At 31.2% G+C, this 72089-nt stretch overlaps 4 protein-coding genes and 1 long non-coding RNA gene across 5 annotated transcripts in view; 2 read left to right on the forward strand and 3 right to left on the reverse strand.

The window, feature by feature from the left end:
- Window positions 1–5744: 5744 nt before the first annotated feature.
- Window positions 5745–42683, reverse strand: LOC131944704 (paramyosin). The gene is made up of 8 exons (XM_059305498.1): window positions 42585–42683; window positions 41694–41792; window positions 10542–10668; window positions 9833–9958; window positions 9154–9635; window positions 8828–8932; window positions 8540–8594; window positions 5745–6150 (listed from the first exon to the last, which is right to left on the reverse strand). The coding sequence occupies exons 2-8, from the start codon at window positions 41790–41792 to the stop codon at window positions 5915–5917; spliced, it is 1230 nt and encodes a 409-aa protein (XP_059161481.1). The 5' UTR covers window positions 42585–42683; the 3' UTR covers window positions 5745–5914.
- LOC131944705 (uncharacterized) lies at window positions 13688–17481 on the forward strand. The gene is made up of 4 exons (XM_059305499.1): window positions 13688–14101; window positions 15202–15306; window positions 15607–15661; window positions 17006–17481. Exons 1-4 carry the CDS (start codon window positions 14030–14032, stop codon window positions 17401–17403), a joined length of 630 nt encoding a protein of 209 aa, XP_059161482.1. The 5' UTR covers window positions 13688–14029; the 3' UTR covers window positions 17404–17481.
- Window positions 42684–45019: 2336 nt separating the features above from the next.
- LOC131944706 (uncharacterized) lies at window positions 45020–46702 on the forward strand. Its single transcript, XR_009387066.1, has 4 exons — window positions 45020–45175; window positions 45633–45737; window positions 46302–46405; window positions 46609–46702. It is a non-coding gene; the product is annotated as an uncharacterized LOC131944706 (long non-coding RNA).
- Window positions 46703–49259: 2557 nt separating this feature from the next.
- LOC131944697 (filamin A-interacting protein 1-like) lies at window positions 49260–54909 on the reverse strand. The gene is made up of 9 exons (XM_059305489.1): window positions 54821–54909; window positions 53923–54073; window positions 53668–53794; window positions 53277–53414; window positions 52672–53138; window positions 52354–52458; window positions 52068–52122; window positions 49743–50022; window positions 49260–49323 (listed from the first exon to the last, which is right to left on the reverse strand). The coding sequence occupies exons 2-9, from the start codon at window positions 54019–54021 to the stop codon at window positions 49260–49262; spliced, it is 1335 nt and encodes a 444-aa protein (XP_059161472.1). The 5' UTR covers window positions 54022–54073; window positions 54821–54909.
- Window positions 54910–71124: 16215 nt separating this feature from the next.
- LOC131944700 (restin homolog) overlaps window positions 71125–72089 on the reverse strand; it is an 8161-nt gene continuing 7196 nt past the window's right edge. Inside the window, exon 8 of the mRNA XM_059305492.1 lies at window positions 71125–71585. Coding sequence (XP_059161475.1) covers window positions 71194–71585 — 392 coding nt within the window. The 3' untranslated portion in view covers window positions 71125–71193. The remainder of the gene's footprint in view (window positions 71586–72089) is intronic.

Here is a 72089-nt window from a genome sequence, read left to right on the forward strand (position 1 = left end):
GATGCAACTCTCTATACTTGGTACATGCAAATGCTTCTTTTTAAGTTGAAAAAAAAAGAGAATACCTTCTACTTGCAATCGTATATGTTATGTCCTGTCGGATACCCAAACTATTCACAAAAATCCAGTTTCACTTTATTTCAGATGCCTTTTCCCCAAAGAGAGATACATCAGTAAATCTGAAACCAATTAAGTTGTCAGGCTTGTCCCCTTCTATTGAAATTATTCCTTCCCGAATTGTACTACATTATTTGATACAGCCCACTTATTTATCTCATATTTGTATTGTTTTGAAACATTGTAATCATATTTGAGTTCAATATTGAATATTAAATAAAAAGGTAGTAAGTATATACGAGCAAAGTGAATGATACATTAATAAATCAGTGTACATCATATTCCATGTTTCTGTTGCAGGTAAACGATTCTTGTTGACACAAAGATAAAAACGTACTTTTAGTTATACATATCAAACTAGAGTTATCATTGTGTCCTAAATGTTAAAGACGTCAGTTGACAGTAGTCCGAGAAGACACATACAAGTTGATTGTGTTGAATTGGTTAGGCATGTGTATGGTAAACATAGGACATGACTTGACATGGATTCTAAATACATAAAAGTTTAATAGAGTGGGTTTACAAATTTAGTTTTTTACATTCGTTTTTTTTTTAAATAATTTCCCAACCACCATTTTTAGTGTTGTGCATCTATAAATTAACGATAGATAATAATCATTAAAAAAGTTTAAAAAAACCCACGTTTTCTGATTGAACTAAAAAGTAGAAAATAAATGCTATAGGCCCTACATCACAATAATGCAAGCGATCACTCTACTATAAGCGATGAAAAACGTGGGGCGCCGAAGTAAAAGTTATATTACTATTGATTAGATAATACTATTGACTTTTATTAGGGAGCTTGTAGAGAGTCAACAGTATTAGAAACTGTAAGAAAATCACGGCGCCCCACGTTTTTGCTCGCTTATAGTAGAGTGATCGCTTGCATTATTGTGATGTAGGGCCTATAGCATTTATTTTCTACTTTTTAGTTCAATCAGAAAACGTGGGTTTTTTAAAACTTTTTTAATGATTATTATTTTCTACTTTTTAGTCTTTGTCTGTTTGTTTGCATTAAAATCTTGCTATCGATTTTATCTTTTCACTTTTTTTGGGTAAACGAAGACAACTCGTAAAAAGACAACTCGTAAAAAGACAACTCGTAAAAAGACAACTCGTAAAAAGACAACTCGTAAAAAGACAACTCGTAAAAAGACAACTCGTAAAAAACACGTTGTTTGAATACGTTACTGACTAGAACACATAGATTTGAACCCGTGTCGAGTGGGATAGCAATCGTGTGCCCAACCACTCGACCATATCGTCTCCCCCAAACTGGCCTACCTCCTGTAAGTTTAAACTCGGTTCAAGCTAAATTCTCTGCCCCTAAGCCTGTGGCGACATGTGATCGTTCGCTTCACTGCGCGCGAGGTACGCGTCGCTGGTTTTTTTTCTAATGGCTAGCAGAGGAGAATTATATATATAGATTATATAGCGGTCTAAAATGCTCAATAAAATGTTTCCATTGATCAATTTAGTAATAATAACAATTGAATATTCAATGGTCATCCAAAAGAAAGCTTCCCTGAAAATTTCAGCGCGCTAGCTAACTGGGAAGTGCCAGAAATTTCGATCGCAAGATTTGATTGGAAAGACAAACAAATAAACACACAGAGAAAGCAAGTTAAAGAAAACGTGGGAAAAAACTACTGAAGCAGGTTAACACTGCGCCTTGATCTGCTCTATACGAAATAAAGAAAAGTTCTTCCCCTTTCTTCATGTCCACAACCACTGACCCAGCAGCGCTAGATCTGTTAGATTTAACATCAATAGTAGCACACACCCTTACAGTTTCAAACTATCCCGTTATAGATGATTGCGTAAATATAAATAAAATAGAATCCATACTTCCATTTTTTGTTGTTCATTTTTGGTCAATTTTGTATACACATACAATAACTCATACAATGTATTTGTCTTTAGGTGTTATCAGTATTTCTTTTAATGCACCTCTTCGGAGTGTGGGGGGGGGGGGGGGGGTCATTGACTTAAGCACGTCCATTTCCCATCCACTTGCAAAAATTAGAAAGAAAATATATATTTTTATATAACAATAATTTTATAGAAAATATATATTTTAAGAGTGCCCACTCCCCACACAAACTTAACCCCCCCCCCCCCCCCCGCAGTAAAATGGCCTAAAACAAATACTGAATGGTACAACATAAACTAATGAAAAGACAAAGTTTCCGTATAAGGATCAAAAAGTCATAGTTTAGCATGTATTTGTGAACTTGAACATGTCAATCATACAGACGTTTTCTACTCAACAGAGTCACGTGTATGTAACAGATGTTCTCGTTGTGAAGAGCTTGATGATCCCACACTTGTCTGTGACAATTTGAACTTTTGATCAGTACGTGGATGCTACGGTCTAGATTCAATCGAACCCTAGGAATATTTGTACCATCACACGATGGTTTTATCTTGTCCGTGTGACACTTTATAAAAGCACAGATAAATTCATTGGAATTGGTCTGTGGTATGGAGATAGGTATTGTACGTCCATATAAGATAAGTATGTCTATACTAACGCTGCTGGGTCAGTGGTTGTTGACATGAAGAAAGGTCAAGAAATTTAAAGTATTTTACGCAGACCAAGACCCAAAGTTACCAGCTAAATTAGTTTTATTATCGTTAGGTTATAGAAGTACAACACAATACATGGTGGATGGTGAACTCACAAAACAACAAACTTGTAATCACAAAGTCAAATATAAGACATTTACTTTGACCGGTTATTATTTGCATTTATATCAATACAATAAACAATGAATGTCCATAAATATCTGTCTGCTTTTAAAAAGAGAAAATGTGTTAAGTGTAAGAGACTGCATCAAAAGGACTGAAGTTTCAAGTCTTTAAGAGAATGTTCTTAAGATGTACTTTTGTATATGTATGTATAAACTAAAACATACAATTTACATTTTATGTTGAGATCATAATTTTCCAATGATAAAAGCAACAAGGGACATAACAAATAAATTATATTTCAATGTATACGTATCTTGATAAGTTCCCTTGAAGGTTTCTTTATATTTTTTAAAATAAGTTCAAAGTTTGCCGCTTGAAAGAGAAATATTAGGAAAATAGTTATTAATCTTTAAAGTTGCATGTTTAAACACATTTTTTTAATTTTAATTTATAGATTACACTATATTCACAAAAGAATGTTAAAATGTTTGATTATTTCTAGATATCTGTGTGCGTAGGCGTATATATATATATATATAGCTTCCGAATGTTTATCCAGAGATAACGAATGTAGATGACACGTAGCATGGAAGCCGAGGTGTGTCTATCCTTGGTAATTCATATAGCTACAAGTGTTTCTGTGAACCGTAAAAAATATTTTTTAAATATGTAATACATAATGTAACATATTTGTTATATATTACTGTTGTGAATTTACTGATAAGCGTGGCGTTTAAACAAATGTGTCGCACAACCTAAAGACAAACAAACACACACGAGTAAAAAACACAAAACTAAATAAAACACTGGCTCGTTAACACTAGAGTTTTATTATATCTGCAATATCTACACAAAGACAGGCGATTCTAAATCTCAAACTCGTACACAAACTACGATTTAGCAACTATATAAAAGTACAAAGAAGTAACCTACACTAGCGCGGTAGAAGAACTGGACTGTTATACAAGGTTGTCGCAAACATGTACACAAACAGGTGCAAACTATGATTAATCCAGTTACTCCAACAGCCACTGATGCCAGTTTGATTTTACAGAATGTCATCTACTAAATTAAAAAATAAAGTGAATATTTTGTCAAAGTTGTATTAATTACATTTATATTAAATACTTTTAAATAGTTTTTTTTATTGGTTTACGAAAATAAAAGATGTTTTCATAAATCCTTATAAAAAACAATATTTTTTATATCTCCGTCTAGAATACTGCACCTAATCAAATCCTTACAGTATAACAACATATGTGCGTCACCGCAAGCATGCATACAAAATTTCGAGTGCACATATACACATGTGAGCACGTATGTGCAAGCATTTATGTGTACTCTAGTGTGCATGTGTTAGTAAGCATCAGACACAATATTTGGTTTAGCTCACACACACAAGATTTGGTTTAGCTCTCTCACACACACAAGATTCGGTTTAGTTCACACACACAAGATTTGGTTTAGCTCACACACACACACAAGACTTGGTTTAGCTCACACACACAAGATTTGGTTTAGCTCTCACGTGTTGGGCAGAAAACGCTGGTTCTAAACGTTGTTGAAGATATAAAACAAATAGAAATAATTGTGATATTTTATTGTAAAACCAAAAATACAACACCAGCCAACTACTGTAAAAAGTACGTTGTGTTAGTCAATGTGTAGTTAGATCCGTTTAATTTCCTTTTAATTTTAATGAGCAGTGTTAGTCTGGGCAGATTTAACCTAAATTTTTTAATATAACTAATACATCTTCATGTGTCAAAATAATATGCGCCATATTGCACGCTAAAACTGTGTACATCCTGCTTTTATTTCTGGCTTGGATTCCATAGCATTTGTTCATATAAAGAACAAAGTACTAGGCAGCACTTGTTTCATTTAGGTGGTTTTCACCTAGATGAGTATTAGTCCCTAGTTATCGAGGCTAATTTAGGAAAGGGACCGAAACCGCGACTTCAGTGAAAGCAATCATGAGATCCATTTCTTGAAAACGGGGATAATAACGTAGGGGTGTGACGTCATAGACCCATTAGACATAGCGTCGTTTAATTTGTTTGTGTTTGGTATAGTATTAAATTTAAAATTAAAATGAAAATATCAAATGAAACAGATAAACATGATTTATATTTGTTGAAAGTCTCAACTAAAATAGACAGATCGGAAAAAACTTCAAAGATTGTAAACATTGTGCTGCAGATTTGATTCTCACTACAGCTGAGCTTTTTGATTTTGCGATGTAAGGCTCTGTGCTAACATACATATATATATATACAAATACATATACAGGAATAACCACACACACACACTATATATATATATATATATATATATATATATATATATATACACTTGATAACTAAAAAGATGTTTTAATTATTATATGTGTTAATGTATGTGAATGTACAGTCACAATGTTATTGAATACATCAAAAAAATAATAACACGGAAATATTTTTTTTTCAAACTAAAGGCAGTAGTGATCAAAATGACAACAGTTCTTTGCAGTATAATAATAAAAAAATTCTTTAAAATTTATAACAAATTAGTGTTTGTTAAGTGAATTAATTCTAACAATCGTTTTTTTAAATAGTTCATAATCATGTAGTTCAAGGTATAAGTATTTTTTTTAACAATTAACATGAAAATTATGATTAGACCATATACCTAGTGCTCACATACTGATAAAAGATATTTAAACAGAGCAGTCTTATAGTCTATTAGAGATATGAGCTTAGTGTCGTCAAGTATGACACATTATTGGTGAGTACATTGAATAAGCTAGAACTCCCAAATGATGACTAAACGAATAACATATAAACCACTTAAGTTTGTGTAGACATGTAGTCTACAAAAACAGTAAGTTGTTAGCGTGTGTATTACATGATGGTTACATATTTTATTGTTTGAGAATTTAGCATCCACCATATTTCGTGTTGTACTTCTATAAACTAACGATAATAAAACTACTATAGCAGGATAAAGCTGCGTCTTGATCTGCGAGGAACACTCGAAAGTAAAGTTCTTGACCTTTCTTCATGTCAACAACCACTGACCCAGCAGCGCTAGTGTCGGCACATTTCACTTCTGTAGCCGTACATCACTCGTCTCCAGCCCAAACACCAACTCTAATCAGTTTATCTTCCCTTTCATGTAGAGTTACACAGACAAGATATAGCCCATCATGTGGTGATACAAATTTACCTGTTGTTTGATTAAAATGTTGACCGTTATATTCACGTACTTTACCAAATGTTGAAATAATTGATCCAGTACTGACAGGTGTGGGCTCATCAAGCCTTACATAACAAGCATATCTGTTACATACACGTGACTCTGTTGATTAGAAAACATATGTATGCTTTATATGTTTAATTTCATAAATGCTCTGACTATTTGAATCATACAATGTGCATTTACATTTTCAAAAATTAAAATGTGGATGATCAGTATCCATTAAATTTACATAATTGTAACTAAGACTACAAATTTCAAATATTAGTTTAGTATCACCCTAGGTTAGTTTAACGTATAGTACAAATTGAAGATATTAGTTTAGTACGAGTGTATCTCGTCACGTAATATGTAACTAGCACAGGGGTCGGCAACCTGCAGCTCGCGAGCCGCATGCGGCTCTTTGGGTGTCCAGTTGCGGCTCTTCAGCTCCATGCACAAATATTAATAATTATTTTATTTTCAAAACTCATACAAATATTAGTCTGCAACACTCGGTAATAAACGATATAACATAAGATATAAACAATACCCATTCAATATTATATTAGTATATTTAGTTACTCCCTATCTCAGTGTACTTCCTATTACATTGTCCATTCCGAATCGAAACATTCAACTTCGTAGTGGATATCACAAAGAAACTAAACCAGCTAAGTGTAAAACTGAACGGAAAAAAACCCAGTCTATTTCTTGCTTGAAGAAGTGGTTTGTTTCGGAAAAAAATACTTTTTTTGTTGAATACATGGTGAGCGGTAAATTACTTAATTAGAAAAACATCTGAAAAAAAAATCGTTATAAAACCAAAGCTACTATTCAATCACTTCAGCATTAATATAAACAAAATGAGGGATGTTTTCACTGAGAGATTTGAGCACTTTATAACAAATGCAAGTACTCTTGCTTACATAGTAGATCCTCTCAACACAAATTCAAATGAGATTATTTCATACATTCAAATATTCAAAGCTTTTTTTTTAAATCTAATATATAAAGCTCAATTCTGTATGTAAAAATACATGTTTGTCGTTGACATAATTTGATGGATTAAAGTGTTAGATAATTAAAGTCCTTATGGTCTAAATTTATGAGTTAAAAAATTAATATTGAAAGTTTTGGGAAATAATTTTCATTTATCAAACTGAAAGTAATAATTTTCGGCATCTTCATTAAACACAAGTTTTAAAAAAATATCATCTTTTACAAAAAATTCTAATTATGTCTTTATTTAGTCCTATAGCACTTACTTCCCTTTGATAAATTAGGAAAACACAATTACTTCCCTTTATAAAACCATTGCATTAGTGGAAAAGAATTTACTTTTTATTACTTTGTTTTGGTGTTGAGAAAAAAATAATTACATAATTAGCGGGGATTGATCAAGTGCAAATGTTGTAGGTATTTTACGGATAAGCTTGGAGTATTAAAATTATTCATTAAATTAAAACAGGCGCGTTCGTTTAAGTGAGTACAAAAGACTATGAATAAGTTGGGGTACTATAGTCGTTTATTAAGCTAAAACAGGCGATTCCGTTGGGTTTGCGTTAGTGGTTGCGGTTTGATTTGGTTCGTTTTTGTTCTTTCTTTTTTCGTTTTTGTTTGCGTTTTTTTCTTTGGGTTTGTATTTGTGTTTTTGGTTGGTTTTTGCGTTTGGATTTGGTTTGTTTTCGTTTGCTTTTTCATTTTTTGTGTGTGTGTTGTTATTGGTTGGTATTGGTGTTTGTGGTTGTGGTTGGGTTTGTTGTTAGGTTTTTGTTTTCGTTTGCTTTTTTGTTTGTTTTTTCTTTGTGTTTGTATTGGTGTTTGTGGTTGTGGTTGGGTTTATTGTTAGGTTTTTGTTTTCGTTTGTATTTGTAATTGTGTTAGCGTTATGTTTGCGTTTTGTTGTTTTGGTTTTGGTTGGTTGTGGTTTGAGTGGGCAATGCCGGGTTTATGATGATTAAACACACAGGTGATGGTCTTTAACAGAAAGGTTTTTCACAGAAGCCAGAGCAGGGCCTGGCCGGGACGGCTAGTTAGTATGATATTTGTAAAGGATTATATATGTACTATTGATATATTGACATAAAAATGTTAGTGGCTCTTTAAAAGCCGGGTAATGTTGTAAATTGTAACTTTTGGCTCTTTCGGCTCAAAAGGTTGCCGACCCCTGAACTAGCAGAAAACAAACCGCAGTTCTGTAAATGTCTTACTGTACTAGGGCAGACCGCTGTAGGTCGACCCCCGACATACCAGGTGGTGTAATGTACCAGGTGAGGAAACAAACACCTGACGGAAACCCACGGGTCTAGAGACTGGCACTATGGGTGAGTGAAATGTTCCATTCTTTATCACGTTATGGTCTGTCTGGCTAACGAACATCACGTTATGGTCTGTCTGGCTAACGAACATCACGTGATGGTCTGTCTAACGAACATCACGTTATGGTCTGTCTGCCCAACGAACATCACGTTATGGTCTGTCTGGCGGTTTCATTTGTTTAAAAACGTACCTATTAGATTCAAATCTTTGGACAATTTTGAAATGGCATCTTCAATATTTTGCACCTAAAATATATATTTTATAAAATTAATGAAGAAGTCACATAGTTACGTAGAACATATAATAGCTGGCAACTTGTAAGTGTAGAACATAATTCAATGTTTTTAAAAATTATAAATGTATTGCTTAATTTATGAAAACATATGTTAGCAACTGGTTTATTAACAGAGTGTTAATAGTTAAGGGCGGATTTATCAACATCGCAATTTAATGTTTAATAAAATCACTATACATATACCCTCGTTTTTCTTTCTTCTCTAGTTTCCAAGTTCTTGTTAAAGACTTGAATCAGTTTGTCAATAGGCATCAATCTCTGTTGTGGTAGTTTGTACATCACATTGTGCTAAAGACCAGAAGAGTCAATTAATGCATTAAAATTTTGATTACTTTTACTTGACATAAAAACTAACATAAACATGTGTTTTAAATCTAGTAATAATATTAAAGTATAACTGGCGACAAAGCTACTATGTTGAGTTTTGATTTAACATGGTTATTACATGTGAAATAAGTTATCTGGCCAGTATGTGTAAAATTGTGTACACACATAATTAGCAATTTTACCTTTTCTATTTGTGTTGATGTATTCAGTATGGTTTTAGAACTCTCTTCTTGTAAGGCAGCCATCAGATCAGAAAGTCTTTTAATTTCTTTTTTTATACTGGCTGTTTTATCTGTGTGATCATTCATCTCTATGTTTAATTTGTGTAATTTGTTTTCATGCTCTATCATATCTAGAGACAGTTTCTCTAGTGTTTTGTTTGACTTGGATTCTTTCCCTTTTAAACTTTCAATTTCTTTGTTCAGCTCCTTTACTTTGTTATCTTGTACACTCATTTGTTTTCTGAGGTTTTTAAAATTCTGCTTTTGTTTTTTAGTCAGTTGTTCAATGTTTACCCCCATGTCACTCTGTTCTGTTACAAAGTTGTCTCTCCATTGTTTTATTTCTGATATGTCATCTGTAGACTTGTGTTGTGTGTCCTGTAGTGAAGACAGTGTTGTTTCAATATAGGCGAGTCTTCGCTCTAGGTTAGGATGTTCTTCAACTGAGAATATTCACAAATATAAGTTTGAAATTTAAAATACCGAAATCTTGAAAAAAAAGTGTGATAAAAATTAAACAAAACCAAGGTATCAATCGTACATTTTTTTACAAAATACAATACTTGTACATATTTTAAAATTATATCGAGTATATGATGATGCTATTTAACGTGTTACACCAAAGCATACTATAATATACCCGCTGTATGTGTGACTTGTGTCTTGAGTTGTCTTGTTGATTCTACTGTTAAAAATGATGCTGTTGTCTGTGTGTCAGGCTGTGGTAAAGATGGCGTTGGTTTGTTGACATCCATGTTGTCCTCGCCTGGTGGAATCGCATTTATAATTTTATTTTAATTGCAGTTTAATTGAACAAGGATACTATAGTACACACAATAAGTTTTACTGGTTTAGCTAGTTCAAACTATAACGCCAACCATGTAATGTTCTGATGAAAAAAAAACTTTGATTATCATCTAAATTTAAGCAAACACAAATAGTTCCAACACTTCATTACTGAACACAGAGACTACATTACCATAGGCAGAGGCGTAGCGAGGGGGGAGGGATGCGGGCGGGGGGTGCGGACTGCACCGGGTGACACCATTTAGGGGGGTGACACCAAGGCAAAAAATAGCAAAATATATAGAGGAAAACTCGAGCGGGGGTACAAATCGAATGTTTGAGGGGGGGGGGGGGTTGCAAATCGAAAGTTTGAGGGGGGCGGTGCAAATTGAAAGTTTGAGGGGGGGGGGGGTGCAAATCGAAAGTTTGTCCCCGGGAAGGGTCGATACTACTCTGGGGGGTGACACCATTAAGTGCCGCACCGGGTTAAACCCGACCTCGCTACGCCACTGACCATAGGCGGCTTTGAGATTTTAAATTATAAAAACTATTGGAGTATTGACTTGAAATATGTGACGTCACATCCAACAAGACCGTGGCTGCTGTGTCCAGTTCTTGTGATAGCTCGATGTAGCTGACAGATGATTTGTCAGTTTTTTCTTCTAGCCACGCCTTACTTTTTGCAACAACCTGGTTAAAGCAAACAACAACAATATTTTCAAGTTGCCACGTGTGGCAGAGCTTTATTCCTAAACACGTGTGGTTGTTCTGTGTTTTTTAACACATGCACTTCGAAAAACTCTAAACCTACTTTATCGTGAATAAAATGATCTTTACATTTTAAGTATAACGAAGAATTTTTAGTTTGTAATGACTTACCTTTTTCATATTTCCCAAAACAGGTTCCAGAAATTTTATCTGTTATTCCAAATATTTCATGCGCTCTGTAACAAACTTGAAGTGAATTCTTGAAGGCATCTAAATGTTAATAACACTATATTAAAAAAAAAAAATATTAACTCTGTCATCATCACTAAGTAGGCTACCCCCCCCCCCCCCCTATGATAATCTACCGCCCCCAAACGAAACATCGAAAATATATACTTTTAACAGTAGGTGCCCCACCCCTCCCACCCCTTGGAATTTTAGTTCTCCCGCCTCACCTCCACCCAAAAAAAAAATTAAGTGCCACCCCCTCTCCCCCGGAGAAGAAAGCCGGAAGAAGCACTGATCTAAAGTCGATTCATTTAGATCATTTTATGATAATATGTAGCCTATTTGTTTTCATTAGAATAGTAAGTCCAGTGCACATGTTATTAATGTCCGTCAATATGTAGATGACTATATCGTAAAGTATCATGGAATAGGATCTGATAGTGGAGGTATTGTTAACATAACGTATTTTTTATAACAAAATCCACTGCGCTCATTCGTCATAGTTAAATCCTTTAACTACTAAACTTTGCTAAAATTATACACTTGGGTATTTCCGATTTTCACTTTCATTATCTATCCAGCGTTGTGATGAACTATTTAATATTTATCTATGAATTGCCTAATTATACAGTAATAAAATACGTTTTAAATAAAACGACCTACATTCTTTTCTATTAATAAGTATATTTTTATGGAAATTATTATCAAGCTTTATACTTTAAAAAATAATAAGAATAGCTTAGTAAGAATTAAAGTAGAAGAGCTTTTGATTTAGTTTAAAATTCATTATTTTAAGTTTTTTTGGTTAGATTAAAAGGAAATGCTATTTTAAAAATAGATGAAATAGATTAAAGATTAGCAGTACCTTAAGTAGGCGTATTTTTGTTGTGAGGAATCAAAGGACTAGAATTGTGTAGAGTTGCAGAACTTCCTCCTTTAAATAATAGTGGGCTTTCCCGAAACGCGTTGTCATTATTAGAGTTATCTTTCTTATAGTGATGATTTAATTACGTGTAGATCAGCCACAACAAGAAATATATTTCATCAAAACAACTTTCGATCTAAGGGTAAGTAAACAATTGTAGTTCTCATACACGTTGTTTTAATTATTTACACATTGACTAACGTGTGTGAAGTTTAAATGCGAAATTGCACCACGATATGTCATATATCGAGGCGCTAAAATGCGAAATTACGTAACATTTGTGTCTCGCAGTTTAAATATTTCACTGGAACTATTGCATCTGCATTTATAATTATGTTATCAGAGGCGCAGCATCCCAAGCCGGCCCGGTGCGAATTCTTAATTGTGTGCCCCTACTCACTTATCTTATTTTTTTGGGCGTTTGTTAAAAATCTCCCCCCCCCCCCCCACCGCAGCACCAGTTGAAAAGGTTGGTGGCGCTTTTTACCAGTCACTACTTTTTTTTTGAGCCACACTTAGACTATTCAATACCTCATCTATCAAAGATTTCTACGCGATTTGACGCTCCATTAAGGAGCCACTGTATGTTATTAAGAGTCATATGAATTTATGATCACTTTATCAGTAAGCAGTGTAGAGGTGCCACTTTATAAAACACATGCAGATGTTACTTTCAAATTAACATTTATGTAGCCTATCTATTACTTACATGCAGATGTCTGAGTACAACCCCACCCATGAATCTTTGAACATTTTGTTGGAACAGTTAGAGAAGATGCATGTTCATCTACAAAGTAATTTAAGTCATTTTATTATACAGGTGAGTCTAATGTATATGTTTTTAATGTACTTATATACTTTAAATCGAACTTATGTGAATTGTAAATTGTATTTAAAATATTTATATTTTCTTGTATGGTTGATGCCTACTAAAAACGAGCATTTATAAACTAAACATGTATCAAGATTAGAAAACTATTTATCTACTAATCTATTTGTTCTAGTTAATTAGATCAAACTAAAAGCCAGGAACTGGATGGATAAAACGTCTGACACTGAAATGACATTTAAAGATGTAGTTGCCATAGTAACATCCGCCAATGCTACATTGATAGAACATCTAGATATTATAGCTGGTAAACTTACATCTGTATCTTGCTTTTAGAATTGGCAGCCTAAGTGCTATGTTCAGCTTTTGGTTTTATTTCTTTACTCTCAGTTTTGAAATATAAATTCTGTAACATATAACAGAAAATTTAGGCATGGCATTTAGCTATTATTTTGGAGAATAGTGTTTATTTTATGTTAAGCATACACAAAGCAAGAGTTTTTTTTAAACACATATTGGTTAATATATTTATTTTAGATTGATTAAGCATGTAGCTAATCAAATCAAAGTTTAAACTGAGTGTTACTTTCGGTCTTGATATAAACATATTTGTTTTAGATTTTTTTTCTAAATTAAATTAAAGATTCTTACCAATGAAAGACCTTTTAAAAAGTTTCAAATAACCCATCGTTAGACCAAACATTTTTTTTTACAGAATACAACATGCAGTCTACTACGACACTTGTACAACACAAGAACCTGGTCTAACAGACACCAATGAATCTCAAACTGGCGAGAACGTTTTTTAAACTAAAGAACAAATATAAGTTTAATAGGTGTTGCAACTAATGTCGCCTAAACATTTATTGACTACGTTTAAAAAGCTGTTAGAATACACTAGTTTAATTTAAAAAATGTTGTTACTAGTCTTTGGAAGCTTCTCTCATTTTCTTTCTGAAATGGGTTTAAACCTTGTATTCAATATACATATAAAATATAATCAGTCTTATTCAAATCAGATTTGTTACATCGAGTGAAACTTGTTGAGAAGGCTATAGTTTCTCTTCAAGAAACGAAACAAAAGACTGAATATGACGTGTCAGAACTGAAACAATGGAGAGAAATCTTGATAACAGAACAGAGCGACTGGACAACAAGAATTGAACAACTCAGCAAAAAACAAAAGCAGAATTTTAAAAACTTCAGAAAACAAATGAGTGAACAAGATAACAAAGTAAAGGAGCTGAACAAAGAAATTGAATGTTTAAAAGAAAAAGATGCCAAGTCAAACAAAACACTAGAGAAAATGTGTCTAGATATGAAAAAAATATGAAAACAGCTTACAGAAAATAAATTCAGAGATGCAAGTTTACACAGATAATAGCAAAATAATGGCCGACACATCAAACAGGATTGATAAATTAGAATTAAAGGTACGTCAAATTAAAATTACATTTTCGAAATATTTGTGTAAACCATTCTTAAACTCATCTGTAATTTCAAGTTTAAATCTGGACACAACACTAAACAGCTGAGCCTATAAGTGTTTACATTATGAAACTGAAATTGTTTTGAACCGTTGTTTTATGGCCTATACTTTATAAATGTTATACATGTTTGAGATATGTATTTTATAAAATAGTTATTGTTCAAAACACAATGTGCTTTACTGCACATTGAAAGATATTAGTGACAGACCAAAGAAATAACTAAATAGTTAAGACTCTTACACATTAAAAATAGCATAGGCTACCAATACCAATTAGAAAAATTAAAACAAATTTGAATATTATTAGTCAACACCAAAGCATATTAAATGCCCACACGGGTTAAGTGACTTCTTTTAAAACCCGACTATTTAATAGTATTTTATTTTTCAAACTATTTTTTTTTACAATTTTTAGCCGAGAAAATGGAATGCATTTCATAGCATGCGTATTGATAAGTAGATCTATAAATCGAAATAAAATCATATTCTAGAATTGAAAGATGTGGGAAGCGAATCTTATTTAAAATGACGTCATTAGTATCCTGCATTTTGTTTGACATTAAATTTGTAATTATATTTTTATATTACAATCACTGAAGCCATTGGTGTTGTGTACTTATGTAGTTTCCATTGTTCAATAAGGGTTTTTTTTCTATTTGTATCTTGTGATGTCATTTTATTTGCCAGTGATAGTTTTGTGTTACTTACATGTTCTCTAGAACGTTCTTGTCACAAATCTCGCTGGTTGAATAATTAAAGTTGTGTTTTTACATTACAAAATATTTTTTTTCCTTCTTTAAAGAAAATTTAGTTGATACATTTCATATACCCACATAAATGTTTTTAATAAAAGTCCGTATCTTTAAGTTCTCCATGTATCGCTGAAGATACTGAATTTATAGCTTTGGAAAATATGTGACGGACAGAGAGAAAGAGAGAGAGAGAGAGAGAGACAGGGAAAGACAAATGCGCACAAGGTCTTTTATATATTATGATATCTGCATTTAAAATGACATACTTATTCTTTTTGTTTTAAAATCACAGCACAGCGTGGTGTACAAACTCCTAGAACAAAGATTGATGCCTTTTGACAAAATGATTCAAATGGTTAACCAAAGATTCGAAGATAGAGAACAACATTTAAAGAAGGTGAAGTTCTTTAATATAAACATATTTTGTGATTTTGATAAAAATAAATGAACATTCCAAAACTTATAACCTTTGCTTAAAACTCTTATGCACATTAACGTTTTTCTTTAAATCAAGTTTCTAATTATTCGTTTCAGATGCCATCAAATGTATTGTAATTAGCGACAAAACTCTTAGTTATAACATTATATTATGTATGTAATATGTTATAATTATCAATATCAATAGATCCACAAGTTGAGTTTGTTACCTATAATATTTAATTTGATAACTTTTAAAAAAATGTTTTTTAAATTTAAGCTGGAGGTCATTGAAAGTGAGATAAAAAGGCTATCAAGAGATATTCATACGATCGGTATGTTTTTATAAAGCAGTACAAATTCCATTTAGTTTTAAAACTGTAGTAATACAAAAATGTGGTGTTTATTGTATGGTGGACATATACTCCAATGTGAATAATCCTTTTTTTTTAAAGTTCGCGCTGTTAAAACATGGTTATGTGAAGTCCAGAATGTTAAAGAAATTGCGATTAGTATAAAATGTTGCTATGCTAAATACGAATTAAAATGTTTTAACACGCATTTATGCTAGTCTGCTTTTAAATGACGTCACCAAACCGTCACTTAGCAAATTCAAAAACAATTAATTTTTTACGTATTATTAAAATAAACCATAATTTAGATTGACACAGCCATAAAAAGAAATACATTTAAAATTATTAATATAAATGCAAAAAAGCGGGAATGATCTCCCCTAAACGTTCTCGTATATTCTTATATAACACTAAGAGAGATGGCAACTAGGGATATAGACATGATTTAATTACATCAGCTTATTAAAATAGAATATAATAATTTTTCCCATTATCTTTTATGAAACGCCATCATTGGTTCCAGCCCCCAAAATGGCACACAGTTTGTTTACGTTACGTTTATTATTTAGAAAAAGTGTTTACATAAACACATTTTATATAAAAACATTGTGTAGGAGAATGTAAAGAAATTAACTTGTTTTATAAAGTGTAATTTGTTTTTAAAAGCAGGTGGGAGCTTACTTTGGACGTCGGCAGGGGGCGGGGGTATGGGACATTGAATTACTATCTTGACTGTTACGCAAAGCATAATACAATTTATTTTAAATTCACTGAATATAGTTGCACTTATATCTACTTAATAGTGAACAATTTTATATCGTTTGATTATCGTGACTGCTTATCTCCCTAATGACCTTTATATTTCTCTCTGCGCTTTTTTTTTCATTTTCACATGTACTCGTTTAAAACTTGTGGCGTTCACAGTTTTGATGAGACGGTACTAAACTAATAGTTTAAATACATAGGAAACGGCAAACGTACACTACTAACAATGAGGATACTAAACTATTGTTTGAATAATATGTGCAAGAGTGGATACATTAAAATAAAATAAAAAAACAATATAGCATATATTTATAATATTTACCTCAGTGAGTTATAACAGAAATTAATTATTTATTTGTTTATGTTCATGACTTTGGAAATATATCAACCAAACAATAGCAACTGCTCTAATTTCAACTGTGAATCATTTTATATGACGGGTAACTAACGTTATTACAACCACATTGTAACTTTTCTACATAATCAAACACAACTATACTATAAATGAATCTTTAAAAGCGTGCAGATTCTGAGCTAATGCCTATTTTTCATACTCAACAGACACACGAGATTGTAACAGATATGCGTGTCATATACAATTGAAAGGTGACACAGCTGTCAGTCGAGGGTCAATTGTTTCAAGATTTGGTGATGTACGGGAATATAACAGTCAAAACTTCAACCAAACAACAGGAACATTTGTATCACCACACGATGGTTTATATCTTGTCTGTGTCACTCTACACGAATGGGAAGACAAACTCATTAGAGTTGGCATCTGGGCCCGTGACATGTGGTATAATGTTATCGAAGTTAAATCTGCCCACACAAGCGCTGCTGGGTCAGTGGTTGTTGACATGAAGAAAGGACAAGAACTTTACTTTTATGTGGATGGTGCGGATCAAGACGCTAAGTTATCCTGTTTTAGCAGTTTTGCTATAGTTAGTTTGTTCAAGTAGGGTTTAAAACAAGGCACACCCCTACCCCTTAAACTGGGTTTCATTTTGTTTAAAAAAAAAAGTAACAACTTAAAATATTGTTAAGATCAGATTATATTTGTGTGGCGTCGCCTGAGCCTGATAATTCAGAATGTTTTTTTTTTAGATTCGGCGTAAATAGAGGTAGCAACCCGTAAAAATATAAACTGATCTGAAAATTATTATAAATGAATTTTCCTTAGATGGAACCAAATTGAATCGGGGATGGGAGTGGGGGATGCTCCATAGAAAAAAATCGTGAAATTAAATAAGGATACAATTTTATATTTATTTAGGCATATTTGTATACATTATGTTCTTGGAAATCGAAACAATATTGTTTTCCAGTTTCAAACGATACAGAAGAGGGGGCACAGTATTTTAGTTAAAAAATTTCAACAAAAATATTTGGCAAAAATATTACAATTTAAGACTAGGTAACTGTTTCGCAAATTTCTATTTCTTAACTTTAATTCAGTTTACTAAATACATATTATAACGATTGCAGTTACAATTATGTTCAATACAGACATAGAAGATTTTAGTGTATGTAAAACATAAACATCACAATAAAACAGATTAGTAGTAGGCTACCAATTTGTTTGGGGCAAAGCTGGCATAATATGAATGATGTGTTAACTAAGTTAGGTAGTAATTTGTATACTTTTTATAACCTATTGTATTGAAACGTTAGAGCCAATCTGCAAATAGTATACTGGATGTAGTTAAAATAACAAATATTATTTTTCAAATGTTTTCCTTTCTTTTGTCCTCAGAAAATAAGATAAAAAATATTTGCTTTTCTTGAGTTTGAACATTCCACTTAAACATTATTTAATTTGATTTTTAAAAAATGTTAACAGCCAACAACGAAAGTACACGCTTCGTGATAATACAGTATTTATTTAAAATAGAATCGTCCCATAATTGTGGCTTTAGTGTGACAATTAGCTGCAGTACAAAAATGGGACACTTTTGTACATACAATATAATAATTACCATACACATTCATTAAATAAAGTAATGTGGTACTGCACAGCGTTTAAAAAATGGCTTTTCAGACAAAAAAAATAATTTTTATTAAAAAAGTGGGCCTGTTTATCGTTTTTTGTGTTGTTATTTTAAATTTTTACACACTATAAACATATACAAGAGTCTAATTATTTCAAAATACAATAATGAAATGTCTTTTTTTAATTATTTTAAATTATTTTTAGCAATGTTTCGAAGAAATGAGACTCAAGTAGAATACGAGTTTAATTGAACGTAAATACAATTTAGAAAAAATAGACAGTAAGTTATTTAAATATATCTGAATGTAAAGACATACTTTGAAAGTTCAAGCTAAGTAGTATCACTGGATGAATTGAGTTGTAGACGGACGGACTTACATTATTTTTTATTAATATTAACTCTTACGATTTAAGCTCGTGAATTTCAATTTCTAAATTTATTGAAATGATGTACACATTACTACCCTTGAAAATTAAAATAGCAAAAATTTAATATTTACGAATACGTACAGAAATTATATAAGTAATATACACGTAACCGATCAGTTTGGTACTAATAAGAACGAATCATAAAAATTGTCGGTGAACGTTTGTTGTAGGGGTGTATTTTACATGTGGTATTTAAATGTAGTGCGCTGGCTTATTTATGTAATCGATTGTATATTACTGTGTTTATGTTTAATTGTAACTTTGACTTAATTTGATTCTTATCTGTCACGAATAAAATGATAATCAAACTTAATTTTCTACTCAAGTCGAAAAATTAAACAAGTAACATCTAACAGAGAACTATTTAAATGTAAATTTGAAAAGTTAGATTAATATTGATAAAACCTACAAATTACTAATCACAGTATAATTAACTGTTATTAGATGGTAAAATATATGTTGAAACATGTAACTTTCTTAAAGTAGAAAGAGTCTTTAAAATATAATTTCAACAGCCTTGTTCTAAAAAAAAGTCAAACTTAAGTATAAAATCCATACGTTTCTAAATTAAAACTATATATATATATATATATATATATATATATATATATATATATATATATATATTTATATATATATATATATATATATATATGTATATATATATATATATATATATATATATATATATATATATATATATATATATATATATATATATATATATATGTTTGCGTGTGTGTCTGTGTGTGTGGGTGGGTATATAATGAGAACAACAATTGGAACATGTACGAAATATATTTCTGTACGAAATATATTTCTTGAATGTCTTGAAATAAATAATATGTAAAATTAAATGTATTCATTTAGTTTTTTTTTTAATCTGAAGTTACCTTTTCTTTCGACAAACAGTTGGTATTTCAATGTAATGAGTTGAATGATAATTGTTTTAGTAATTTTTATTATGCAATTTATTATTAATTCAATTATATAATAAAATAATATTCATATTTAAAGAATAAGGACGATGTTATTGAAGTAAATTTTTTACTTCTATTATGTTTAGCTTGCAATAGAAATGAAGCATGTGCGCAGTGAAAGCGTTATACAATAGTTTTTTTAAACAACAGTCACCAATTTCTTCTTCTATTCAAAATGGTTTTGCACATTCAAGATCTGTTAAAAATTTGAAAAAAAAAGAAAGTGTATCCAATGCCAATTTTATCAATACAGAACCATTTTTACTACTATTTCAAACTGAGGATTTAATAAATCATTTGAACTCGGTTATACTTTATACATCCAAGATCTGCATACGAAAAGAAGAAGAAGCATTTTTTTTTATCTTTAACAATAATTTTGAAAATATTTAACCCAATAACTTCCCAAAGGACACGATGTTGCTGCACAAAAAAAAAGAGATTATAAAGCTTTTCCTTGTAAGAAGTAGACATTTACTCTGTTTCCTCAAAGACTTCCGCGTCATCTGTTAGAAAACAACAAATATAAATACAAAGTAATAAGCAATCAAGTTACATTTTTCTTCTTAAAAATACCTAGGAAAAAATTATTTTAGTTTTTTTTAATTAGGGTGAGGTGGGTGGCGGGGATTGGGGTGTGGTATACAGTATTTAGTCTTTGTTAAATTAAACAACGTGTAACGGTGAAAGAAGAGGGGATGATTTATTTAAAATTATTCTTATTTATTTGAGCCCTTAGGGTTATGGTTTAGGGTTCGGGTTTGATATATTAGCTATTGATGATTTTTTTTTAAATTTAATAAATCATTTGAATACATCATACTAGAATTTAATTTAAAATTGTATTAATGATACATTTGAAAATTAAATATTATTATATCAAGCTAATTTTGTAAAAATGTTCTTAAAACATTTATCTTTTAAATTAATAAACATTCTCACTATTTGAAAAATACACTACACGTACTATATCTATATTCGAAAAAAAAACCATAATTTGCAAGTCCAAAATGATTTTTTTTGGCATTTACTAAAATTGAAGCAGATTAACTGCTGATTTTTTTTAGAAAAGTTGATTACACATATTCAAGGATATTTGTAGCATGGGAATTCAACACGACTAATTGATTACGTCTTAGGCCAAATTGAAAATATTGAATTTTTTTTATAATCGTCGTACAATAGCTAAAATAAAGCTTCTTTGAAAAAAAAATGGGCATTTCTATGGTGGCTTAATACTCACACACGGCCATACGCACACGTACACGCGCACGCACACATACACACACATACATATATACATATATGGAACATAAAGCTGCAAATAATTTATTTTATTTACCTGAAACACTTGTATTGTCACCTATTCCAGAGTCTCTATTTCCATTAACCGAGATTGGTGGGTTCATTTCATTAACCCATTGTGTTGCAGTGTAAGAAAGCTCATCAATGTTGTTTTTTGTAGCATTACTTAGTCTTTTTTTAATCCTAATAACAAATTATACATTTAAATGTAGATTTTTCAATGTATCGTTCTATAAAATGAATAGAATACAAATCATAAATTACACTTTTAGTTATACGTATTGAACATTTTCCTGTCGTTTTTTAATGATGTTGTTTATGTACTAAAATGGATCATTAATAATTTATTGAACTATTTTATTTGAAATTGAGGCTTTACACACAACATACATAAAACTACTATTTTCTTTTTAATTAGTATTAAGAAAACATTGGTTTGAATTAATTTTTTTGCCCTGTTACTAAAGAAAGGCTCCACAATGCCAATATTTAAATAAACATAATGAATGACGTTTACTGAAGTAAACCAAAGATAACATTAAATATTGGATGCATTTGTTTCTATTTTTTCTACACTTCATGCAATGTTAACACTCACTCGGATGTTGAAACTGAGCTGAAACTGTTGACTTCACTAATCGATCCAAAACTGTCATCATCTGACGTTGATTCCGAACTGAAAAATTTAGTCTGAAAAGCTGCTTATATGTAAATAAAATTAATTTATCTTAAATGTAAATCTAATTATATATACCTCACCCAATAATTAGATTAACATGTTTTTCCACATCTAACATGTATTCCAAAATTTCAAAATTGAAATAAATATTAAATTTTGTGAAAACGGAATTAGTAGGATACGGATAAATATTTTGCTAGACTTACTACAAATGGCACAAATGGTTAATATATAATCTTATCTTATTGCTTTGAAAAACATCTAAAGAGTTGACCATCAGACATAAAATTTATTATTGTGCAGTATGTTGAAAACATTATATTATAATATCTAGAATTAATTATTTCATAATCTGCTAATTATGCATCTAATTATGACGGATAAAACAAAATATTTCATGGTAGTGATAAAAACGCTGATTTAAGATTGTGTTTTAAATGTTTAAGGATAGATAAATAAATGTCACAGTTACATTATAATAAATCTAGCCTTCTGTTAAAAACTATACATACATTTTTTGCATTTGAACATTTTATTACACTATTTATTAAAACTAAACCCTTTTTATTTACTAATCTTGAATTCTCACAAAAACTCGATTTTACGTCACCCACTAAAAACCAATCGAGTCTCTCTCAACAAACCTTTTAACTGCTTTCGAGATATTCTGTTTAGTTGCTTTCGGTGTTAAAAAAGCTGTATCTGTGTTCAGAAAATGAATATTCAGTTAATATGTTGTAAGAACAGTGACGTGTTCAATATAATTTTAGAGCTAACAAAAAAAGCAAACACCAGTAAACTTATCATTTAAACATTTAAACAATTGAACAGACAGAATGAATTACATACATTTTACAAAATGGTTTTTTGATAATACTTTAAAATCCATAATTTAAATGAGTGCTTTCAGCTAATCTTTTTGTAAAAAGATGACCCAGGCCGAGAAAATGTCTTGTGAAAAACTGATTAAAATGTAAAATAATTTCTTACTTTATTATTTGCTTTGATTTTAGTTACTTTCAAAATATAAATAGAATCCGATATTCATTTTTTTTAAATTAATGAAGGCCAAAGCTCTCAACTTGTCTTACCTACTAGTCCGTTGAGGGGGAAATATAACGGCCCTACGCCAATTGTTTTTAAATTTGTGTTTCGTACATTCTTACATTCTTGTACAACTTACATTGGGCGGAATAATGAAAATCAAATTTGAAAAAACGAGAAATGGAGAAATAATCTACCCAGTTGATGGTATATAACTATGTCCACCTCAAACCACTACATTTTAATGAGAAATAATGTTATGACCTTGTAGAAATGTACTATAAATTTACATTACTTATAATTACATTAGATATTTAAGCTAAACTAGAGTTTTAGATTAAACACATATTCACTTTAAATAGATACATATTTTCTAATGACAGCACAAATGCGAAAGTCGTACATCTAAATCCTACACCTAGACGCTCAACCTAGACACTGCCATAATAATTTATATGGTAACCAAGACCTACACGAAATTAATACACATTTATATCAGTCTCGTCTAAGACGTTCAAATAAGTCATTTTTTATTTTTTTATTTTCCAAAGTTTAAAATTTGAGGTTCGTTTCCTTTTACCTATTTACCATAGTTTTATGTTCTATTTTATTTTATTTTCTCTAGAGAGGTTCTGGTCAGATAGATACACAGAGGCATTAGTAAATCTGTTTATAGCACATGTGAATGCGGTCTAAAAACGTGTCCCTGAATGAATTATCTGTTAAATAATGTGCATGGTGCACTACAATAAAAATTGAAAACTTGATAAAATAAAATAAAATCAGCATTTTGTAACGGTTAATGAATATCTGTACAAATACTTTAAATATGTGAACGCTAAGCCTACAAACAATCATTAGAATTTCATTAGATAACATATTAGTAAAGCTCATTTATTCAAAGTCATATTTGATTGTTGCTTTATAAAAAAAAAGCTAACATTTACTATCCAAGGCACTGTTATAATTATCTATCAACAGGCGAACGCTACAATACTATTTCATTCAATCTTTGTAAAATTATATATTTATATTTTTTATAATATGTATACATTATATATATATATATATATATATATATATATATATATATATATATATATATATATATATATATATATATAATCGATTCAAGTTATAGGCCTATTTAATAGTGTTTTTAATTTAGTTATCTCACCTGTTTCACTTGTAACTTCATGTACGCCAGAGTCGTTATCATTTACAGTCAACGCATTTTCAGTGCTAGAATCAACCACCCATTGTAAAACATAGGCAGACATTTCGACATGTTTGTTGGTTTTTATTTCTTGTTTTCTTCGTGCAATGCTGATAAAATAGCGTCATTAAAACTTTAGAGGTTATTCATGACCTTAAGTATTTAAATTTAAAATTATACTTAATTCTTTTAGAAAATGCACATCTCTTTAATTATCTAATGTTTACAATAATTTTAGTAAAAATAGTATTTTATTTATAATTTTACCATTGATATTACAAGTTTTTTCCAGTTCAAATAATTAAATTGATATGATAACATTATATGATTTAAATGTACAATTTTGAGTCTGTTTAAATTTCAAATGGTAATTTGCTATTTAATTGAAGCTTAATTGAATTTGAAAATTATGGTATTTAAATTCAGATTTTAAAGTAGGCATTTTGTTCTTTTGAAAAGTTTTTTTTTTAATTTAAATGCATTGCAAGACAAAATATTGATTAACATATGTATCGTTAAAACATTTACAGGATTGTTTTGTTTACACTCACCCTGTTGATACTGAGCTTACACAGTCGACCTCACTAAGCGATCCGACATTCTCATCATCTGACGTTGATACAGTGCTAAGAAATTAAATATAGTCCAATTGTTAATTAGAATTACTAAATTATTAATCAGAGGTCAATATAAAATACAAACAAACTTTGTTTTAAAAAATGATAATAATATTTTTCTAACAACTCCAAGAAAATGAAATCAATTAACCTAGTTGAATCCTCGGTTGCACTTGGATTTAGCACATTGAGCACGCTTTCAAAATTTCTTAATGTAAAAAAAAATATTAAAAATGAGAATTGCGAAATTGTTAGCTAATAATTTCAATAAAATACATTTAAAAATACGTATGGCTAAAATTTAAATTTATATTTTGCACTATATCAATATGTTATAGTCTACTATAACAGAGATAATGATAAGTTAAACAGCTATCATAGTAATAACAACATTATAGACAGTTTTGTAATTTACTTACATGTCTCTAGTTAATAAATAATTCTTTTTTCTCTCAGGTTTTAATATATCTGTTGCTTGGTAAAATGTAGAATTAAAGTTGAAAGAATTAATATATGTCATGTTATGAGGTATTCAATTATGGATGTTCGTTTTGATCTACTTGATACTGTTTGTATCTACAAACGATAATTCCTTTTTATAAATGCAGTATTTACAAGTCTTTCTAGAAAAAATATATATCGCTAACTGCTAAAATAAAAAATAAAAAAATCAATAATTTTATTTCTATGTTATTTTTTTTAGACGTAAAGGATATACCTTTGCCCTTTGTTTGTTTATGACCATCTTCAAGACCTTGAACTATTTAAAACGTAAAGATGGTATAAGGGTATGTTTAGAGAAAAAGATATTAGTTAACATTTTGATAAAATCCATTAATATACATATATTGATGAACAAATGTGTACACAATGAACTATAATATATATATATATATATATATATATATATATATATATATATATATATATATATATATATATATATATATATATATATATATATATATATATTCCAACGTTTTTGCTGAAAGCAATAACAATGTAAGTAGCCAATAATGGCATTTATTTAAAGGCTCATAGAGTAAATTACTGCTTACCATTTTGAAGTTACATTTTTAACTACAATGAGTACCTCAGAAAAAAAAATCTCTAGAAAATTCATTTAAAACCCTCATAAATAATTATAAGCCTAACTGCTGCCGTTGAAATGAATAGCGAACAAATTTTATCCAGTACGTGTTCTGTGTGAAATTAATCGCCTTTTCTTTTTGTTTACACATTTTGTCTACAGTTGATTTCTATAACTTAAACAACATTATACCAGATCAGACTTTTATGTTGCAGTCCGGATGCATAGTTCAAAACACACCCTCGTGTAAGTCATTCAGTCATTTCCTACAACATTCACTTTTCCTTCAATTTCTACTACATTCACTTTTCCTTCAATTCCTATTAAATTCACTTTTCCTTAAATTCCTTCTACATTCACTTTTCCTTCAACTCCTACTACATTCACTTTTCCTTCAATTCCTACTACATTCACTTTTCCTTCAATTCCTACTACATTCACTTTTCCTTCAATTCCTACTACATTCACTTTTCCTTCGATTCCTGCTACATTCACTTTTCCTTGTATAAGCTCTATAGTAAACTTACATTCTTACATTACAGTAATGGCCAACGAGTTAATCTAGAGCTGCTGTAACTACTGTTGTTTAAATATTTCAGAGCTCGATGGTCTGAAGTATAAAGTGTAGATACAGAACTAACTTCCCTACTAGATGATAGTCAAGTATTCACTATCTCTGACAGATTTGACAGGGTCGAACACACCGGATGCACTTTTCCATCCAAACAACTCTCTCTGGTTTCCATCCCCCCCACCCGACCCCCAACCCCCGCTAAAAGGCCAGTCAACACCGTTTTAGATTACTAACCGAAAAAACACAATATGTGAATTAAATTCAATCGAAAAAATCAAAATGCCCGTTTTAATGTTATTTACCTATAATGTCGGATGTAACCTGATACAACACCGAGGTTGCGTGTTCTAATTCCTGAGAGATCTCACAGTAATCTGTTAAAATGCTATCATTGTCCAGCCAATCTTTACCTTGCTTTACCGCCTGAAGAAAAAATTGGTTTATTTCTTAATATTCTGATCTAAACTCAACATCATCTACAGAAGTTAATGAAAACAAAAGTGACAAGTTTTCAAACTTTTACAGAAATTTAATAATCTCTAACTGCAAAATGAATTCATATTAAATTTAACTTGTTAAATAACTTTAAATTAAATTAAATTTAAATTAACTTTAAATGTCTCATTTAATCTTAGAGTCGAGATATAATCTAATAAAGGAATATCAAACTCATATAGGTATCATTTTGCAAGTGATCAATTATGATCCTCCTCTTAATACTTGAGTGTTGACTTTCTGTTAGAATTCTACAAACCGTAAATATGTAATCAAATGAAAAACGAATCTGTAATTAATGTATTATATGCATATATATATATATATATATATATATATATATATATATATATATATATATATATATATATATATAAGAAACGATATTTTCCTACCTAGAACTTTAAGTTTCTTCACATTAGAGTGTATCAGTTTTTTAAGAATGTGAAAAGATGTAATAAAAGTCAGACGATTTATTAATGTGTGCATATTTTTCTGTTTTAAGAGCATTTATTTGAAAGCTTTCGATCATAAACGATTGCATAGTTAATTTTTAAATTCTATTAAAACAACTAACCATGTAGTACTATATATTTTTTTTGTTTAAAGAATGACATGCATATTTTACTTTTAATAATTTAGCTGTTAGTACATGTGTCTACTTAAATATTTCTATTTAATTTTAATACTTAGATACAGAACTATTTCTAGGATTAAAACAAATCACTTACATTTTTGATAATTTGAATTACAGGATTTAAGACCTGCAATTGTTCTTCAAGAAAAGTCATGTGATGTTTAACAAGCTTGATATATATACGAGGACGCATCTAATAAACACACACACAAATATATATACATATATATATATATATATATATATATATATATGTATATATATATATGTATATATATATATATATATATATATATATATATAAGCCTTGTGAATAATCAATTTACCGAATCAGAAGGTATCACATAAAATCAGTATTTAATTATGGCTTTTTTATATCTTTTTATTTCAACGTTTTGAATGTATTATCTGTTAAAAGTAACTAATACAAATATTAGATTACAAATAGAAGAATTCAGTTACTTGTTCGTACTTAAAAAGATGTGTACTATGTGTTCATTTAATAGTCTGCTCTATAAAGAAACAGCTCAGGATGTGTTGTATTTGTGCCTTGCTGTTGAATCATTGGAAATCAATGAAATTACACGTTTGTTTACGAAAGGAATAAAGCATTTTTTCCGTTGTATGTACATGGCTTTAAGCTTCGCATAATTCAATATATTCATACATATATACTGTGATCTTCTACGTAAAATTAGGAAAACAGTTTCCTTGTAAAAATAAAAGTGATAGAAACAGGAGACTTGATGACATTAAACACATCTATAAAATGTATAAAGGAACAGGCAATTATCATATACATGTGTTGGGTATTTGAGAAGCTAGATAAAATGTTTTAAGTCTATCACTTCTTTTTTTACGCCACATCATACTAATTTGGAAGATGAAATTATAATAATATATAAGTGAGGAACCGAATTACTCTCCGAAAAGTCTAAAATGTAATGGACATCGAACCAATAAAATAAAGATTCATCTCCTGCAAAAGCATATCACTTTTATACAATGCTTATCGTTGACTTGCGTGGAAATAAAAATGTCCTACGACTCGTAATAGAAAGATTTGATGAAGCGTAACAAAATAATTAAGTTGATTTGGGAGAGATCAGTGCCAACAATAGACCACAGAAGAACAATAAAACTTATGAAAGGTGACAATGGATTAAGTATATCAAATGTAAATTTAAAAAAAAATATTTGCAGTTTGTAGTGAATAATGTAGTCGTTAGGGTGTACAGTTTTTCCCCAAGAAAGTCATTTCAAAAGTTACATGTGTTCGCCAAGATCAAACGACAGAGGCAAATGTGCTTTAACCAGGGAGGAAACTTTTTGATGTTTAAGTCAAATGAGTAAATTTCAGTACATTTAACCATCTAGTAGCAGACTACACTATAAATACAGAGCAGATTAAAGAATGTAATAAATAAAGATTTTTTTAAAGAAAATACCATGTACGCCACCATGCTAAAGCTTTTAATTAATATAAATGCTGCCGGTACAGATGTCATGCTTCTGTAGTTCTCAAGGTAAACCCAGATTTTAAAAAAAACTGTCATTTTAATTCAAATACCTACAAAAGTAAAGCCATTAATGAGCTAAATACCATTTTAATTGCTTTGACACAATAGCCAACATAATACACTTACTAAACTATAACTTGTTACATATTTTATAATAGCGTATTTTATAATAGTTCATGTAGTAAGGCATTACTACTTATTCGTAACACTTTGAAACATTCCACACTTTAATGGCAAATCGACCAGTTAAAAATAAACTTTTTACGGGAAACTCCGCATCTAATAAGTTTCGTAAAGATGGTGGATAAACCCGCGGTAATATTATACCACATTCTTCCCTTTAACTAAAATACATTCAATTTATTACAACAAAATTATTTTAATCACTATGAAAAAAATATGTTAATCATTACATGCTTATGAGGTCACTATTTAGCAAATTATCGACTAAGTTTTTAGTAGCATATAAACTTTTAATATTACATTTCACAATCATTATTGTTTTACAGGCTGTTGGAATTAGTCTCCGAACTCCTTTAATAATCAGCGGAAGCTTTTTATACAACCTGACTCTTATTAACGATGGTAGCCTAATATATTACTATAAAAAGCGTAATCCATTTAGTCAATTGAAAAAAAAACCACACTTATGTTCAAATTATAACTTGATGTGCAGTTTAAATATAACGGATACAGTCTAAAACGAAACAATACAATCGTAATTGTTTAGCAATTTATGACCATAAATAGAGTTAGAACAACCGCACACATATCGAAAAAATCGTACGCGTCGTTAGATTTCAGGGTTATCTAATTGTAAAACACAGACTGACATTTGATCACAAAAAGTATCCTTATTTTACCGTTGTTATAGTACCAGGTTTAGTGGCTGCCTGTTGCCCCGCTTATATCAATTGTGTTAAGTAAGCAACACAAATTACATGAAGCTTATCGGGATGTCTGTGTTGTATGTGTACTATGGAAGCCTACTGTTCCGTTCTTTGCCTTAGTTTTCTGTTAATCTTTCGTCATTAAATATATGTAACATAATAAATAGTGGCGTCAGCACGTATTACGTCAGCAAATTGAACACATCCTAAAGCAAACAAACACATCCAAAAAAATTCAACGCTGAGCCTATCTAATTAATGTACATTTAATTGCCCGTGGAGATTAAAAGCATGTGGGCCCTTACCCCAATCTTTAGGGTATGGGGAGGGATAAGTCCGGATATATATATATATATATATATATATATATATATATATATATATATATATATATATATATATATATATATATATATATATATATATATATATATATATATATATGAGTGTGTGTGTGTGTTTGTGCGTGTGAGTATCTCTACGCTGTAACAAAATTAAAATTTTATTTCGAAATTCAGGAAAGAACAGAACAAAAACATAATACACCAATACACATGGCATGGAAGCATGATCGTATTAAAGTCGTAATCTTTTTTTTAATGTGCAAGGTGTGTATATCCTTGGTAATTCTTATAGCTACTAGGGTGTCTGTGAGCCTGTGAACCGTGAAAGTTATGTTTTAAATATGTGATATCAAATGCATATAATGTACCATATTCGGTCAATGTCACTTTTGGGAAATCACTGATACGCAGTAGCGGGTAATCAAATAGGTCGCACAACTTAAAGACAAAAAACGTACAAGAGGTACAGAACAACATACTTAATAAAACAAACGCTCATTAACAATAAAGTAAGTTTTCTCATATCTACAATATCTACACAAACACAGGCGATTCTAAATCTCAAACGTGTACACACACTACGATTTAGTGACTATATACAAGTACACATAACTTACCTACACTCACCCGGTAATAGAACTGGACTGTTATAGGTGGTTTTCACACACATTATATACATGTACACAAACAGGTACACAAACATGTACACAAATAGGTACACGAATAGGTACAATATAACTCCAGTTACTTAAACTGTAACGGATGCCATTGTGATTCCATAGAATGTCATCTACTAATTTTTTTAAATTGAATTTTTTTTCAAAGTTGTATTAATTACATTTATATTAAATACTTTTAAATAGTTTTTTTTTATCTATTACGAAAATAAAATGTGTTTTTACAAAACCGTATAACAAATTTGCTTTTATATATCTCCGTCTAGAATAGTGCACTTAAAAATATCCATACAGTGTAACAACATATATGTGTCACCGCATGCATGCATACACATTTTCGAGTGCATATATACACATGTGTGCACGTACGTGCAAGCATTTATGTGTACTCTTGTGTGCATGTGTGAGTAAACATCAGACAGAAGATTTGGTTTAGCTCACACACACATGATTTGGTTTAGCTCACACTCAACAGATTTGGTTTAGCTCACACACACACGATTTGGTTTAGCTCACACATACAATATTTGGTTTAGCTCACACACACACGATTTGGTTTAGCTCACAAACAAGATTTGGTTTAGCTCACAAACACAATATTTTGTTTAGCTCACACACACAAGATTTGGTTAAGCTCACACTCACAAGATTTGGTCTAGCTCACACACACAACATTTAGTTTAGCTCACACACACAACATTTAGTTTAGCTCACATGTAAGCTATTATTTGTGTTTTGATTTGGGGTTCAAATGACCTGTTTGTACTGTGGTTGACTTTATATGAACTTTGATTTACATATTAAAAAATAAAAACGTCCTGCTATGTTAGCGACACCACAATTTTGTTTTTTTGTGTTGTATTCTAGCGATAATACATGTGTGTGGTTGTGTGAAAGACATGTCGTGTGCGGTCGGCCTAGTGACCTATTTAAAATAACATATCTATAAAGACTTTTAAAGTAAAAATAATTAGTTAATACTGTTTCTTACACACAACACATTAAATGGTACATACAATGTCAATTCTATATCAATATCAAAGTAATATCGACTACAAACTCTAAATAACAAATCTACGTGTGTGAAACTTCGTCGTCTTGACAACTTTGTTACTTAAACAGCAGTTAATTTCGGGATTTCCCGTTATGCTGTTTCAGTTTCACATACAAGCTAGAGTCTGGCCGCTAGACGAACCAAACATAAAATATTTACAGCCTTCAATCTGACAACTAAAAGTACTGAGGTCAAATTAACGTAGGTAAAAAATACATGCGTTGTATCATAATGATATAATGGTAACATGTACATATTTTGAGTTTAGTTGATCAATAAATCGAGATATTCTAACATTACTTTTCCGTCCGGTATTAGAGGACTATCTCGTTTATTATGGTAGAAATTAGGTTGTAGAACTTGTGTTTCTGAGAGTGTAAATATAAGATTAAGATTTGGGTTGTTCGTAAAGTAGGTATACCGATGAGGATGTCGTTCATGGATTAAAAAGTTAAAGAAAAGGTTGAGGATTGAAATGCATGTAAAAATAATATATGTAGGGCACGATAGCCTTAAGGGGAAAATAAAAATATGTGTTTTATATCTAGTGGGGGTCATAAGTTTCATATTGGCCGTTTTATACAGACGATAAACTGTGTTTGAAATGTAGCTATTGTAATATGAATATGAATGAATAGGGTTTGAGTGAACTTAATTGTAACCCGTAATACTGAATAATTTTTAAAAGTAGGTAACCTATAAACTAGAAGCATGTTTTTGTAACCACTCATCTCGTATTTAATTTGTTTAGATGCGTCCTAGAATTCAGGTTAACCTTGTTAAAGAGCACGTGAAATATTTGGAGGAACAGGTACGAGTTATGGAACCTGCATTTGAAATTATGAAAAAAGTAAGTAGTCAGCAGTTATGTGTCAGTTTTTAAAAAATATTTTATTAACAAATTCTATATTATACAATCATGCACTAAGCTACTCAGTTTATTTCACTTATGCACTTTTAACATTTGAGGCAGTAGAAAAAAGCAAGACGTGGATAGAAGATAAAAATGACAACCCGTTTATCACACACGTCGAGCTATGCCAGGAACTTTAGTCAGCGAACTCGGCAGTGCTGGATGCATGTTCTAAAATTATGAGTAAACATTTTAATGCATTTTTAGAGCTTTAGACTGCTAACACAAAAGTCATTAGTTCGAATCTCGGTACATTTGTACATTCGGCTTGTCCTTTTAAGGGATCATCATTATCGTGTGGTAGAGCGTCCGACTTTAACCACGTAAATTATCGAGTTCGGATCTTGGGCCCCAGTGTGTTTGACGTTCCTAAATCCATAAATCTCCGACGGGTACCTATTTCAGATTAGGGAAACAAAGGTAGCTGAGCATAAAACTTACCAAACTATCCATTGTACTCCGATGTCATTAATCGCTACTTCATAAACGTGTCCTTTTTTTAAAACTGGAAAAGATGATGACGACGACGATGATACTAATGATGATCATGATGATGATATTGATTTATTCATTGTCATAAAATAAAATAAGATTTTACATTTTAACCGTAAATACAAAAGATTTAAAAGATTAAGGATATTTTTCTGTGCATTTCTTGAGTAATGGCTTAATAATTTATTAAATTTTCCATGAAATTTGCTTATTGAAGGAAGCATCAATGTGTTTATCGATCAATATTATCCAGATAATTTTAAATAGTGGAGGAGTGTCCTTGAGGAATACATGATTACGTCTTTGTCATTCTAAGTGTTAAATGTTATTTTAAAATACCTCCTTCTAGCACAGTGTGATGTATAAACTCCTACAACAAAGATTGATGCCCATTGACAAACTGGTTCATACCTTTAACCAAAGCTTGGAGACAAGGGTGAAAAATATGAGAAAGGTAAAAAACAACATTGGTATGTGTTGTTTTTTTTTTTTTTTTTTTTTTTTTTTTTGAACGAGCACGAAACGTATATACTACTTAATTCCTTTTAATTTTTTATTCTCTTATTTTCCCATCTTAAAACTCAAAACATAACATGATTTTTAAATACTGAGGTTCAAATAGATTAAATAGAAATTTAAACTATAATTAATATGTATTCCTATTATCTAATGACAATGTAATTTCCGCTTGGATTTGTAGAAGTTTATGTTACAAAATTGTTAAAAGATGTCTACGCACTTGGTAAGTTGTTTTTAACTTTTTTTTTTAACAAGTACACTTTGATGTGCTTTTTGTAATACTTATCTGCAACTTGACGTTTTTAACTCCACTAATGTAGATTTTATAGACCGTTAGCTACAACAAATTAACATATCGTTTATAATTTTTTGTTATGTTATAAATATGTATATATATAGAGATAGCATGTGTAAATGTATTCGTAGGTGATGTATGTGTTACTTATTTAATGCAGAACAAGTAGTTAATAACAATTATGATTGCATTTTAACTTTACAAGAAAATAGAAACAAAAATAAGGCAAATATTTCAATCAAGATTGAAACTTTAAATTTGAAGGTAAAGAAAGTACTTTTCAATGCTAATAAAACTTTCTTCTTACTTGAACAGATATTTCTGAATATAAAACTCATAAATACAGAGCCTTTACGTAGATAATAAATAGCTCAGAGCGAAGTGTATATGAATATCAAACTTAATATGTGTCAATTGTTGAAATTGTTAACAAAAATGTAATTAAAAAATTTCTTTAAAGATTGAAACTAGCACCATAGAAGTTTTACGGTTGTCTTCAGATTTAAAAACATTAGTTAAGATTTTACTGCGTTATATTTTGCTTCAAATTTTAATTTTCAGTTTAAAAATTCCTGTTTAATTTACCCATTAGTTGGTTCTTTAAAAAAAAAAAGGCGTGGCCTAGTGCTAAATTATAAACTGTTAACCAGAAAGTTTGGACCCGGCTCGAGACATAAAAAACAAAACAACTAATCTCACCCCATATTTCCATAATTTCTTAACCAGTATATAACAAACCGCTGAAATAAAATCATCGGTCACAATTGCTCCTACTTGATTCTCCTAAAAAATATATAGTAATAGTAAACATTGCTTTTACATTATTGTAATTGTTACATAGGCCTACTAGCTTTTAAAAATAATTTGAAGTATTTCATATAACAGTTTAGTAATGTCTGCGTGTATTGTAGCTGTTTTATAACAATAATAATTAGTTAAACCTACTTATATCCGAATACGCAAAGGAAAATGTTTTCAAAGTCACAGTCAAGCCGTATAGACGTTATACTTTAACAAATCTTAGCGTGATAAAATTATTGTTATTGGCTTTTAATATTTTCAATTCATCGAGATTATAAGTGTGCTTCAAATATTTCTGAATTTTGAGGTAGTATATCAAAAATGATTTACTGTATTTTAAGTATTTGACCAAGGTGTTCACATGTTTATGTTTCAAGTTTTTAAGTAGGTGACATTACCATTTTAATTTCATGCATTCTTGCATTGTCTATTTCATGTGTTATTATAAAACATGTTATGTGCTGTTATAAAATAATGTATCTCTACAGATGCTTCAATAAACCATGATTTTTTCAACAGAGCCACGTGTGTGTTCGCCTTACATCTGTCAAATTCATCTGAAGAACAACACACCAGTAACTGCTGGGTCAATTATTTCTACATTCTATAGTGTCATGGAACGTAACGGCAGCCATTTTAATCAGACAACGGGAAAACTTGTAGCACCAGATGACCGAAATGATAAACTGATTAGAGTAAGGGTATGTGTTGAAGACAGAATTAAAAAAAAATATGTATGTAAGTTCAGCTAAAACATCTGTCAGTGGCTCAACTGTTGCTGACATGAAGAAAGGAGAAGAACTTTACTTTAAAGTAATGGAAGCAAATGTAGGAGCTATGCTACTAGCTGGCAGTGGGTTCACTATTGTTAGTATATAGATGTGTTATCGTATGTACTAATAAAAACACTTTCCTTATAATGCTTCGGTGTCTTGTTTATCGTATGTACACATTTTAAAAGAGAAATGGTAAGTCAGCTAAAGTGCTTTTAGTGATCTTCTGCCTATATAGTAGTCCGACTTCTGACAGCAAAGATGGAAAAACCTAATTTTAAATAGATTAATGTCTGTACCTAAAACTGCTAATAGCTTTTTAGAGGTAAATATTTAAGAAGTAAAATAAAAAATTGGGGATGTGAGGTGGTATACTTGTAATAACTAAACCAATAGAGTTGTATACGTAAAAAACATAATTAAATCTATTAATAACATAGACTGTTCTAGATCCGTGGTTTGATGCAGCGTTCAAAGACTAGTAAAAGACACATTAACAAGTTATGTCAAACACTAGCACCAAGTACAGAGTATCGAATATACCAAATTTTATTGCCAGTCTTTATGATCTCCTATCTCGTTGTCGGTCTGTCAGATATTTAGTCACATTTACGGTAAAACATCTGATCTTGTTGGGCCGTGTGGGGTCAGTCCATCTGCACTTTGGGTTTAGGCCATATCAAATAAAGAAATGAGTGGGCGAGTGTTTTTTTGTGTTAATGATCAGAAAGATAATTTAATGAAAACTATAGTTGAGATTTATATTATAAAAATGATCTTAATGTCTAACTAATATAAAACAGTTTAACATTCTGGCATTTTGAAAGGGTTATTTCTATTTACTATAGCATATTTTACGGAGTTTTAAACGTATTCCTCGGTGTGTCAGATATTTGGTCAAATTTACGATAACATATCTGATCTTAGTGGACCGTGTGTGGTCAGTCCATCTGTACTTTGGGTTTAGACTATATCAAATAAAGAAAAGAGTGGGCTAGTAATTTTTTGTGTTAATGACCAGAAATATAGTTTGAAAGGGTTATATTCATACAATATAGCATATTTCATGGAGTTCTAAACGTATTCCTCGAGTTCGTACAACAGTACCCTATGAAAGTGCAAAAGGAAGAGATCAAGAATTTCTCACTCTGGTTATGTTTCTTATACACCTTATTTTTGAAATGATGTAGAAATAAAACAATGTCTAATATTATCATGTAGATTTAATAAACTAACCTGTTTTATTCTACTCCTCAACACTAATCTGTTACAGAAGTTATAAGCAGTCTACTGGTACAGCACTCATCACTTAAATCTCTTATATATCGTAAATATATATAATTGACGTCAAATATACATTACATACATAATTATATTAACAGTTGATTATTTTGAAGTCTAATGTTTAAAATGAAAATAACGAATTTCTAAGGTTAGAATGTATTTAACTACATTTATATAAAAATGATCGATCATGTGCTTCTAATTTGGCATTTGCTGTTTCTTGTAGCAATTGCGTGTTACATATTTCATTACACATATAAATGTTTATATAAATAATTATATATAATATATATATATATATATATATATATATATATATATATATATATATATATATACATATATACACTATATAAATATATATATTACAGTTTTTAGATAAATGGATGTCGTAACGATTTTTTTTGTTCATGTTTGTTAATTTACAGATAAAGTGTTAGTAAATACAAGGAAATCATGTGTTTTTAGTAGGCTACAGATAAGCTGTAATGTTTTATTAAAAGAAGGTAATGTTCACAATTACAGATGGGCTACTTGCAGTATAATAAAAATAATTTTAATTTGTATTTCACAAATATAATAACTTGGATTGATAGCCTACTTTTGATACATAAGGAACATATTCATGACGTCCAGTGTATACATTTGTCTTTGTGGAAGTTCATTTTGTTTGTCTCAAGGTTTTTGATGTTTATTATATATTTAACAAGAAAAATATGTTTTATTTATTTTACAAACTAAAACGTAAAAAAAATGAAATGATGTTGTCCGTACGCAAAGCGCCTCGATACAGTGAAAGACACGGCACACACAAAGCAGATTTATGTTATATTGTGTAAAGTTATTGATTAACAATCGGTAAAGTAGAGCACATTATTAGTTATCACATTAATCACTTGAAACAAAATTATGGTTAAGTATATAACATATAAACAATCGAAGTGTGTGTAGACATGTAGTCTACACACGTGGTAAGTTGTTGTGTGTTGTACTTTTATAAACTAACGATCGTAAAACTACTAAACCAGGATAACTTTGCGCCTTGATCTGCGTGATACACATAAAAGTAAAGTTTTTGACCTTTTTTCATGTCAACAACCACTGACCCAGCAGCGCTAGTGGCGGTACATTTCACTTCTATAGTCGTACACCCTCTGTCTCCAGCCATCACACCAACTCTAATCTGTTTATCTTCACATTCATGTAGAGTTACACATACAAGATATAAACCATCATGTGGTGATACAAATTTTCCTGTTGTTTGATTAAAATGTTGACCGTTATATTCAAGTACTTCACTAAATGTTGAAATAACTGATCCAACACTGACAGGTGTGGGATCATCAAGCTCCACATGACAAGCATATCTGTTACATACACGTGACTCTGTTGATTAGAAAACATATGTATGATGTACATGTTTAATTCCACAAATGCTCAGACTATTTGATTCATAATATTTGTGAACTGTTATTTTATTAGTTTATGTTATTAACCCTAAACATAATCTCATTATATCTTTGTATGTTGTTCAGAATGTAAGTAAAATGACCAACTCAAATCAAACAATTATTATTAAAAAAAAAATTTTGTATAAGAATCCATAATGTTTACATAATTTTGTCTAAGACCACAAAGTGAAACACTAGACCACTAGTTTAGTACAGTCCTCAGTTTTAGTGGTGTTAGTTTATCGTGTCGTACGTATTGAAACTACGAGTATATTATGTAATGTAATACGTCACTAAAGGTACAATAAATAAACTAAAGTTGTTCTGTTGTACTTGATAATGAACAATTACAAGATCTGCACAGTAAACCTTTTGTATTGTTCATTTCAAGTCAATTAATGAGATATTAAAATGTTAATCAATGTAATCCTTACTAATGTTTTAAAGTTATTATTATTTTTAGATTTAATCCCTTGTTCGTCTTATTATTTGAAACACAAAGGGATGATGTGACGTTAATTAAAATTAATTAATTAATTGATTTTAAACTGCATCTCTGTAAATGTGTAAATATGGTCTGTCTTTCTTTAAAACATCACGTCATGGTTTATCTGTCTAACGAACTTCGTTTAGAAAGTGTTTATGTCCGTGTATTCGAAATGCAGAGAGTGAAATATTAGGATAAAAAAATAAGAGATTGAGGTTTGAATATTGAACAAAGGTAATAAAAAGTATATAACATTTACCGATTGGTTATCATTGTAAATTATAAGCTAGCTTTTACTATTGTTATATTTAAACGAGAAAATCAAAAGGTAGAATTGTCATTAAATCACAATTGTTATATAAATGTGTTTTAAAATATTTTTTTTTTCAAAGCAAACTTACCGATGAGATGAAAATCGTTAGACAATTTTGAACAAGTATTTTCAAGTTCACCCAGCTAAATTAAAATAAAATAAATAGATGAAAGAATCGCATATTTACATAGGCTATAATACATGATTGGTCTAACGATACTAGAGATTATAAAAACATAAGAAAAGAAAATGGTTAACGTATATTCTTATTTAAAGTAGTAAAATTATGTCTCTGTAAATTAAAAGATAATGTAGTCTAATAACAGAATTTTACTGAGTAATATAGTATTTATGAATGTTGTAAATTATTTTTATACAATTTTTAGAAACATACCTTCTTTATTCTTTCTTCCCTAGTTTCCAAGTCATGGTTAAAGATTTGAATCAGTTTGTCAATGGGCATCAATCTTTGTTGTAGGAGTTTGTACATCACACTGTGCTAAAGAAGGACGATCATAATAAAAGATTTATACAATTAACTATTTTTGTTGTATATTAAAACTCACATACCATTAGTATTTATATAAAAGTTATGATTGTAGGTAAAATTAGTCAACTGCCACTTTTAACAATTTGAAGTAAATAAAATTTCAAGTAATAATATAAATGTGTACAAAAAACACAGCAATTTAAAATTTACTTTTGATTGCAACTTTTCAAATTGGGTTGATGTTTTGGCAATGGTTTTATTATTTTCATCTTGTAAAGAAACAATCAAATCAGAATGGCGTTTAATTTCTTGTTTCATTTTGTCTCTTATATCTTGCATCTCTTTGTTTATTTCGCGCACTTTGTTTTCATATTCTTTCATATCTAGAGACAGTTTCTCTAGTGTTTTGTTTGACTTGTTTTCTTTTTCTTTTAAACTTTCAATTTCTTTGTTCAGCTCCTTTACTTTATTATCTTGTTCACTCATTTGTTTTCTGAGGTTTTTAAAATTCTGCTTTTGTTTTTTAGTCAGTTGTTCAATGTTTACCCCCACGTCGCTCTGTTCTGTTACAAAGTTATCTCTCCATTGTTTTATTTCTGATATGTCATCTGTAGACTTGTGTTGTGTGTCCTGTAGTGAAGATAGTGTTGTTTCAATATAGGCGAGTCTACGCTCTAGGTCAGGATGTTCTTCAACTAAGAATAGTCGAAAATATAAGTTTGTAATTTTAAATGTACGAAATCTTTAATAAAATAGGGTGTTAAAAATTAAAGTCTGTAATTTAACATGTCTCGAACCTTGAGAAATAGAATGTTGAAAATGAAATTACACCAAGGTATATGATGATGCTGTTTAACGTGTTATACCAAAGCATAATATAATATACCAGCTGTGTGTTGGACTTGTGTCTTGAGTTGTCTTGTTAGAAATGTTGCTGTTGTCTGTGTGTCAGGCTGTGGTAAAGATGGCGTTGGTTTGTTGACATCCATGTTGTCCTCGTCTGTTGGATTGGGATTAAAAGGTTTTTTTTTTTAAATTACCGTTAAAGCTAACAATGACTTTGGTGCATATAATATGATTATTGCTTATATATTTAAAACTGTAATGCATATGATAAAACACTCTGATGAAAACAAAAACTTTGAATAAGATACACATTTATACAAACACAAAGTGTTCCAAAATGTCTAGAGTATACAAATCGAACATGCTGTTTTTCTTTTGCACGGCTGTTTAGGAATTTAAAAGTAGATACCAAATTATCTAAAAAACGTATAACTTCCAATAAATCCTTAAGGCTTTTTAAACGTGTCTTAGGGCGAGTACAGTTGCACAAAGCGATTGTACATTCTTCAATTTTATTCAACGTTTTAAGAGTCACTAGTGAAATATCGAATTTATATAAATAAAAGTGGTTAGTTAGTCGGTCGACAGAATAAAATTATATCCATTTAACATAGTGTCTGCAATGTCGTTAAACTAAACTTTAAAAAAAATCCATTGCATTTTTCTCAATTGAAACGCTTACTACTACATGACTATAGGCTTTGAGATTTTTAATTAGAAATTATAAAAACTATTAGAGTACTGACTTAAAATGTGTGACGTCACATCCAACAAGGCCGTGGCTGCTGTGTCCAGTTCTTGTGATAGCTCGATGTAGCTGACAGATGATTGGTCAGTTTTTTCTTCTAGCCACGCCTCACTTTTTGCTACAACCTGTCATGAAAGACAATTTAATTTATGTTTCTACCGTTCAGATTTTAAGTTTTTGTTGTTGTTAGAAATGCACAACATCAATTAAACTTTTAACACTACATCTTGCTGAATGTATAAACGTTTGTTTAAACACATAAGTGTAAAGATTATTGTAAGTTGGTAGAAACTTACATTTTTCAATTCTCCTATAACAGGTTCCAGTAATTGTATCTGTTGTTCCAAATATTTCTTGTGCTTTGTAACAAGCTTGACCTGAATTCTTGAAGGCATCTATATAATAATATTACTGTCACTTTTAAACTTAATGTTTTAATATATAATAAATTATTGTGCATATAAACCAGAACGTTTTATATCCACCCATCGCCAGCACCTTTCAATAACACACACGTCATAAAATATGAAATTAATGTTAACATCCTATGGAGATTATTTATGTAACATTGGGACGTGAGGTTTTAACATATTCTGTTGTTTGACTGTAATATAGTATTCTGTTGTTTAGATGTAACATATTCTGTTGTTTAGATGTAACATATTCTGTTGTTTGACTGGGTATTGAGTAGGTTGTAAGTTAATGACTTCTCGTTTCTGTTATCGGTCGTTTGTGTATCATGTCACAAGTGTATCCTGTGTTTTGTTTAACCTCTCTTTTGTAAAATCTAGCATTAAAACCTTATGTGAGCTATCATTTGTGTTTTGATTTGGGGTTCAAATTACGTTTAAGTACTTTGGTTGACTTCATATGAACTTTGATTTTCAAACTAAAAGGAGAGCACTTTAAGATATCGTGCGTTCATTTATTTATAAATCAACAATAACTGATAAAACATTTATTTTAAGTTCGAAATAAAAACGTCCTGCTGTGTTAGTGACACCCCAAGTTTATGTTTTTTTTTGTGTTGTACGCTAGCGATAATACATGTGTGTAGTTGTGTGTAAGACATGTTGTGTGCGGTCGGCCTAGTGACCTATTTAAAATAACATATCTATAAATACTGTTAAAGTAAAAGATATTAGGTAATACTGTTTCTTACACACATCACATTAAATGATACTTACAATTTCAATTCTATATCAATATCAAAGTAATGCCAACTAAAAACTTTAAATAACAAATCTAGGTGTGTGAAACTTTGTCGTCTTGACAACTTTGTTACCTAAACAGCAGTTAATTTCGGGATTTCCCGTTAAACTGTTTCAGTATCATATACAAGCTAGTGTCTAGCCGCAAAACGAACCAAACAGAGAATATTTACAGCCTTCAATCTGACAACTAAATGTACTAAGGTCAAATTAACGAAGGTAAACAATACATAAGTTGTATCATAATAATATAATGGTAAAATGTAAATATTTTGAGTTTAGTTGATCAATAAATCGAGATATTCTAACATTACTTTACTTCCTGTATTAAACGACTATGTCGTTCCTTATAGTAGAAATTATGTTGTAGAGCTTGTGTTTCTGATATTTCAAGTGTAAATATGAGATTAAGATTTGGGTTGTTTGTACAGTAGGTATACAGATGATGATGTGGTTTATGGATTAAAAAGTTAGAGTTAAGGTTGAGGAATGAAATGCATGTAAAAATAAAAATAAATAGGGCACCTTAAAGGGAAAATGAAAATATGTGTTTTATATCTTGTTGGGGTCATGAGTTTTGTATTGACCGTTTTATACAGACAATAAACTGTGTTTGAAATCAGAGTTTCTTCCAGACATCTCTTCAGGGTGGGTGGGGCATATGTATGTATAGTGTTTGAGTGAACTTAATTTTAAACCCGTAATACTGACTAATTTTTAAAAGTAGGTAACCTATAAACTAGAAGCACGTTTTTGTAACCACTCATCTCGTATTTAATTTGTTTAGATGCGTCCTAGAATTCAGGTAAAGCTTGTTAAAGAGCACGTGAAATATTTAGAGGAACAAGTACGATTTATGGAACCTGCATTTGAAATTATGAAAAAAGTAAGTAGTCAGCAGTTATGTGGCAGTTTTTTTTTTTAATATTTAATTAACAAATTCTATATTATACTATCATGTACTAAGTTACTCAGGTTTTTCACTTATTCACTTTTAACATTACCAGGCCGTAGAGAAAAGTAAAGCGTGGATAGAAGACAAAAATGAAAACTCGTCTGTCTCCTACTCCGTGCTATGCCAGGAACTTGAATCAGCGACCACGGCAATGTTGGATGCATGTTCCAAAATTATGAGTAAACATTTTAATGCATTTTTAGAGCTTGCGACTGCTCACACAAAAGTTACGAGTTTGGGTCTCGGCAAATCTTGTTCATACGGCGTGTCCTTTTAAGGGATTATAATGGTCCAATGGTAGACTACTTTTACCGCGTAAATTATCGAGTTCGGATCTCGGACTCCAGTTTTTGTGACGTATCTAAGCCCATTTATCTCTGACGGGTACATAATCCTGATTAGGGAAACAAAGATGGCTGAGCATACACCTTAACAAACTACCCCTTGTATTCTGACGTCATTAACACCAATAATCGCTAATCCATCTAATTGTCCTGGAATGGATGATGACGACGATGATGATGATAATGATCATGATGATGGTGATAATGATGATCATGAATTTACTCATTGTTATAAAATAAAACATAAGTTTACATTTCAAACACAATTACAAAAAGATCAAGATTATTTTTTGTGTATTTTATTTTATTTTATTTTATTTTTTATATTTTCCATTGAAAAGTTATCGAAGTTAATGCAATCAACTAACTTACGCAAACAAATATGTTTAGTGTATACTTACGTCGTCTTGGTAATTGCAGAAACTGACACCATTGGAAAATGATTAATAAACCATTAATGCAATGAAAAAAACTAGTTATAAACTCTTCATTCTGTATTCATATAAAACAGATGACAACAAAGAGCCGGTAGATGTCGAGGAAGAAGCGCCATCATTATTTCAGCCAATACCACACACTACAGCAACAGAAAAACTTGACTGTTGTGAATCTACACCCCAAGTGTTTAATCTAACTAAACCTACCATGGGTATAAAAGCAAATTAGGTTAAACCAAAGAAATATGTTAAATCCGAATAAAACAGTTACTTGCATTGAAAAAATTGTAAGGCAAACGATACGATTTTATAATCTAGTTTTAACATTTGTTTCATAAATTATTACTTTCAAATACATTACAGAGATAATTAGCAGACTGAAGCTTATAGAGACAAATGTAAGTTCTCTGCAAGACACGGCTCATAAAGCTAAAATTGACATATCAGAATTAAAATTATGGAAAGATAACTTTGTAACAGAAACATGCAATATGAATTCAAAAATTGAACAACTAAGTAGGAAACAAAAGCTTAAATTTAGAAACATTAGAAAACAAATAAGTGAACAAGAAAACAAAGCAAATGAGCTGAACAAAGAAATTGAAAGCTTAGAAAAAACAGAAACCAAGTCCAACAAATCACTAGAGACGTCTAGAGACACTGTCTCTAGATTTGAAAGAATATGAAAACAACCTACAGAAAATAAATACAGAGATGCAAGTTTATAGAGATGAAATTAAAAGGTTATCTGATTTGATTTCCGACTTACAAGACGTCGGAAAACAAAATGCTGTTGAAAGAGCTACCCAATTCGAGGATTTATATGCTAAGGTAGTTTTGAGCTTTTAATAACATATTTCTTAACAGCTAATTCAGTTGAACACAACAATATATTATTTATATGCTACATATTGGATTGTACTGTCTCTTGAAACAATTATATTCCTACCCCTCCCCCCCCCCACACACACATACAATCTAAGTAGTTTTTTTTTTAAATTGAATATGTTTTATAATATGTTAAAATTACATTTGTAGTATCTCTGTAGTTAAAGTTTGAAACTTCATTTTGAAATTGTTTATTCTGAGATCCATCATGATGGTGGGAGGGGAAGTTCAATTTTCCCATCTAAACCATAATGAATTTAAGGAAGCATCGTTGTGTTTATCGATCAATTGTTGCCACATAATTTGAAATAGTGATGGGGTGACCGTAGAGAACATAACTCCCAGATGTACATGATTACGTCACTGTCATTCTAAGTAACTTTAAAAACCCTCCTTTTAGCACAGTGTGATCAACAAAGTCCTACAACAAAGATTGATGCCCATTGACAAACTGATTCAAATCTTTAACCAAAACCTGGAGACAAGGGAGACAAATATCAGAAAGGTAAAAAATAAAAACATATGTATGGTTTTTTTAACGAGCACGAAACTTATATAGTACTTAAACCCTTTTAATTATTTTTATTTTCATTTTCGAGTCTTAAAACTCAAAATATAAAATGATTTTTAAACACAGAGGTTTAAATAGATTAAATAAAAAATTAAACTTTAATTAAAATGTATGCTATTGTATAATGGGAATGTAATTTCATGTAGGATCTGTAGAAGTTCATGTTAAGAAATTGTTGAAATGTGTCCACGCACTTCGAAAGTTGTTGTTAATTTTTTTTTAACAAGTACATTTTGATGAGATTTTTGTAATGATTTTCTGTAATTTGTAAAGTTTAACTATACTTTAAATGTTTTATAGACAGTTAGCTACACAAAGTTGACATTTCGTTTATTATTTTTTGTAATGTTAAATATAAGTATATATATATATATATGAATTTATAATATATATATATATATATATATATATATATATATATATATATATATATATATATACAGAGAGAGATTTGTAACTGTATCAGTAGTGGATTTAATTATTGCTATTTTAATGCAGAACAAGAAGTTAAAAGCCATTTTGATTGCATTATAACTTTACAAGAAGATAGAAACAAAAATGAGGCTAATATTTCAAACACGATTGAAACTTTAAATATGAAGGTAAGAAAAAATTCTTTTCACGGCAAATCTTACTTTCTTCTTATTTGAACATATATGTCTAAAAATAAAAACATTGTTTTAAAGCGCAGAACCTTTACGTAGCTAATATATAACACAGTAAGATTTATATAGGAATACTAAACTAAATATGTGCCAATTATTGAAGTGATTTAACAAAAATGTAATTTAAAATTTCTTTAAAGATTGAAACTAGCGCGAAAGAAGTTTTACGGCTGTCAACAGATTTAAAAACATTAGGTAAGATTTTGGTGCATTATATTTTGCTTCAAACTTTAATTTTCAGTTTAAAACTTCATGTTTCATTAACTCATTAGTTGTTTCATTAAAAAAAGGGGCGTTGTCTAGTGGTACAATACACAATGTTAACCCGAAAGTTTGGACCCGGTCACGAGACATGTGTCCAAGTAATGCGATGCCTTAGGGAAAAATTAAATAGTCAGAGAAAAACACTCACTTTTCATGCTTCAGCCGTAATACAATGAATTTGTGTGAGTTAATTACTGAACATAACAATCCGTTTTCTAAAATCAATTGTTTATTTTATTTAGGGTGGAGCACACCGAATACACATGGCTAATCATTAAACACACAATGTGAGACACTTGCCTATAACAGACTACATTTGTGTTTTCTTCTAATGCACAATATCCTCTTTTGTAGTGTCATGTAAAAACAAAACAACGAAACTCACATATGTCCATATTATCAGACAGTGTATAGCATATCGAGTAAACAACAAAAGTAATCATAATTGCTACTTTTTCAAAATATCTTCACAAATAATATGTAGTGATAGTAAACATTATTGTATCGTTTTATTATTGTAATTGTTACATAGGCCTACTAGCTTCTAAACATCATTTGAAGCCTCCGATATAAAAATAAAATGTTAACACAACCACCCACCACAAAGCACACATACAAACCGCCACATAATAACGTATTCTGATAACCGTCTCTTTAAATATGTAAACAATGATTTTTATCAGCAGAGCCTCGTGTGTTTTTACCTTACTTCTGTCAAATTTATTTGAAGACCGACAAAGTGTTCGCTGCAGGGTCAATTATTTCTACATTCCATAGTGTCATGGAACGTAACGGCAGCCAATTTAATCTGACAACAGGAAAACTTGTAGCACCAGATGATCGATGCTATCTTATTATTGTAACTTTACAGGAGAGTGATGATAGACTAATTAGTGTAAGGGTATGTGTTGAAGGCAATTCTAAAAAAGTGTATTTGTAACTTCAGCTGTCTGTGTTTCAACTATTGTTGACATGAAGAAAGGAGAAAAACTTTATTTGAATTAATTTTGGAAGATGTACGAGCTAAGCTACAAACTAGCAGTGGGTTCACTATAGTTAGTTTATAGATGTGTATCGTATGTACAAATTTTAAAACATAAACGGTAAGTCAGCTAAAGTGCTTTAAGAGATAATCTGCATATGTAGTTGTACGAATTGCGAAAGCAAATATGGGAAAACCTAATGTTGATATCGATCAATGTCTGTACCTAAAACTGCTAAAAGCTTTTTAGTGGTAAATATATAAGATGTAAAACAAAAAATCGGGCATGTGAGGTGGTATACTTGTAATAACTAAGCCTAAAGAGTTGTATACGTAAAAGGCATAATGAAATCTATTAATAACATAGTCTGTTCTAGGTCCGCGGTTTGATGCATCGTTCAAAGACTAGTAAAACACGCATTAACAAGTTATGTCAAACACTAGCACCAAGTACAGAGTATCGAATATACCAAATTTTATTGCCAGTCTTTATGATCTCCTATCTCGTTGTCGATCTGTCAGATATTTGTTCACATATACGGTAAAACATCTGATCTTATTGGGCCATGTGGGGGTCAGTCCATCTGTACTTTGGGTTTAGGCCATATCAAATAAATAAATGAGACGGCGAGTGTTTTTTTATGTTAATTATCAGAAATATAATTTTTAAGCTGAGATTTGAATAACAAAAATGATCTTAATGTCTAACTTATAAAAAACAGTTTAACATTATGGCATTTTGAAAGGGTTATATTTAATAAACTATAGCATAGTGCATGGAGTTTTAAACGTATTCCTCGAGTTGATGCAACAGTACCCTATGAAAGTGCAAAAGGAAGAGATCAAGAATTTCTCACTCTGGTTATGTTGCTTATATACCTTATTTTTGAAATGATGTAGAAATAAACCAATGTTTAATATTATCATGTAGATTTAGTAAACTAACCTGTTTTATTCTACTCCTCAACACTAATCTATTACAGAAGTTATAAGCGGTCTTCTGGTACAGCACTCAACAATTAAATCTCTCATATATCAAAATATATAAATGACGTCAAATATACATTACATGTATGATGTATATCAACAGTAACTCATTTTAAAGTCTAAAATGTGTCAAATGAAAATAACGATTTTCCTAGGTTAGAATGTATTCTACTACATTTATATATAGATAATGGATTATGTGCTTCTGATTTCGCGTTCGCTGTTTCTTGTAGCAATTATGTGTTACACTTTTTATTACACATAAAGATGTTTATATAAATAGTTATATAAATAACTATTTTAGTTTAATAGATGTACGATTTTTGTTTGTGTTGATGTTTGTAAATTTAAACATACAGTGTTACTATATAAAAGGAAAACCTGTTTTTAATACGGATAAGCTGTAATTTATTTGTTGGACGAATGTAGTGTTCACAATTACAGAGACTTGTAGTAAAAAAAAATAATTGTAATTTGTATTTTACAAATTATTAACTTGGATTAATATCCTACTTTTGATACATAGGGCACATATTGATGATGTACAGTGAAGATATTTTAACATTCGTCTTTGTGGAAGTTCATTTGGTTTGTCTCAAGGGTTCTGATGACAGTTACATATCTAACAAGATAAATAAGTTTTATTTTTTTTATAAACCATACGTATTCAAATACGTTTGTGCTCCGATACAGTGAAGGAAATTGTACATACTATATTCTATAACGTTGGTCAAGTAGAAAACAAAATTATTGATCATATTAAATCAATAGAAACAAAACGATAACTAAACAAATATCAAATAAACCATTCAAGCGTTTGTAGACATGCAGACTACACACTTTGTAATTTGTTCGCGTGTGTTTAACAAGATGGTTGCATATTTTATTCTTTTAAAAATGTACCATCCACCATGTTTTGTGTTGTACTTCTATAAACTAACGACAGTAAATCTGCTTAGCCAGGATAAAGCTGCATCTTGGTCTGCGTGAAACACTTCAAGGTAAAGTTCTTGACCTTTCTTCAAGTTAACAACCACTGACCCAGCAGCGCTAGTGTCGGCACAGTTCACTTCTATAAACGTACACCACCTGCCTCCAGCCACCACAGCGACTTTAATCCATGTATCTCCCAATTCATGTAGAGTGACACAGACAAGATATAAACCATCATGTGGTGATACAAATTTTCCTGTTGTTTGGTTAAAATGTTGACCGTTATATTCACGTACTTCACCAAATGTTGAAATAATTGATCTAACACTGACAGGTGTGGGATCAGCAAGCTGTACATGACAAGCATATCTGTTACATACACGTGACTCTGTTGATTAGAAAACATATGTATGATTTAAAAGTTTAATTTCATGAATGGTATGACTATTTGATTAATAAAGTTTGTGAATTGTTGTTTCATTAGTTTATGATATTTACCCTAAAGATTATCTCATTATATGTGTTTTATATGCAGTTGAAAATGTCAGTAAAATTGGTAAACCCAAATAAAACATTTTAAACAATAAACTGTGTATAATAATTCATAATGTTAACATAACTTTGTCAAAGACCACAAATTGAAACACTAGACCACTAGTTTAGTACTGTTTCGCTGAGTGAGTGGCTTTGATTATTTGATTCAATACCATTTTGTCTTCACCACTACCATGTGGAGATATTGTGTTCACAGACATGTATCGTACCATCATTCACCAAAACGACATGGACGACCACCAATCAATGCGAGGAACGCAGGCTTCTTTTCTTATCTTTAATTCTGTGTTCACAACTCATGTACATCCTTCCACCAAGGCCAAGAAAATCATACTAACTCACGCAAAATACCCAGTAACCAGTCTCTACACCAGAACGTCACTGTCGCACTATACGCGTCATCATTCATTGCGTTCAAAATTTCGCTCCAACATTCATTCGCGCCGATCTATAGCATAGATCATAACATGCATCATAACAAGTACGGTCATTAGTTTTAGTGGTGTTCGTTTATCCTACCCTGCGTATCTAAACTACGAGTGTAGTAGGTGACGTAATACGTCACTAAATGTACAAAAAATGTTTCATGCGTTATGTCATAATCGTGTCTACGACAAATTCCAGAAAGAGACTTGCCCGAATGCCGTTTGCCCGAAGGCCGATTTCCCGAATGAACACTTGCACGAATGCAAAGGTCATCTATCGGGCAAGTTTCATTTGGGAAATCGTCCGGCTCCAGTTATAATTATACAATCCGTATGAAATCACACTGTAGTTTAATTATAAGGTTTATCTATCGAAACAAGAATTACTAGAACTAAAGTTATTCTGTTGCAATTAATAATGACAGATAACAAGATCTGCACCGTCAAAATTTTGTATTATTTATCTCAGGTTACAGGCAATTAATGAGATACTAAAATGTTAAAAATGAAAAATGAATACATGTTTTCATGCTATTATTATATTTTAGATTTAATCCCTGTCTCTTATAGGACTCCGTCTTAATCTTAAAAACATAAGGGACGATGTGACGTAAATTGGAATTAATTATTTAATTTTAAGGTGCAGCTGTGTAAATGTCTTGGTATAATAGTTCGACATACCAGGTGGTGTAATGTACCAGGTGGTGTAATGTACCAGGTGGTGTAATGTACCAGGTGGTGTAATGTACCAGGTGGTGTAATGTACCAGGTGGTGTAATGTACCAGGTGGTGTAATGTACCAGGTGGTGTAATGTACCAGGTGGTGTAATGTACCAGGTGGTGTAATGTACCAGGTGATGAAACAAACATCTGTCGGAAACCCACGGGTCTAGAGACTGGCACTATGGGTGAGTGAAATGTTCCATTCTTTATTACGTTATGGTCTGTCTGGCTAACGAACATCACGTTATGGTCTGTCTGGCTAACGAACATCACGTTATGGTCTGTCCGGCTAACGTACATCACGTTATGGTCTGTCTGGCTAACGAACATCACGTTATGGTCTGTCTGGCTAACAAACATCACGTTATGGTCTGGCTAACAAACATCACGTTATGGTCTGTCTGGCTAACAAACATCACGTTATGGTCTGTCTGGCTAACGAACATCACGTTATGGTCTGTCTGGCTAACGAACATCACGTTATGGTCTGTCTGGCTAACAAACATCACGTTATGGTCTGGCTAACGAACATCACATTATGGTCTGTCTGGCTAACGAACATCACGTTATGGTCTGTCTGGCTAACGAACATCACGTTATGGTCTGTCTGGCTAACAAACATCACGTTATGGTCTGTCTGGCTAACGAACAACACGTAATGGTCTGTCTGGCTAACGAACATCACGTTAAGGTCTGTCTGGCTAAAATTAATTTTTTAAGGCAAACTTACCTATAATATTCAAATCTTTGGACAATTTTGAAATAGCACCTTCAATATTCTCCAGCTAAAAACGTATTTTATAAAACGAATGTGAAAATCCCATAGTTACGTACAGCATACAATTAATGCACTGATTTTAGTTGGTAAGGGCATATTGTAAGAATAGAAAATAATTTAAAACTTGTGTTATTTTTAAATATATGTTATTAACTTGTCTATTTACATAGTGTTGATAATTAATGCATGATTTATAAACGTCGAAATTTATTTTTTAATAGAATTATTTCTTATATACCTTCGTTATTCTATCTTCCCTTGACTCCAACTTCTGGTTAAAGATTTTAATCAGTTTGTCAATAGGCATCAATCTTTGTTGTAGGACCTTGTTCATTAAAATGTACTAAAGAGCAGAAAATTAAATACAAGCATTAAAATTTTTATTATTTTTACTGCACAATTATAACTATCAAAAACATGTATCTTAAAATTAGTATTATATTAAAGGTATAACTGTTGATACAGTTCATAAGTTGTCTTTTGATTTATAAAATGTGAAATAAGTTATCTGGCCAGTATATCTAAAATTGTGTACACAGATAATTAGAAATTTTACCTTTTCTAATTGAGTTGATGTATTCAGCATGTTTTTAGAAATCTCTTCTTGTAGGGTAGACATCTGATCTGAATGTCTTTTCATTTCTTGAGTTATACTATCTGTCATGTCTGCGTGATCTTGCATCTCTTTATTTATTTTTTGTAAGTAGTTTTCATATTCCTTCATATCTTGAGACAGTCTCTCTAGTGTTTTGTTTGACTTGGATTCTTTTTCTTTTAAATTTTCAATTTCTTTGTTCAGCTCCTTTACTTTGTTATCTTGTTCGTGAATTTGTTTTCTGAGATTTTTAAAATTCTGCTTTTGTTTTTTAGTCAGTTGTTCAATGTTTACCCCCATGTCACTCTGTTCTGTTACAAAGTTGTCTCTCCATTGTTTTATTTCTGATATGTCATCTGTAGACTTGTCATTGGCATCTTGTAGAGAAGATAAGGCTGACTCTATCTGCTCAAGTCGACTCAATATTTCTATTGCAGAATGAAATAAAGTTACTGGCAAATGTATAGCTAATAAATACTCTTTCTTAAAAAATAAACAAATTTAAAGTACAAACCTTTACATTATAAGTTTTATTATAGTTGTTTTAGTTTAAAAATAATATATACCCGATATTTGTAGAACATGTTTAGTAACTTGATGTGTTGATTCACTATGTTCGAGTTCTTCTGTTGCTGTAGTTTGTGGTGTAGGCTTAGAAAAAGATGGCGTTCCTTTATCGACATCTATGTGTTCTTGATTCTCATCTGTTGTTATAAAAATCAAATATATATTTTGTGTTATATTATTATTTTAAGTAATGGTTTATTTTTCATTAACATTTTGATGGTACAAAAAATATTGTTAATTACTATTTAAAAAAAAATTCTTCGAATATATTTACATTTAACTTACAACAGTGGTTACAATAAAATATTTTTCTTGTATTTTACCATATGTTATGAAGAAATAAATATATTTAAAACATATTCTATCTAGTAAAATTCTTAAATTATTTACCTATTATTTGTGACGTTGCATCTAACAAGGCCATCGTCGCTGATTCAAGTTCCTGGTACAACTCCATGTATGTGACAGATGGCTTGTCATTTTTATCTTCTATCCAAGTCTTACTTTTTTCTACTGCCTGATAAAATATTTGATAAAAGTCCTAATATGTGTGTCAATTTATCAGCACATCATAGTTGTATTTAGTAAACTGTGCTAGCTTTAAGAAACTTTTTTGTTTTTGGTTAGCTGTAAAAAATATCTTACAATTTTCATAGCTTTAAGGGCAGGTTCAATAGTTTGTATCTGCTCTTCCAAATATTTCATGTGTTCTGTAACATGTTTGACCTGAATTCTAGATCGCATCTTAGTAAATACAGATCTCACTTTTTAGTCTTTTTCTTGTCGAGATTGTTCACTGAAATATGTGTAGAATTATTAGCACAATCTTAGAAAATGTTCTAATTAAAGAGAAATAAAGCTGATTAAAGCAAGTTGAGTTGTAATTAGAATAGGTCTATACGCCTAATACCAAGCACATTTTTTTTTAAATTATTAAGTATTGAACTAAACTTTATGTTTTTTCTTTTAAATATTGCTTTATATCACGAATACGATTTTCTCTTATAGACATTTTTTTGTAAACAGAGTAAAATATATAAAAACGACATAAATAATTTTAATTACTGCGAGGACCGTTACGTCGTTGTCGTTTTATGATTTTTTTATAGTTATCTGTGGTTTTCTTCATAAATCTACAGAATTACACATAATGGAGTGAAAGTTGCTAAAACATTTTACAAACACACCGTCAAGAAGAATATGGAAATATAAATACAAACTCCTACTTGTGGTGTGTTACTGTGCTTGTCTCTCGGCTGTTTGTGCTGTAGGGTTATTGATACAACTGTTCTGTGTTGGTGTCAGTGACCTACATTTTTAGTGTTAGTGTGCTAGTAATGTTTTCATTTGGTGTGTAAGTGACATACATGTTGTGGTTTGGTATGTAAGTGACATACAGGTAGGTTAGTGTCTACATTTTAGTTTTCTGGTAGGTCAGTGATATATAATTTGACATAACGTTTTCAAGATTTGTATGAATAACATAATATGTAGCTCATAGAAATGTTTCTTAGTTACACATTACATTTCAAATCGTACTTACAATTTAAATTATACATAAAACTGTGAGTAATATGTTACTTTCAATGAAGTAATATAAATATAACGTATATTTTCTGATCAAATGTGTTATGTGTAAAAACAGGTAATATCGGGGTTTCCCGTTAGGTTGTTTCAGTTTCGCTCTGAGTCACAGATGTCCGGACACACCGAACTAATAAATTACTGGCATTAAACGGACACAACTAAAGTACTGAGGTAAAATTAACGTACGTAAACAATACATAATTTGTGTCATAATCAGTGGCGGGACTAGAAAAAATGGACCACCCCGCAAAAAAATGGATATAGATATATAAGAAAATACAAAAATACGAGCAAATAATACTTATTTCGGGCTTGTTCGAGTTTTGAAAAGAAATTAAAAATTATTGTGTGTGTGTGCTCTTATTCTGTTTTGAAAATAATCTCTGTTTCAATATATGTCTGCTATAATGCTTCCTATAAGCAAGTCGGTCAAAAGTATATGATGCATAAAAGCTTTGTATGTGTAATAGTTTCTCACGTTATGTTTATTTTTATGTTTTTTTGTGTAATTTATATTATTAGATTTAAATACATTTCATTTTTTATACTATGTTGTTCTTTTTTATGCATTTTAAACAAAAAATAATTAAGAGAAGTAATTGCTGTCTATTGTGTTTAGTGCAAATCTGTTAAAAGGGGCTTAAGAGCACACATATTTGACTATTTAAAAAAGGGTTATAACACATTGAAGTGGTTTGAACTTTTGCCTATCTTTCACACTACAACTCATGCAAATTTTTTTTCTTTTACGTAACATCGTGTGTTTGCTACTGTAGAGCATCACAACTGTAATAGATCTTTTTTTTTACAAATCCAATATCAAGGTTTACGCTGATTGTAAAAGAAACACCCATCGACGACATCAGAGGCGTCACGGGGCTCTTGGGACACGACCCCCGGCGGAGGCCCCTAATGCAGCGAGACTGATGATTCAAGTAGTACACCTATCCCCCTGTGCAGGACACCCAATAAGCGGACCCCTGGTGCTTAGATAATCACTGGGGATCTCGGGGCGCTCAACTACACATTTTAAACAAATGTTAGGTCTATGAATACTCAAAACTTTTCCAAATGTTATCGAAGTTGGGATGGTCTCAACTACTTTTCCTAAAGGCTATTGTGAAAAACTCAAGGGAGAGAATTCAAATTCTATACGTTTACTATCGTATTTGTTTGTAAAACGAAAAGAAATAAACGTAAATAAAACCGAAATAGTACAGAACAGTAGATCTACCAATACAATTAACAAATGTTGTACATTATAAAATCACAATGCATTGTGGGCCCCTAATCAATGCTATAAAGAAACAAAAGTTGTTTCAATATCTAGCGGCCTCTCGCGCGATAGACTTTGATTTACTTTCAAAAGAATTTTGCCGACAACAGCGTGTGTTTGATTGTAGGAGAAAGAGGACTCGGGATGGTGTCTATAGAAGAAAGGTAATCCAACCGCAGCTACAGTATTCTTTTTACAAAACAACCATGAAGTCAAAAATGTAAGAATATTATTTTTTCTTAACTATAAAAACTGATTATGATCGGCTGTGGGCCCCTAAACTGCCTGCACCCACCGCCCCTCCCTCGCATTGCGGGGTCTGGCGGCACTGTAGTTCCCCCCCCCCCCCCTGGTCATAATCAAGTATGTAACTCTATAAAGATTATTCGATCCATACACCCATACATCATTACATTATTATAACTTCCGTTAATAAAAAACGATGTCGTTAATTATAACTGTATTAACTTTGTTAGAAATGTTGAAGACATTTTGTTTCTGATGGTTGGAGTAAAAATACATAAGAGTAATATTTTGATTGTTAATAATGTAGGTAGGCCTATACAGAGAAGGATGTAGCAGGTAACAAAGACAACTTGACTATTCTCTGATCCTGACATATACATTTACACTCAGATTACCCAGCACCATAGTACATGCGTCGAATAGCCAATAATATAACAGTTGCGGATGAAAGTTGCTTAACTTATACTAGTTTAAATGTGTACATTTATATAATATGAACACGTGTCAGGCTAGGTTTTAAATAGTAGGCATTATGTAGAATATGTTAAAAGGCACGTTTTAAAATCCACGAACCTCATTTTTTTTGTTTTAATGCCTCATAGAATTAAGATAAAACTTGTTGGAGAACATGTGAAATATTTGGAGGAAAAGATACGAGTTATGCCCTTGAAATTATGAAACGTGTATGAAATCAGTCCTTTTTTTAATTGAAAGATGAAATCAGGTTGTTCTGGAAGTGCAAGGGAAAGAGGACCTTTTGATATACTTTAAGGACAAAGAGTGTTTGAAGAGTTTCATTCCTAGCAGATATATTCTAACATCCACATAAGCTTAACTTGAAGTTTCAGGAAAAACGAACGAATATTATCTCTTTTCATGATAATCGCGGGTCATTTTTATCAAAGCTGCGAAATTGGCAAGAAAAATAAACCTTGGAAATATTGCCATGGTTGAGAAACTCTGCAGTGTGGTAGATGAATCTTAATGTGAAATAAATAAAAAAATTTAAAGAGGATTCTGGGCTTTTTTTTAATATCATGAAAACGAACTGCAACATTATTTTCCCCTGAGCTAAAAAAAAAAAGAAGAATCTGCATTGAGTCGTTACCCACTCTCTGCATCCCTTAATGTTGCCAGCATTCTTCATAAATTAAAAGATTAAATCTTGGATTTGAGGAATGATTCCGCGTAACTTACCGTGTTAAACACAACTTTGGTATAGAATGCACCATTTATTCGAAAACGTTAAGTTGATTGTCTTTCGAGTTTTAGTTCCTTTTTTATCTAAACCTACATATATTCGTGAGAATTGACTTTCAAAACTTCTCCAATGAAAACAAAACAAAGAAAGAAATTAAATACTGATAATGACGTGACGTTGGCATTAAACAAAAATCAACGGCAAACGTTAAGGCTAGACATTAGCATGCAATTTCATTCATGGTATTAAAAAAAGTTATCAAGAAAAATTCATATTTAAAGTCTAATTAAAAATCTTATTTTAGTGCTTATTAATTCCCTTACTAATATTGACTTTTTAATTCTATGGGAGTCGCGGGTTACTTACTTTTCATAAAAAGGGGTCGCCACCAGAGTTTCTTCCAGGCATCTCTTCGGGGGGGGGGGGGGGGGGGGAGAGGGGAGGGGGGGGAACACTCCCCCCCCCCCCCCCAACGGAATTTATATAGAAAATACATATTTTGTATCACATCACGGGCTACATGTACATAACCTGTTATATGTGTATTGACATCTAAGAATATTCAAGTTAAATCTGCCAAGGTAACCCTACCCTATCACATATTGATTATACAGGAAGAAGAGGGGAGTTGGACTTTAACTGTAAGCTAACAAAAATATATATAACACAATTTTAAGATACATATTTATATTATATATATATATATATATATATATATATATATATATATATATATATATATATATATATATATTAAATAGAGAGAGACAGAGAGAGAGAGAGAGAGAGAATGAAAGAGAGATAGTTATAAGTGTTGAGTGCTCATTTACTAATTCAATAATACTGAATATAAGAAAATAGTGGTTTTTTAATACAGAATAATTGTAATCTATAGTTTTTTAATTGAATGAATTTGATAATCAAAATAACAGATATTTGCAGTATAATAAAACATCTTTTTTTTTCATTTACAAATTCATAATTAGGATTAGTATTTTAAATACATAGAGTTAATATTCATTTTGTATAGAAAACATATTCAGGCATTCGTTTTGTTTTTAAAGTTCATTTTATTTAAGTCAAAGTTCTAGATCTTAATTACATTTTCAATAAGAAAAATACGTTCATCTTTAACACATAAAATGTAGGTATGCAAATTTAACTAAAGATTTTGACCATACACCTAGCGCTCACATACCATGAAGATGGTGATGGCGTTGAAATAGATGGACCTGTTTAATTATGGCTTAACAAATTAAATAACATATAAATTATTAAAGTTGCTTTTAAAACATGTAGTTTACACACATAGTTGTTAGCGTGTTTAACATGGTGGTTAAATAATTTAATTTTTTTGCGAATTAACCATCCACCATGTTTTGTGTTGTACTTCTATGAACTAACTATAGTAAAACTACTGTAGCCGGATAAGGTTGCGCCGTGATCTGCGTGAGACACTTGAAAGTAAAGTTCTTGACCTTTCTTCATGTCAACAACCACTGACCCAGCAGCGCTAGTGTCGGCAGATTTCACTTCTATAGATGTACACCACACGTCTCCAACCATCACATCAACTGTAATCCGTTTATCTTCACTTTCATTTAGAGTTACACAGACAAGATATAAACCATCATGTGGTGATACACATTTTCCTGTTGTTTGATCAAAATGTTGACCGTTATATTCACGTACTTCACAAAATGTTGAAATAATTGATCTAGTACTGGCAGGTGTGGGATTAGCAAGCTGTACATGACAAGCATATCTGTTACATACACGTGACTCTGTTGATTAGAAAACATATGTATGATGTACATGTTTAATTTCACGAATGGTGTCATCCATTTATGACGTCCACAAAAATTTGGAATTTTAACACAAATGTTTATTGAAGATGCTGTAGACCGAACATTGTAATGTCATTTGTGTCTGTCTAGCTATTAACGAATAAATGGGTGGGGTAAATTCAGCTAATCAACGTGACGTCATTATATTACTCTATCACAATTTAATGCTACATATTATGTTTCCATAACAAACCACCTGCCCCCCTTTAATCGAAGTCGCGCTGACCATGAGCCCTACACACCTGACCAAGCGAGCATATTATACACATGCTGTTGTTTTAATATCTTACTGTAACGTGATCATTTGTAGTTTTTTTTTACTTGAAGAAAAAATATCACTAGATCTACGTCGTCTTAGGTTTTGACACAAATTAATGATGTTTGCCTACAATGATTTAATCACAGGATCAATCACAGCCTAGATCTGTTTTCAAACGTCAAGCTTAAATTGTTTGAAATGTTTAAAATTAAACTTGAAAAAACCCTGAAATACTTTAGATAATTGCCGCGGTCACTGCCCCCTCCCCCTACCGATAGTAAAAAAGTATCCGCTTATTTTCCTAGGCTGGCGGTATACATTTGTTGCAGTTTGGCTAGATTTATTCACCCGTTTGCTGGGGATATTCAACACGAGAACTGCCTATTTAATGTAGGCCTATAACCTACATTTTATGTGCATTTTTAAAAAGTATTTTGTTGTTAAATTAAGCTTGTGGACCCGACCCCCTCCCCTCTCCATTCCACATGCGTTTACAAAAGTATATTTTATTCGGTTCACCTCCCCCTCCACACGTGGAAGTCATAAATGGATGATCACGTTGCTCTGACTATTTGATCCATCATATGTGCATTGTCGTATTATTAGTTTATGTTACTAACACTAAATATAAACTAAGTATATGTGTTTTGAATGTTGTTCAAACATCTTTAACAAAAAATAAATTGTGTATTTGCCTACTAATGTTGACATAATTTTGTCTAAGACCACAAATTAAACACTAGACCAATAGTTTAGCACGGTCCTCAGTTTTAGTGGTGTTAGTTTATCGTGTCCTACGTATTGAAACTACGAGTGTAATAGGTGACGTAAAAGGTCAGAAAAAGTAGAACAAATGATTATTGCGTTATGTTATAATCGGTCTACGACAAATTCCAGAAAGATACTTTCCCGAATGCCCGAAGGCCGATTTCCCAAATAACACTTGCACGAATGCAAGTGTCCATTCGGTCATTTATCTTTCGAGAAATCGTCCTGCCCCCGTTATAATCATAAGTCCGTGTGTGTTCACATTATACTTTAATTATATAAGGTTTATCTATCAACACCAAATTTACTAGAACAAAAGTTATTATGTTGCACTTATTAGTCAACGTTTTGTATTGTTCATTTCAGTTTACAGTAAATTATTAGATATTAGATGTTAAAAAATGTAAGTTACTATATTATTTTATAATTCAGCTCTTGCTCGTTTGGGACTCCGTCTTAATATTGGAAACATATCGGGATGAAGTTAAGTCAGTTGAAATTAGTTCATTTGAAATTGTCGTAAATCGCTTACTGTACTAGGGTAGACCGATGTATGTCGACCCCCGACATACCAGGTGGTGTAATGTACCAGGTGAGGAAACAAACACCTGACGGAAACCCACGGGTCTAGAGACTGGCACTATGGGTGAGTGAAATGTTCCATCCTTTATCACGTTATGCTCTGTCTGGCTAACGAACATCACGTTATGGTGTGTCTGGCTAACAAACATCACGTTATGGTCTGTCTATCTAACGAACATCACGTTATGGTCTGTCTGGCTAACGAACATCACGTTATGGTCTGTCTGGCTAACGAACATCACGTTCTGGTCTGTCTGGCTAACGAACATCACGTTATGGTCTGTCTGGCTAACGAACATCACGTTATGGTCTGTCTGGCTAACGAACAACACGTTATGGTCTGTCTGGCTAACGAACATCAAGTTATGGTCTGTCTGGCTAACGAATTATAGTCTTTCTGGCTAACAAACATCACGTTATGGTCTGTCTGACTATCGAACATCACGTTATGGTCTGTCTGGCTAACGAACATCACGTTATGGTTTGTCTGGCTAACGAACATCACGTTATGGTCTGTCTGGCTAACGAACATACGTTATGGTCTGTCTGGCTAAAATTAATTTTTTAAGGCAAACTTACCTATTAGATTCAAATCTTTGGACAATTTTGAAATGGTATCTTCAATATTTTCCACCTAAAATAGATATTTTATAAAATGAATTAAAAAGTCACATGGTTACGTAAAACATACAATTGCTACAATGACATTAACTTTGGTAGGGCAAATTGTAAGAATAGAAAGTAATTCAAATCTTTTTTTTTTTTTGAAATTATAAATGTATCGCTTAATTTAAGAAAAGATTTGTTAGTAACTGGTTTATTAACAGAGTGTTAATATTTAATACCGGATTTATCAACGTCGCAATTTAATTTTTAATAAAATCACTATACATATACCCTCGTTTTTCTTTCTTCCCGAGGTTTTAAGTTCTGGTTAAAGATTTGAATCAGTTTGTCGATGGGCATCAATCTCTGTTGAAGTAGTGTGTACATCACACTGTGCTAAAGAGAAGAAGATTCAATTAATGCATTAAAATTTTGAATACTTTTACTGGACATAAAAACTAACATAAACATGTGTTTTAAATCTAGTAATAATATTAAAGTATAACTGGCGATTAAGCTACTATGTTGAGTTTTGATTTAACCAGGTTATTAAATGTGAAAAAGTTATCTGGCCAGCATGTGTAAAATTGTGTACACAGATAATTAGCAATTTTACCTTTTCTAATTGAGTTGATGTATTCCGCAAGTTTTTAGAAATCTCTTCTTGTAGCGTAGACATCTTAACAGAATGTCTTTTCATTTCTTGAGTTATAATATCTGTTTTGTCTGCGTGATCTTGCACATCTGTATTTATTTTAAGTAAGTTGTTTTCATATTCTTTCATATCCAGAGACAGTTTCTCTAGTGTTTTGTTTGACATGGATTCTTTTTCTTTTAAACTTTCAATTTCTTTGTTCAGCTCCTTTACTTTGTTATTTTGTTCACTCATTTGTTTTCTAAGATTTTTAAAATTCTGCTTTTGTTTTTTATTCAGTTGTTCGATGTTTACCCCCATGTCACTCTGTTCTGTTACAAAGTTGTCTCTCCATTGTTTTATTTCTGATATGTCATCTGTAGACTTGTCATTGGCGTCTTGTAGAGAAGATATGGCTGTCTCTATCTGCTCAAGTCGACTGACGTCTTGTAGAGATGATATGGCTGTCTCTATCTGCTCAAGTCGACTGACGTCTTGTAGAGAAGATATGGCTGTCTCTATCTGCTCAAGTCGACTGACGTCTTGTAGAGAAGATATGGCTGTCTCTATCTGCTCAAGTCGACTGACGTCTTGTAGAGAAGATATGGCTGTCTCTATCTGCTCAAGTCGACTGACGTCTTGTAGAGAAGATATGGCTGTCTCTATCTGCTCAAGTCGACTCACTATTTCTAATGCAATAAAAATACCAAAAACAATTATTGGAAGTAGTAATTACATCTAGGAGAAGAAAATAAGGAATACACTTCTACATGTAAAGTTTTACAAAAATGTTTTAATTTGAAAATAGTTTATACCCGCTGTTGATTGAACTTGTATAGTAACTTGATGTTTTGATTCACTAGGGTCACGTTTATCTGCTGCTGTAGTCTGTGGTGTTGACTGGGGTAATGATGGCGTATATTCCTCCACGTCTATGTAGTCTTTATTTTCATCTAGGTAATGTAAATGAATAAAAATAATGTGTCATTACATAACTTGATAATTGGATATGTGTTGTTAAATATTTGTATCAATTTCTTTCATGTTTCAAATCTTAATTTTGTTTGATGTACGGTATATTTTTTTACGTTCGTTGTTTGCTTTCATTAGGCTAGTAGAGATTTACAAATCTTTCATTTATTATAATTATAGAAGCACTTACTTATAATTGATGATGCCGCATTCAACAAACACAAAGTAGCTGAGTCTAGCTCTTGATGTATTTCTATGTAGGTGAAGGAGGGATTTTCATTTTTATCCTCTTCTATCCAAGTCTTACTTTTTTGTACAGCCTTGTAAAAAATGGTATGATTTTTTTAATGAAACGTGTTAAGCGTTTAATATTCTTCTATGTATTATTTAATCAATAACAACATTAATGATCAACTACTTGTTTCATAACATCCAACACAGGTTCCAGAACTTGTATCTGTTCTTCCAAATATTTTTTGTGCCGTGCAACAAGTTCAACTTGAATCCTGGGTCGCATCTAAGAAAAAAATTAAAATATTTGGTCGCGGTATTGACTAATTAACTTGATTAACCAGAAAAATTGAAAGACAATTTTAAAAATAACGTTAAGAAAACTTTTATAGTTTAAGTCTCAGTAGATTAAATTTGATAGCAGTATTATTCAGAAAACAGCTTTATTTTGTCATAGGCTTTCTCACTGATTAAATATCTGTCAAGATGTTTAAACGTCTTATTTCTTTGATAATCATTTTAAACTTACTACATGAAATTTTACTCTTTACTAAATAAATGTAGGCAAGTAGGCCTATTTAGTAAAATTATAAAGGATCTAACGGGAAAACCCGATGTTATAAAAAAATGTGTTAAAGTGATAAAGATGGCGACAAGAGACGACACGTACTAGAGATAGTCGATTGCCTCCAACTTTAGCAAATTTAAATGATTAAAAAATCATATTTATGTCATATTTATGTCTATCTCAAACTAAGTAAAATTTAATGTATATTCGAAATTAACTTAGACAAATATTAGTTTTATATTTAATAAAAGACAAATATCAAATAGTTTAAATAAAATGTGCAGCTTATTCAGCATACGTTTCATGTTTATTGTTGTCGTTACTGTGTAAAGATGAATTTAATTGTATGTAAATGGGATGTTTACACTTACTTTATAACTTTTGGAATATGTTTAGCTTACAGTAGAACCGGTCTTGTCTTTAGAGTGCTGAAGGCCTTCCACATCTGCCAAGTACATCCGTTAAAGTGAAACTTCAAAAAGGAAAATCCCGATATTACCTAATACATGACGTCAACTTCAAGGGACAAAACTGTTGTTTTTCTAGTTTCTTAACACATGAATTTAGGTAACTTAACATTTTTTTCTTTGTGGTGCACAGAACATCTCCTGTTATATAGATCTACAGTCGTCAAAAGGTTATTAAACTTTTTCGGATTGGGATTTGTGTTGGGTACAAAATAAAGTCCAGAAAAATGTCAAACTTAAAATCTATTGTTAGGCTGTTGTTTTATGGTAGTGCTGTCTTAAATAATATTATTTTTCCATGAATGGTTGAGACATGTGTTAAAATATCCTATAAATAATCAAGATTCTTGTATATCAAGGCTTGCATTGAATTATACTTTGACCATAGAAAATAGTTAACCTGTAAACGGACAGTAGGGACGATAGGTGTCATTTAGATCTAAGTAATAGATGTATGGTGTACTCTGCATTGCTAGTCAAATGATATACAATTATAATTACGACAATTAGGGATTGAGTTCTATAGGTATAACCTATTAGAAGATGTTGATGGTGGTGTCAAGAAATGGCTGTTAAGTTCCTAAATACACTTACCACAGATATAGCTAATTTATTGGGACAATCCATAACTAAACCATTTAAAAATTGTTAATTTTAATCTTCTATGCGTGAGATGTTTTTAAACTTGAACAGCAGTTGTTTCATTTAAGAATTTTCTCTTCTAGAAGGTTGCTGTCTCTGGTTATCGGGCCTCATCTCGTAGAGTGATTAAACTCAGGACTGTAGTGTGAGCAATAATGAGCAATAATGAGCTCTCTTAACTGAACATGGGGATAATGACGTCAAAGTGTGACGTCATAAACCAGACAGATTTATATTTGCAGCAAAGCTTAACTAGACCCATGTGTAGAGTAAACTCAAGAGGGAAGGTCAGAGCTATTTCAAGGATTGTACACATTTGGCTGAACAATTTATTTTCAATTTAAGCTGGGGTATTTGTTTTTATTGTTTTTATTGAGATCTGTATCGAATAGAAGTAAAGGTTAACGTTAAAGATCTACGTAACCGTCATGAGAGATATTTGATAAGTAAAATGTCAGCGTTCGTGGTTTTGTTTTCGTATAGAAAATGTCTTGAAAAAAAGGTGAACTGTGTGTAAGTGTGTGTGTGTGTGTGTGTGTGAGTGAGTGTGGCGAAAGTAGGGTTGGGAAAATGACGTAGGTTTTAGTGGGCCGGAAGTTTTGTTTTAGTGAAGCCACAGACCAGAAAATTGCATTGAACACTAAAGGGAAATACAAATTTTTATAAATAAAGCTTGCTACAACTTTATTAGAAGCCCGGGAAGATCATGTTACTGAAATGTGGAGCAGACAATGTTTGACAGTTTGGTCAACTAACTTCTCTAATTGTAAAGCTGTGTAGAATTCACTCACAGACAGTAACATGGGAAATTAATATACTTACACACGCGGGATATAATAGATCTTTTACTGTCAAACACAATGAAATAAACGAAAAACCAACGTCCGCGATCAAATGTGTTATACGTAAAAGATCCCTTACATGTGGATGTTCTCTATCTAAAAAACACCCTTTGCGGCTAAATTTAAGTAATTCTGTTTTATTTTTTTTTTAAATAATGATTTTGCAATAATTCAGTATGTTAAAAATTCATGGACAATTTATATAGTTTAGTCATACATGTTTTGCAGTTTTGAACAGAATAATACACAATAGTGTTTGATAATTTGCCGAAGAAATTATTTACCAAGAAAATGTAACATATTGCATTTAATAAAATGACTTAAAGTGAACTGCGTCTTAGTTTGTTGTTGCTTGTAGACTGCTTGATTAGTGCAGAACATCAAAACACAATTAGACGAAATGTTGAAAGTGTAAGGCCCTACCAATCATAATTGATACGAATCTGAACTAGCTGGTCTATGTTCAACTTATTCTATTTTATTGATTTGTAAAGACAAATATTGAAATACACCGACAGAGTAAACAGCCCTTCCTAACGTATGCTACACTCACTGCCCAAAATAGACTATGTAGTTTACATTGTACAGATAACGTTTGTATGCGTGTATGTGTCAATATGTCACGTCTCCGCCACGACTCAGAAAAAACGTATGTTAAGCAAGTGACTACAAAAAAATTGAACAATTATTTTCTTCTTTAAGTAGTTGCATATTGGCACGTGTTCTCGGATGAGTGCCGATTGTGAACGCTTTTGCCTTATATTTATTAAAAAAATTATGTTTTTTGTTATTGGCTAATTCAATTTAGTACTAGCACAAAGTTATAGTTTAAATGTGTTATTTAATATAGTTTAAATGTGTTATTTAATTATATACAATATCTTCTTCATTTTATGTGTTAGCAATTCGAAAAATGTTGTCCTATATATCAACAACTAGTTTGTTTGTTTGTATGGTTTTTTTTCTTCAGAATTCAAGAACACATTTTTTTCTGTCGTATTTTTAAAAAAAATATATGTAAGAAAAGCGTGGATCTCTTCCTAATTATTAGTAAAGATATCCCATAGATAATATAGTGCCCCTCGCTTTTCTTTATGTTTATTTAAGGGCATGGGCGGGTGATGAGTACCAACTTCCTTATTTCCGAGTCTAAAGATGTAATACTTGGCTAATAGTTATAACTCAAAGAGTTAAGCATAAAAATATTTTTTTTAATTTTTTAAATCTTCCGTTGCCATGGTGACGGCGGCCATATTGGATTTTATTGACGATTTTTAAATGGAAATAACTCAAAAATGGTTTGTTCAAATTTCATGAAAACTTAATATAGTCTGCAGACACATGTGTTTAAGACTTCTGATAGATTACATTTTCAAAAAAGAAAATAGTTTTTTTTTTACTTTTTTTTTAAAAACATTACTGTAAAAATTTCATTATTTCGTCCAATTTTTTCACTATTTCAACAACAAAATTTTTTTTTTTACAAAAATTCCAAAAGTGTTCTATCAGTTTTCTTTGAACATATATAAAGAGTAACTGGAGCAAATTTAGTTCAGTTCTGATCATTATTAACAAAGTTATTTCAACAATTGTACAAAAAAACATCAAACTGAGAAAAACGCAAAAAACTAACAAAAAGTTGCAAAAAATGAACATTTATCGCTGTATGTCACTGAAATCGACCACATTTATAGCCTGAAGTATGGTGCTGCTGAATATATTCCTTCTGAGCTTGTTCGGCTGTTAGTTTTCTTTTTTTCTGGCGCTGTTTGTTTTACCTAGAGTTGTAGTAAAGCTGTTGTCATGGCGTCTTTTTTCGCGTCTTCACTGGGTCCTCGACTATGGTTTCCTTCTTTTGACAGCAATGCCATAGCATGCCTGGGCCCAAAATTGAATTATGCTATCACAGAAACAGCAGTATATTTTGCATGGTCTCATGTCTAAAGCCAATTATGATAAGACGTCTTTGTTTATTGTAAAAGGCCTTGTTCTGGATTCTTTTGCAGTTGTATACTTACGGTTTACAACATTTTTATTACTGCCACACCATGCTTGAAGCAAACCCTTTACACTGTTTTCATCAATAGTAGCCACTACATCACAGTGTGCGAGGAGATGTATTGATAACATCAAGAAGCAAATCACAGTCGACAATAATTCTGCATGGCTGTGGTTTACAATTAGTACTACTAGTACTAGATGTAACAGTGCTTTCTTCTGTCTGTAAAAACTGTGTCTTACATTGCCGCAGTTTCTTAGTAAATGTGCATATTAGATCTGCACCAGTGCTTGTCTGAATAGTGCTAGATTTAGTAGAGGTAGCTGCAATCAGTTGCATTCGGACGAGCCCTAGCTTTAGTAAATTAGTTAGATGTGTGTATCTATTTTTAGCGAGTATTTTGTTCTACGCATTATCGAAAGAGAAACAAATTAAATCGTCTCACTGCTTATGATAATTCACACAAAATAATCTAAACTGTTAATAGTATATTTAATTGAAATAATTATATGTTAAAATAATGTAAGTATTTTACAGAAGCTTAGAGAAACAAAACTAGATCAAACTTAGCAACGCGCTGAAACTAAGGGAATGTTTACTCCCGAAGCGAAACGACCAATCGCTAACTAGCTTCCGCCGTCGTATGCCAATGAAAAAATTGAGGTCAAAAATTTGCATACCGGAAAAACCCGACTGAGTAAAATAAACAACTTTATGGCGTAGAAAAATAATCACATTAAAATATGTATTTTGATTGGTCATTTAATTTTAGAACAAATAAAGAAAGGAGGTCACGGCCTTTCCATTGATATGAAACACATTAGGTTTCCGCGAAGCCTAATAGTACTTTTCTAGGTCGAAAAATTGCTATTTTTACCAAAAAATTAAACAAAAGACCATGTACACACTACATTGAACCCGGTTTTTCATAATTAAATACTGTTTTTAGGGTCATAACAATGTCATTTTTAGATTCAACGATGGATATTCTGTATAGATCAAGTAAAAGTGGGAAATCGATGATTTAGTGGATTTATGACGAAAAGTACACCCGCCCATGCCCTTAAATAGTAGTGTGTTATTATATATTTAAAGAGCATAACTTATGTTCCACTTTTTAGTGCACTATTACATAAAAATGTGCTATTAAAAAGTGTTTTATGAATTTGTTTTTAATAAATTAAATTTGTATTTTTTCTTTTGATAAATGTTTGGTTGGAGTTTCTTGAAGGTATAATATGCAATTGGCATTATTAATTAAAGCTATAGAGCTAAAGATGTGTGCCAGTCAACTGGGATTAAATACTTGTATTTGTTGTTCGATAGGTTTCGGACAAGTAATATACACAAGTTTATGTAAAAATAGGTAAAAAATATAATGATACAAAATGACGAGGTAATATACATGGCTTTTAGGTTTCATTGAGATGAATAATCTTAAAAGTCGGCTGTTTCTTGCTCAACCCGTATTTTTAGTGATACTTAGAATTTAAAACTTATATAAATATATTTGTGAGCGGTGACTGTAAGACATTTAATACCAGATTAACGTTAGTTTTTTTCGATCAGACAAATGAAATCTTAAGCAACAGCACTAAGAATTTACATCCGCGGTAATTGACTTGGCAATTAATAAATGACGTTAGGGAGCAGGGCCATTTCACTGTCTTCGTAGGGCCAGGCATTTTTGTGGCATCCGTAAGCCCAATACTCAACAGCGGCTATGACACCGACACCAGATTGTGTAATGTTTATATAGCGATAAAATGGTGATGCTTGCATTAATTTAAGAGTTTAAAAATCTCAACAGCTCTTAAATCGATGTTTTTTTTAACTGTTAGCTTTCTGAATTTGTGTAGACCCAAAGGTTCGTACGCCCTAGACACAGTACCTATTGTGTTAAATAGATAAGACTCTGTGGAAGTGGAACATTGTTGGGAGTAATTAACAAGTTGTTATAGTCAAGCTTCCTACACGATATTTCCTTATCCCTTTCCGCTTTTAACACATCGTCATAAAATTAACCTCACCCATCTCAATTACATGATGCTTTAAGGATTAGGATTAGCATTAGGATTATGTTCTGGTTCAGGTTCAGGATCAGGTATAGGGTTAGGTTTAGGTTAAGTTAAACATACACAAACACATGCACATGCACATGCACATGCACATATATATATATATATATACACACATATATATATATATATATATATATATATATATATATATATATATATATATATATATATATATATATATATATATATATGCACATGCACATGCACATGCACATGCACATGCACATGCACATACACATACACATACACATACACATACACATACACATACACATACACATACACATACACATACACATACACATACACATACACATACACATACACATACACATACACATACACATACACATACACATACACATACACATACACATACACATACACATGCACATGCACATGCACATGCACATGCACATGCACATGCGCATACACATACACATACACACACATACACACACATACACACATACACACATACACATACACAAATACGTATAAAAATATATGTTTGAACATCTATTATGTACAAACATGTGTGGCCTATTGTGTTTGTTAGAGTAATTGCTAATTTACAAACACAATGTTACTCAATAGAAAGACAATACAGGTAGTTTTTTTTTTTTACATTGAATTATTATTTAAATTAATTTCAGTTTATTTCAATTTATTTACAATTGCATAACATGTATTATTATTTTCAATATATATGATACACACTGATGTCCCGTGAACTTATTTAAACAGTTGTCTTTTAAATAGTTTGTCTCAAAAATACGGATTTCAATTTAATATTTAGGAAAACAAACTATGTTATATTTTTTAACGCACGAAAGGTTACACTTAGTGCCCATGTACAAAGAAAAAAAAATATATTTAAAAATATAATTATTTTATATGTTTATTGTAGTCAATAAAAGCATATTAATTGGTGATCACATTGAATTAGATGGAACAGTGTTATGACGACTAAACTAATAGCATATAAACCATTCACATTTTTGTAGACATGTAGTCTACACACAGGTTGTTAGCGTGTGTTTAATATAGTGGTTGCATATTTTAATGTTTTAAAAATGTATTGTCAATCATGTTTTGTGTTTTACTTCTATAAACTAACGATAGTGAAACTACTAAACCAGGATAACACTGCGTTTTGATCTGCTCCGATTACTTCAAAGTAAAGTTCTTCCCCCTCCTTCATGTCAACAACCACTGACCCAGCAGCGCTTGTGTCAGCAGAGCTTACTCGTATACTAGTACACAGCCTCTCTCCAATCCTCACACCAACTACAATAATTTTATCTTTACTTTCATATAGAGTGACACAGACAAGATATAAACCATCATGTGGTGATACAAATTTTCCTGTTGTTTGATTAAAATGTTGACCGTTATATTCACGTACTTCATCAAAGGTTGAAATGTTTGATCTAGTACTGACACGTGTAGATTCGTTGATTTCCAAACAACAAACATATCTTTTATTTACACGTGGCTCTGTTGATTAGAAAACATATATATGATTTACATGTTCCATAATTTGTGCAACTTTGCAAAATTAAAGCTTCATTGAGTAAAAACAATCTTCTTCTTCGTTCTTAATTATTAGTGTTGAAGGGGATCGAGATTTATCAACCATGATCTTATTTTGCCAACTCGACCACGCCTCAAACACAATTAAGCGTTACGTGTCAACTGGTTATGCGCCATTGAGGCCATTGACTCCGATTTCAGCCTGCTTTTCTTTCTGGATTTGCTTCCATAGCCTTTGTCCAACCAAGAACAATCTACAAGGCAGCAGTTGTTTAATTTTGGAGTTGTCTCTCCTAGAAGAGTGGCTGTCCCCAGCTAACGAGCCTCATCTGCCCGAGTGTTCGAACTCGAGACTTTTCGGTTTAGCAACCATGAGCTTTACCGACTCGACCACGCCGACCCCTAAAAACAATCTAACAAGATGGGCTGTGGTGTATAGAGCATAAATTATTAAATAATGAGGAAATT

Source organism: Physella acuta, unplaced genomic scaffold, assembly GCF_028476545.2.
Source record: "Physella acuta isolate Inbredline_101_S28 unplaced genomic scaffold, ASM2847654v3 ptg000503l, whole genome shotgun sequence".
NCBI classification, from domain to species: domain Eukaryota; kingdom Metazoa; phylum Mollusca; class Gastropoda; family Physidae; genus Physella; species Physella acuta.

What these genes read in the sequence shown, in the direction of transcription:
- LOC131944704 (XM_059305498.1), bottom strand. Translation starts at nt 41,792, where the DNA reads ATGCCTTCAAGAATTCAGGTCAAGCTTGTTACAAAGCACAAGAAATAT. An exon ending in TTATAGGAGAATTGAAAAAT is followed by an intron (nt 10,669 to 41,693) that starts GTAAGTTTCTAC and finishes TGCTTTAACCAG; the next exon opens with GTTGTTGCAAAAAGTAAGGC. An exon ending in ACAAGTCACACATACAGCGG is followed by an intron (nt 9,636 to 9,832) that starts GTATATTATAGT and finishes GAATATTCTCAG; the next exon opens with TTGAAGAACATCCTAACCTA.
- LOC131944705 (XM_059305499.1), top strand. Translation starts at nt 14,030, where the DNA reads ATGCAAGTTTACACAGATAATAGCAAAATAATGGCCGACACATCAAAC. An exon ending in TTGATAAATTAGAATTAAAG is followed by an intron (nt 14,102 to 15,201) that starts GTACGTCAAATT and finishes TTAAAATCACAG; the next exon opens with CACAGCGTGGTGTACAAACT. An exon ending in AAGAGATATTCATACGATCG is followed by an intron (nt 15,662 to 17,005) that starts GTATGTTTTTAT and finishes CATACTCAACAG; the next exon opens with ACACACGAGATTGTAACAGA.
- LOC131944697 (XM_059305489.1), bottom strand. Translation starts at nt 54,021, where the DNA reads ATGCGATCTAGAATTCAGGTCAAACATGTTACAGAACACATGAAATAT. An exon ending in TGCAACGTCACAAATAATAG is followed by an intron (nt 53,415 to 53,667) that starts GTAAATAATTTA and finishes TTATAACAACAG; the next exon opens with ATGAGAATCAAGAACACATA. An exon ending in ACATGTTCTACAAATATCGG is followed by an intron (nt 53,139 to 53,276) that starts GTATATATTATT and finishes ATTCTGCAATAG; the next exon opens with AAATATTGAGTCGACTTGAG.